At 55.9% G+C, this 69,783-nt stretch overlaps 2 protein-coding genes across 3 annotated transcripts in view; both read right to left on the reverse strand.

Moving 5' to 3' along the window:
* Nucleotides 1-7,929: 7,929 nt before the first annotated feature.
* Kif26a (kinesin family member 26A) lies at nt 7,930-44,023 on the reverse strand. The gene is made up of 16 exons (XM_057783067.1): nt 43,887-44,023; nt 43,326-43,568; nt 32,180-32,605; nt 26,191-26,381; nt 20,742-20,931; nt 16,674-16,886; nt 16,022-16,115; nt 15,438-15,700; nt 15,147-15,330; nt 14,861-15,023; nt 14,436-14,598; nt 10,992-13,899; nt 10,064-10,269; nt 9,923-9,943; nt 9,345-9,495; nt 7,930-9,147 (listed from the first exon to the last, which is right to left on the reverse strand). Exons 1-16 carry the CDS (start codon nt 43,926-43,928, stop codon nt 8,966-8,968), a joined length of 5,640 nt encoding a protein of 1,879 aa, XP_057639050.1. The 5' UTR covers nt 43,929-44,023; the 3' UTR covers nt 7,930-8,965.
* Nucleotides 44,024-62,185: 18,162 nt separating this feature from the next.
* Nucleotides 62,186-69,783, reverse strand: part of Aspg (asparaginase) — a 20,878-nt gene continuing 13,280 nt past the window's right edge. Inside the window, exons 7-15 of one of the 2 annotated variants that reach the window (XM_057782793.1) lie at nt 69,541-69,653; nt 68,587-68,769; nt 68,367-68,480; nt 67,701-67,823; nt 66,515-66,610; nt 66,109-66,272; nt 64,709-64,795; nt 63,131-63,230; nt 62,186-62,889 (exon numbers count right to left, since the gene is read on the reverse strand). In XM_057782793.1, the coding sequence (XP_057638776.1) occupies nt 62,806-62,889; nt 63,131-63,230; nt 64,709-64,795; nt 66,109-66,272; nt 66,515-66,610; nt 67,701-67,823; nt 68,367-68,480; nt 68,587-68,769; nt 69,541-69,653 (1,064 nt within the window). In that variant the 3' untranslated portion in view covers nt 62,186-62,805. The remainder of the gene's footprint in view (nt 62,890-63,130; nt 63,231-64,708; nt 64,796-66,108; nt 66,273-66,514; nt 66,611-67,700; nt 67,824-68,366; nt 68,481-68,586; nt 68,770-69,540; nt 69,654-69,783) is intronic. The other variant, XM_057782794.1, reaches the window with a different exon arrangement.

Here is a 69,783-nt window from a genome sequence, read left to right on the forward strand (position 1 = left end):
CCCCTGAGCATCTTTCTAGTTTTTACTAAGATCCCAAGACTGGCTAGTCCTGAATTCTTTTCTGTGTTAAAACCATAAGTCCACGTTTAACCTGAACTGAGGTCTCTAAAAGGAAACTCCTCGGGTTGACGAGGCTGACAGTGTGGAGCTGTGCCTCTGTCCCCTCACCATTGGCAGAAACATGTTCTCCCCACAGACCCAAGTAACCTGGAAGGAAAAACCCCTACATCCCTGGGGGAACCATAGACCCCGTCCATCTTCTTTGAAGCTGTGCGGGCAGTCGACAGCCAATAGGACTAAGATCTTCATTGAGCTTATGCAGAGGTCCATGAACCTGCCCACAAAGGCTCCTGTGACTGCAGGTATATTCTAGCTGGGACAGTCATTGGTGTGCTGCATCCAGTCAAGTGTGAGCCCCAGTGATGCTATGCCAGAACCCCCAAGAATGTGGAGACAGGTGCGCCACAAAGGCCAGCTTCCACACAAGGCCTGGCTGCAGTCTGCCTCTAGGGTCCTCACAGCATGTGGCCTCTTGTAGCTCACTGGGTCCAAAGCTGCTGTCTCACAGCCCACCCACCTTCACCTCCACCAGGCTCAGGTTCAGGAACCAAATCCCAGCCAGTTCCTTCCAGGAGGCCCTCAGTTCAGCCTTCATTACATTTGCAACCATTTCTGAGGAGACCAAATCCCTGAGAGGTGACCCACCTGAAACTCAAGCCATGGACCTTGTTCTGGGAAGAATGCGGAGGGAAGGAGGCAATGGGGGAAAACTCCCTGGGGAGCCATGTTCTCTGGACAGGGGAGTGGAGAGCAGAGGCCAGCTTAGGCCGGACGCAGGTATGCATGTCACAAGACCAATTGTTCCTAGGATAGCTACTCTATGTCCACGCTTTTATAGACAGACAAGGGGTGGGGGTTGGACTAGAGCATCAGTTCTCAACCTGTGGGTCATGACCCCCAAAGACCATCAGAAACCCAGATGTTTACATTACAACATTACAGTAGCAGAATTATAGTTATGAAGTATCAAAGAAAATAACTATATGGTTGGGGGTCACCACAACATGAGGATAGCAACATCAGGAAGATTGAGAACCGCATGCTAGAAGGGGAAGAAGCCTGGGCAGGAGGCAGAGCTGGTGCTGACTCACAAGGCTGACCTTCATGATACGCTGAATATCTCAGAGACACACAACAGACTCCCTGCAGGTCACTGCCAGTTCTGCCATCTCTCTGAGCCCCCAAGAAACCCAGGTTCCCTGCGTGGTCCTGGGACTCCGTCAAATCCCCCGACCCTGTTCAGCCCATCCCAGAGCCAGGCTTGAACAGACTAGACGGCTGTGAAAACTCCCTGAAGCCAAATTCCAGGCTCCCAGGAAGAGTGCAAAAGACCAGTATCTTCCTGCCTCAGGATTAGATGGAAGCCAGACCAGGACTGGTTCTGGGAGACACTGGGGTGAATGGTGGAGGGGACGGGCCAGGCAGTCAAGCTGTAGTTCATGCCAGCTCGTCACAGTTCTCAGCAGAGGCCCCTTCACCTCATAAAGATGTCCAGAGCCGGCACCAGCATAGTCAGGACCACAAATCAGTGAGGGCAGCAGCTGAGCGCCTCTGCCAGGCGGACCAGCTCTGAGACAGCCATGAGGCCGCAAGAAATACAGCTCGGCATCCTTGGTGGAGAGCAAAGGAGAGATTTATTCCACCCACGGAGCCGTGTGTGATGCCTAGGACAGCTCGGATGCAGCCTGGAACTGCTCCTCTTACAAGAAGGGAAATTAAGGCACCGGGTGGGGAGAGTTGCCAAAGACCCACAGACCAGTGGCTGTCCTTGGTCACACATCTAAAATCCTCAGAATTCCCTCTGGTCCCCACCAGCACAATGAATGGTCCCTGTGGGGGAATCCACGTCTCCGGGGCCTCGACAGCAGGCTCCCTCTGTGGACTAGGGCTTTTTTCTTTCTTCCACTAACCTGCCTCTTCTCCTTAGCTGTAAAACCAGGACCCTCAGTGGGCAGAGCTACTTTTCTAATTTGGAAGGCAGAAGCAAGTGGCAGCCTGGATGGGAAGTAGGGAGAGCCTGGCCACCTGCCCACCTCAGGTCTCCTGCCAGCCCAGTCTACAGGATGTTCTAGGAAATGGCTTGGCCAACACCCACCGATGACAGGTGGCATTAGCAAACCAGCCACTGGCAAGAGGCCCGGCTGCCCAGGGCAGCGCATCCAGTGTGAACTCACTCTCAAGGTGACAATGACGACAATGGGAAGGTGGCTATTGAGTGACTTCACCTGGAACCGCCCTGTGGGTTCTCAGAGGCGTCATTGCCTCTTTCTCTCAGCCTCAGGGACAGGCTGGGCTGTCCGGGCCACACTAGTAATTAAAGTGGCATCACCCTGCCCCAGAGGCCAGCAGTCACCTCCCACCCCGTCCCTCCTCCAACTCTGGGCCACTGAGTTCATTGTGAAGCCTAAGCCTGGTGCTGGGCTGCAGCCAAAAATGGTCCAATCGAGTCTTGAACAGTTCCTAGGACTCCTCAGTGCTCAAATATCCTAAGCTGGTCTGAAGCCTGGGGAGGAGTCCTGCCTTTTGCACATGGTTGCTACCCCTAGAAAGTCTCCTTTCCAAGGAGCCCAGACAGGGACAAGGAGGGCCTACATTCAATATCACCTATACCTGGGTCCTTGAGAACTTAGCTCCCTAAGGTCCTCATGTGCCCTCAGATCTGTCAATCCTGTGGGTTCAGGGCATGATAGGGGAGCCTGCTAAGGAAGCTGTGGGACAGCTGGAGCTGAGTGTCCACCCCCCAAATAAACATGTTGGAGTGGGGATGGCCAGCAAGGTCTCAGAGCCCAAGCAGCTGGGATGACCTCTGGGAGGTCAGCAGTGGCCCCAGTCTGGGACCAAGAAATAATACCGGCTGGTTGCAAGGGCTTTTGGCAACCCGGCTGGGTTTCAGTTACAGATTAGGAGGCTGGACAGAACCCACAGCAGAAAATGAGTAGCTGCAAGTCCAGACTGACGTCAACAAGGAGTTGACTAGAGGGGACACACCGTCACAGAATCCCAGACTATTCGTGTGAAGGCTCCATCCTCCCAGGGGGCAGAATTGCTTCCCTGCTGTTCCATCTGTGGTGGAGTTTTGGGCTGGAAGAAAGACACAGGAGGAAAATGAGGCATGACACAAGGGCCATGTCACCGTCACTCATAGCTCAACAGTTACAGCAAGCAGTATCATAATGGGAGACAGAATATTGGGGAAGCAACGTGGGGCATGGGGTGCTGTTTCACCCTCAGCATTGTGTTTAAGCATAAATTAATGTTAAATGTGGTTCTACCTAGCTGAGTGCAGAGGCATACAACTGGAAGTCCATGAGTTCAAAGCCAGCCTGAGTTTATCTTAAAAAGTAAATAAAATATGAAAATTAAAACTAAGATGTGGTGGTTTTTTATTATACCCACAATCCCAGTACTTAGGAGGTGGAGGCAGGAGAATCAGGGATTCAAAGACATTCTATGCTATATAGTGAATTCAAGGCTAGCCTGGGCTACTTGAGAATATGTGTTTTTTTTAAAAAATAATCAATAAAATAGGGGTTGGAAAGATGGCTGTGTGGTTGAAAACACTGGCTTCTCTTCCAGAGGCTCCAGAACTCTGTGTAACTCTATTCCTAGAGGAATCTGATGCCCTTTTCTAGTGGGCACTGCGAGCATGTGGTACAGAAATACATGCAGGCAAAACATTTAATTTAAAAATTTAAAACACAACAAAATAACTAAGTAAAAATTTAAAAAGACAATTCAGAAACAAATGCAATACAGTGAAGGGCTAAGTTGTGTTTCTAAGGCTGGGGATGGAATCTGGGCCTCACATACACTCAGAACCTCCACCAAACTCTCTGGGGCCCCTTTTTACTTTAATTTTATTCTATGTATGTGGGTATTTTTTCCTGGGTTTATGTTTGTGCATCTGTGTGGGCCTGGTGCTAGGCCTTAAGAGAGCATCGGATCCTCTGGAAGAGCAGTCAGGGCTTTTAACCTCTTAGTGAACTCTTTTTCCTTTGTAAATTTTGAGACAGGACCTTACTCTAGGCAGGATCTGAATGCCTGTCTCCCAGTAACTGGGATGGCAGTCCTGCACCTCACTCCATCTAAAGGGTATGGGGGGCACTTGAAAGGTAAGAAAGGCACCTGAAGCGGCTGCCCAGGGAAGAGCAATGCCCTGGAGAGAAGGGTCAAGGAGACCTGACCTCCCTACCCCTCCTGGAGTGTGACAACAGATGTCCCTAGCCCAGCTCCTGGACATGGCCTCCCTTGGACCCTGCAGAAGGGGTAGCCTTCTGCCCTACCCTATCTGAAGGACTACAGCCTTGGGCTGGGCCTCAGTGTCCCTCCTAACTTGAGAGTTTCTAGGGCCATCAATCTGGGGTTGTGAGTGAATCCCACCACTGGGTAGCTCTTGGCCCCCGACCAAGACCCCACTATACCTCATCCCACCTCCACCCTACAGGAAAGCCGGCCTCTTGGCAGCTCAGGGAATTCCTTCCCAGCCCCTCCTAGCCTCCAGGGCTTCCTGTGTGGAAACAGCCTGCCTTGTTAAACACAATATCAGGAGGGAGAGATCTCCGTTGTGAGCTTCCTGTTTGCTGGGAGCAGATCCCAGGGCCTGGTCCCAGTGCTCCTGGCCCAGGAGAGGAGCAGCCAAGCCAGGGAGGTGGGAAAAGTGGGACGGGGATTGGGGGGAAAGGGTGTCTTATCCCAGTTCAGGGTGGTACGGTTTCTTCTGGAAGGCCCTGTGGTTCCCCGGGACTATGAGGTAGACCACCTAAAGCTGGGGCCACTTCCAGAGTGCACTTTCGGAGCCTTGTGAACCCAAAGCAGCCAGGGCGAGCACGAGGGGAGATCCCAAAGGGGACTGGCAGCATGGACACACACACATGTAACTGGCGTTGGCAAAGGAAGGGAAACAGTGTCAAAGCCACTAGAGCACCTGGGAAACCCTGTCACCCGGGCAGGTTCAGCAACTGTCCCACAGGGCCTGGCCACAGGGCTTCACCATGTTTCCCAAGGACAAACAAGGAAAGGAAGGCCCCTGGCCATCAGACTGGTCCCTGCTTATGCTGACCTTTGAGACGGGTGTGAAAGGACCAGACACGCAGGGAGGGAAGATCTCTGTCAGCCAGGCTTGAGACCTCTGCCGCCACGATGTCTGTTACCAACACCTTCCACCCTCTTCCCTGAGGGCCACCAGTGTCATCAGATGACCCCGTGTCACCTTCCCTTGTCTAGTGCTGTGGGTCACTTCCGACCTCTGTGGTTTTGACCGAGGGAAGCTCACAGGTCTTTGAGAGCCAAGCATTCACTCTCTAAGATCCTTCAGCCCCAGAAAGTGCCATGAAGCCTACTCCACGCCTCTGACCTTACAGCAGGGTTCTGAATCTGGGGTAAATATCCCTCCTCCCTGCCCAGCTTAGTGCTTGGAGAAGGGGCCCTGCACACAAACATGGATGGTGACCTCTGGAGGCCGCAGGCCTGGCCCTGCTCAACTAACACCCACGGTTCCTCCCCAGGGCTGCAGCCATGCATCTTACCTACTGCATTGCTGCGGCTGCCTGCTTGTTTCGACAGTCTGTCTCTGGCCTCTTGTGAGTCCCCTACTGTGCCCTGGAAGCCCCTTGCCCCTCCTACCCATCGGGCCTTCTGTGCCAGGGTGGAGTGGTTAGGGCACGCCGAACAGGTTCCAACTTGTAGGCTGAGTCAGGCAAGCACCTTGCCTTGGGGAAGTGTGTGGCCAAGTGCCAGGTCAGCTTCTGAGCCTGTGAGTGCTGACACCTGAGTTGCCGCAGGCCTGTGCCCCCACAAGGCCCAGGCCCCAGCCCCTCGGGCTTCTGGTCCCTGCTGACTACTTTCCCTTAAGAGCTGGTCTGCATCGCAGCCCTATTCCAGGCTTCCACGGGCTGCGGCTCTCAGAAATGCTCCTTTCAGGGTCTCGATCCACCCTCCTCTGAGGAGAGGCAGGAATACGGCTTGAGAGGCCCCTTCCCCTTCGCCTGTTTCCTGTCCCTAAGGAGGACGCACACAGACCCATTACAGGAGGCATAGGGCAGACTGCCACGGGCTCAGCTTCCACTACAGAGCTGGTTTCTGGGCGACTGCTGTGTTCCCATCCATAAAATGGGCGTAGCGGGACTTGCACTGCTCCCCACGGGATTCCCAGCCCTTAATGACAGGGCTGAGGGCTTTGATGTCCCAGATGAAAGGCCATGCAAGGCTCCCAGACTAGCCTCAGGACAGTGAGTTCCTTATGCAGGAAAGCAAGTGCTGTATGCTCCTCAAGCCTGGACTGTGGGCAGTGGGCTGCAGCTAGGAGGCCATCGAGGAGCTTGGGAGTCAAGGCCGGGGACGCTTCCCTCTGTGGAGGAGGCTCTGGCCCACTCCTGTGACGGCAAGATGGAAGTGTAGCTGAGGGGTCCCGGCTGCTGCCCACCCTCACAGCCCAGATGACACAACCATGATGGGAGGCACGCCGCACCAGAGGCCTGTGGGAGGCCTTTCCCAGGATCTCTGTGGGTCCTGCCTGCATCCTATGTTGCCCTGCTCCAGCAGACAGCGCCTCTGTGCAGTGCACAGGAGCATCAGGCTGCAAGACATAAAGTGAGCTTCTTGCCTCTCTGGTGACATTTCCCACTACCCCCAAATTCAACATACCCTGTGCAACAGGACCCTCCAAATCCAGGGACAAATGCCTTGGATAATACAGACCTAGTTTAAAGCAGCATCCTCCCCAGAGTCTGGGCGCTGATGACCTCAGGACAGAAGAGACATGGTACTGGGGGAAGCAGAATACTGGCCTATAATCCCCAATCCCACACACCTGCTATCGCAGAGGAAGCAGGCAATCCTAGGGCCTGACCACGGTGGCCGCAGAGAACAGACTCTGTGTTAGAACAACTGTTAGGCATTCTGCAAACTGTTGAGTGCTGTCTGCCCTGAGCCAGCTCCTGCCCCAACCAGGGCTGTCTATAAGGAGACTCATTCCTTTGTTCATTCATTGACTTTCTTCAGCAAGCCCACCCCCCAGGGCTCAGTGGGGCCCAGCCCGTGACATGCAGAAGTGTGATGATGACTCAGACCCTACCCACCCAGGGGCCCCAGTGAGACCACACAAGGTGTGACTTGCCACCAAGGATGGGCCCTAGAAGCAGGGCCACCATGGAGAGGCCCCCTCAAACACTGCCAGAGGCCAGAGGGGGGCATGGAGGCTGCTGGGAGGGGCAGGAATAATGAAAAGCAGAGCTTCCGAGGGCTCGCAGGGTGGCGGGAGCCTGCAAGGGGACCTGGCACAGGGACAAACGAAAGGAGATGGCAAATTAATTCAGTAGGTGACAAAGAGTATGAGACCACAGAGGGTGCCCAGGCTAGGCCACCCTATCAGAGGAGGAGCTAGCCCTGCTGGGCAAGGGCTCCCATGTGCTCGGCCCCTGGAAGACAAGCCGGGAACAAAGGAAAGAAAGCAAACCCTTACGGGAGTTGTTCTGGCTTTGCAGGTTTGCTTCTCTCGTCTCTCCACATAAGCTACCCCTCTGAGGAGGAGCTGGCAGCCGCCACAAAAGGCTGTTTCCCTCCAGCCTTGCCCCCAAGACCACTTTCAGCTTCATCCTTAGGTCTTGGGGGTTAAAGAAGAAGTGTGGGTTTGAACACAGGCTGCAGCTAGCCACCTTTTAATTTCATGGCAGCTCACAGAGAAAGAGAGGGCAAAGAACAAGTCCCCCGGCACAGCTCCCTAAGATCCTCAGGGCCCATGGTTGCTCCCCTCTGCCCTGCAATCTTCTCAGCCACCTCACTGCAAAATGTGAGCCCACCAGGGGCACCCAGTGAACTCAGAGCCACGGGAACAATCAACACATCTTTTATTCACAAATAAAAACTGTCGCAAGATGTTATCTACACATTTGTACAAAGGTCTGGACGCCTATAAAACACAACGGTCAGAAAGCACGAACCTGCGTGCGGGCCACATCACAGGCTGGCAGGCTCATCTGCATTTGACAAAAATCGCCTCCTACAGACTTCCCCCAACACTGCCCTCAGTGTCCACCAGAAAAAGCCTGCCCCCACAGCTGCCAAGAGCCCCCGACCTAGGAATACCTGTAGAAAAACCATAAAAACTTAGATAATTTGTCTTCAAATTCCCACTGCAAATTCTGTTTTTAGGCAAAATGATACAAAAATATGAAGCTAACAGAACGTTTACAAAACCTCACACTCCGTCTTTGTTGGCGGTGGCTTGTTTCATTGTGTTTTGTTTTTGTTTTTGTTTTTTTTTTCTTGTGGTTTTGGTAAGAATTCCTGCCGTGGAAGAAAGCATTGTGTGCTCATGGCCCAGCCCCACTTGTGGCCTTTGGTGTCCTCAGAAGAGAATGAGGCCCCCCCGACGACAGGAGGGGACTCGAGGCTAGCTGAGACACCACTGCTACAGACTGGCGGAGGCCACTCGTGCGGGCTGTTGAGGGAAGGCTGCTGGAGAAGAAAATGAACCGATCCTAAAGGAGAGCTGGTCCGAACAGGACCGCCCTGCTACACAAAACTGCTTAGTGGTAAGGAAGGCAAAATCAGAAACAAACTGGCTTGAGCTTGGCCAGAGTGGCCGCAGCCACCCTGGCCGACGTCTGCTGGTGTATGGAGTCCTGTCTTGAGTCCGTAGCACCAAATTAGAAAAGAAAAGGCCTACTCAAGGTTAAAGGCACTTGCGTGGCTGTCTGGGTGACGACAGTCTCTCAATCCCCGTGCTCTCTCTGTCCACTGGCTGGCCCTTCCCTTCCCCCCTCTCTGTCTCCTCTCTGAGATCCCCCCATCCTGCACAGACCCTGTGTCTTCAACCCTCCAACCCCCTCCACATCCTCATTCCATCCCACATTCTCTGCTCACACACCCTGCCCTGCATGTCCCCGCCTGTGACCTGTGCTCAGCCTCAAACATCCACCTCTTGCGGCCCAGGGACAGCAGTGGTGGCAGCAACACCAATGTCAAAGCAGGTGACCATCATGACGTGGGCCTTGCACAGGTTAACGCACTGCTCCAGCGCAGCTGTGGCTTGCTCCAAGGCCACCAGATACTCAGCTGATTCCGGCTCCAGCTCTGGGTCCACCTCGACTGGAAAGAGACGAGACAGGGTCAGGGCGGAGGCCAGGACAACAGCCAAACTCCTCAAGTTCCCCAGGGAAAAGTGTCAGCTCAGTGGATTCTCCTACTAATGAGAGCAGAGAAGGGAGAGGCTAGGGGGTAGGGTCTGGGCTCCTGCACCTGCTGGGTACCCCACTGTTCAGCCACAGAGTGACTGGGGCACTCACACTGCTCCAGCCAGCGTCCAGGCTCCACCATCAGCCGGCCCTGGGTCTCGGCCAGCTCCTCACAGAGGTGGTCACGTTTGGCCTGTACTTCCTGCAGCCGCTGCTGCCTGCGCTCTGCAAGCCGCAGTTTGGAGCTGATGCACATTGGGCCCTGTTGGCGAGGGACAGGAAGAATGGGTTATACTAGATAGATAGATAGATAGATAGATAGATAGATAGATAGATAGATAGATAGATAGATAGATGGATGATAGATAGATAGAGATAGACAGAAATAAAAAATCTATATATACGTCTCTATATAGATATAGATGGCAGGGACTCTCTCCTTAAGGCTTCTTAGTACCCTGGCTTTAGCCATGGTCTCCCCTCCCACTTCAGGCCCTATATAAACACATGGCCAGGCCTCCAGGGTGAGGAGGACAGGATCTGCAAGGGTCTACAGTACCAGGACTTCCTAGACTGTGGGTCCAGCTCTTTGGAAACACAGCAGTGGCCTCGAGATCCCCTCCAGTGACCCACCCCTGGCAAAAGCACTAGGGACTACAAGCTCAGGAATAGTCCAGGCCGGTTCCTACCTTCTCCACATCCTGAGAGGGCTGTGGACAAAAAAGGAGATGTTAGGAGCTGCCTGGCCAAACCTCCAGAGGCCCAGAGAGCACACCTGCTGGCCCTCCCTGACAGCCCAGGGCGCCCAGCCTGACTGTAGCCTCCCTTACCCTGGCTTCGTCCTCCCTCGGAGGCAGACGGTGCCGCTGCAGGCGCTCCACATCATCTATCTCATACACCTTGATCTCGAAAGGCTCCTTCAGAGAGCCAGCCAGGGGTGGGGGCAGGTCCACCCACTGCCCCGGAAGGCTGGGTTTGCGGCCTAAGGCAGCAGCATCTGGTAGAGGGGCCGGGATCAGCCTCCGTCGCTGTAGACCTGAAACAGGGCCAGGAGCTATAAGCAGAGCCAGGGACACCCCAGGCTCTAGCCTCATCACCTGCACAACCACACCGACTGATCTCACAGCAGCAGCACTTGTGGCTCTAACTGAAACCTTCCCTGCCCTCGGGTCGACCAGGAAGGAGTCAGAACAGTGCTGGTCAGAGCTCCCGGGCAGCCGGGGAGAGCCTAGCCCAGAGCCTATTGCCCAGTTTAAACCGAACCCTTGTCTCACTACTCTGCCAAAGTTAAGAAGCAGTCTCGGGTGGAGTGGGGGTCAGGGAAGTAAACACACCAGGATGGTGTAAACTATGGGGTCATGCACTTCACATGCACCAAAGCCCCAGGAGTACTTAATAAGGCGCTGGTTGGTATCACCTGCACCCACAATCTGAAGATCTCTCTCAGTGTTGGGCTGAGTTTATACATTATGAGGTGTCATAGGGCCCCATGGCTTATAAACTACCAAGGACTATGCACACCTGGCATTCGTAAACTATCCCAGAGACCACACAGGGTGAAGTATCAGGGTGGAGAACCCAGGCCCACCGCCAAGAACCGAGAAGAGCACTCCAGGGAGCTGAAAGGAACTACAGGGCTGTAAAACCCCGCCTTTGGGGGAATTAGGGCCTACTAGAACCTGGGGTAGCCAACCGCACGTCAAGGATCTCTCAGGTCTACAAACTGTGCTGTACCCAGAGACAGTCACTGCTGCCCACCTGTGGCCCTCTTCTTTGGGGACTTGAGGCTGCGGGAGCGGGCACCCGGAGAGGCGGTTCCACTCTCACTCATAGAGTCAGGGGCTGAGGAGGCGCTGCCGGTGGCCTCGCTGTCGCGGATCATACTCTCATAGCCGCTGCTGCCCCCACTGTGGTAGAAGAGCGCCGTGCGGCCCATAGCAGGGGGGAGCTCCCCACTCAGCACACTGCTGTTGTCACTGCCGTGGCCACTGCTGTAGCGCTGGGGCCTCCTAGGTGCGGTCACCTTGCTGTAGGGGGAGGGCAGGGCGGGGCTCACGGGCTGCCGCTCCTCAGCCAGGTTCACGCCGCTGTCATTGCCGCTGTCTGAGTCGGTCGAGCCCCAGGAGAGGCCACCCCGACCGGGAGATCCGCTGGCTGCCAGCTCATGGACACGGCTATGGGCAGCCCGGAAGGCCTGTTTAGTGCCCATGATGGTGCCCCTACCGGCCTTGGTCCCAATACCAGGTGCAGCCCGTGGAGCCGTCCGGGGCCCTGGCACAGGGCCACTCGTCTTACCTGCCACAGGGGCCAGTGGCTTCACTGGAGCACCCAGTGCCCGAGATGTACTAGTCCCTAGATTACGACCCTTGGCCCCACCAGCCGGAGGCTTGGATGCCCCAACACCCTTAGCTGGGCTGCTCCTACAGGCAGGAGCTGGTCCAAGTGGGGGGCTGGCGGGTGGTACACCCAACCTGGGCACAGCCCTCGGTGGCCGTCCTGGGACTTCTCTGACCTTGCTGCCGCTATGAGTCAGGCCCTCGTACCGCTCCAAGGACATGTGGCCAGGGGGACGGTGTGCCACCTCCATCTTGCCAGCTCGGGCTTTCAGGCTGGATGTGGCCTTGGGAACAGAGTAATCAGACCGGCTGCTGGGCCTGGCCTCATCCTCCCCTCGGAAGGCAGAAGCAGCCCCTGCCCGGGTCAGCCCCAGGGCCTGGGTAGGGGTCAGGGCCGTGCTCTGTTCCAGGCTGGACTTGCGCACAGGTGGGGCTGGCGGACCTGCTCCACTAGGCCTTGGAAAGAAGGCCCCCTTGGGAGACACACTCTTCTTACTGCTGGAGTTGGTCTTCAGGCTTCCTGAGTGGACCACTGTCTCCACTGGAGAGTCCCCACAGGACGCAGCAGGTGTGGTCACTCCCAGCGTGGTGGCTCCTCTCCGCAGAGGTGGGATCCGAGCCACAGCTTCCGGCCTCCGGGACATTCTGGTTGTCACCTCACACCCGTCCACCACTCTCTGGGCACAAGCCAGCATTATCTGAGCCTCAGGCAGTCGAGGGGAGCCGGGGGTTGGGCTTGGGATGCTGCCTGTGGAAGCCATCTGATGTGTGTCACAGTCCTCTGCCCGGAGAAGCCAAGGGTCCTCAAACAGGCCTCCGGGGCTGTAGGGACCCCGGCTGGGGCGAACACGGTTGGTTGAGGTAGTCCTGGGTTTTCGGGGAAGACTGGAGTGGATGGTTTGGGTTGAGGCTGCCTCATGTGGAGACCCAGCCCGAGGCTCTTTGCTGGGTCGTGTCTGAGTTGTTGTGACTGCCTCCGCAGGGTGGGGACACCGGGCAGAGCCAGGATTGTCTGGTCTTCCATACTCTGAGGACCTCAACTTGCTGTCCTCTAGGGAGCCGCTTGGGGTAGGAAACTCTGGTGGACCAGGCCCTGCTGCAGAGTCAGGGCTGAAGGGAGGCTGTGGTGTGGAACCACGGCTTTCAGCCAAGCAGACACCAACATCGCTGAGCCAGGAGCCAATGGATGAGGCCGGACTGCCACCAGGCCATGCGGTTCCCTCTATGAGCTCCCCAGGGTCTCCTGGGCCCTCAGTAACCTGTGAGGTATAGGCATCAAACTCATCATTGATACTGCTGATGATGCTGACTGGCCTTGAGCCTGAGGCCAAGGCCTGCAGGGAACAGTCACTGCCCAAACTGGCCAGACTAGAAGGCCGTGTGGCCCCTGCAAGTCCCCCCAGAGGTAGCTCCTCTACCACTGTGAACACCAGCTCATCCTCGCCATTCAGCTCCACTGGCTGCTGCAGGGTAACTGTGGTGGTCAGCAAGCCCCGCTCCAGATGGCGTCCACGAGCAGATGGACCAGGATAAGGCGTGTCCGAGAGCAGTGGGGACAAGGCCATCTGCCCACTCATGCCCACGGGGGGTGTCCGCATCACACCGTCAGGGCCTTCTCCCCCAGGTTCCGTGGGGACGCCACGAGCTTCTGGTTGCCGAGGTGGTGGAGGAGCTGGACTGGGCAGTGGCCTCCTGCAGCCACCTCCTGCAGTCTTGTCTGAGGCAGGCGGCTCAGGCCGGGTACCATCTACTCTCTGATCACTCTGGGTACCAGTTTTAGAGGGCTCTGAGGTGCTCCGGTGAGTATCTTGCCCAGGGCTGTTTCGAGGGGAACTGGTGACCACAGAAGGGCCCACAGCCTTCCTGAGGGACGTGGCCTCTGGTAACGAGGGTTTCCTGCCTCCTCTGGTGGGGCTGGCTTGGGCTGCGTCGGAGCCACCCTGGAGACCAGGGAATCCCTCACTGCCATCTATGCACTCTAGACGCTCCTGCAGCTCCGCAAATGTACTGCAGCGGAAGTGGTCGGCATCCCGGGGTCCCTCGGAGGGCCTGCGGCGGCTCAGCGCTGGGATGATAGGCACAAAGTCAGGTGGGCCCTCATTGTCGGTGAGCTCACGGTCTGACAGCGCTGCCCCGCCAGGACCCACATAGATGACTGTGTCACAGGACTGCTCACTGCTGGATGAGTAGTCGGGGTCTCCAGATAGGCCAGGAGCCGAGCGGTCAGCGTCCAGGACCATGGTGCGTGGGTGGAAGGGTCGCAGGTGTGGGGGACGGCGGGCCCGGCCCTCTTCGCAGGAGCTCTCCCCTCCTGAGGAGCTGGATGCATACTGAGGGCAGAAGGACAGACCCTTGTGAGTGGACTCACCCTGTCTGCAAGCAGCCCTGGTCCCCATCTCATCTGTTTCTTGGACTCTGCCCTCTCAACGTAAGAGTGTGAACTCTGTGAGATGGTAGCAGCTGAGCAAGGAATTACACCACAGAGCACAGAATAGAAGGGGACCTTCTGGGGAGCTTTGAGAGTTGATCATGGACCATGTCACAGGGTGGAGAGGGAGCTCAGGCAGAAAAGGCCATGCTTCACCAAGTGCAGCATTCAGACCCAGGGCAGTAACCTCAGGACACCCAGCATTCCTGAGAAGTCTCCTGCTGGGATGGTGTTCATTTCCCCCTACAACATAAACCCTATTGTAAACAGTTCCATCCCTGCCCAGTGCGCCAGGAACTTGGGCCTGGGCTCTTCTCTGGAGGCATAAGAGACCCACCCACAGATGAACACATCTATTGCCTCCTCTCCCTGACGTCCAGAGGTGGGGGCTATGGAGGATGTGGGAGCCCTCAGGAAGGAGCAAGAGCCGGGGCTTACCTTGCCCTTCTTCCTGCGCAGGCGGTGGATGCGGGCGGCCAGCTGCACAGTGCTGAGGGTCTCTGCGTGGTGGGCTGGTGAGTCGGAGATGTGTGCTATCATAGTGGTCCGGCAGTTGGTAGTAGCCAGGGACTCCCGCAGCAGCATGGTGAGTCTGTGGTCCCTACAAGCCAAGGAGATGCTCAGAGGCTGGGGTGAGGGGCCATCTAGGTGGAAGGCCAGATGAGGTGTGGACCACTAGGCTGGGGGTAGGGGCTACGCCTGAAGCTCTCACCGTGCCCTTGAACCTATAACCTTGCACCTGTCCCTGCACCCAAAGCTCCAGGACACACTGCTGGCCCTGAACTGAGGCCCCCAGAAATACCAGACATCAAAATAGCCAGCTCCCCAGAGGTCACCCTGCTTGTGCCTGCTCCCATGCTCACCTGTAGGGCACATGCTTGGCCCCATTGACCAGGGCCAGGATGACACTGCCCAAAGCGGACAACGACAGACACAGGGGTCCTCCAGAAGCCTCCCCGCCTCTGCTGAGTGCTGCCTCACAGCTGCCCAGGTCGATGAGGTGCAGGCGGCTGCGACCTCCAGACACTGAAAACAGTACAAGCAGGTGCTGGGGTCTGGGCACCCACCCATGCAGGCAGAGATGCCCACAAGGTCCCCCTCAGTGGGCTGGCAACTGCCTGGAAGTGCCCCGTAACACCATGCACCTACTTCCTCCTTGGCCACACTTCTCCACACGATACTGGTACACATGCAGCGTGAAGAGCATGTGGGAGCTGCGCCGGGTATCCTCCCCGCAGCCGGCATGACTAGTGCTGCGGGCTGCCAAGGCTGCATCCAGGTAGAAGGCTGCTTTCTCTGCTGTGGGTGCCCGTAGTTCATTCTGGTTCTGAAGCTGTGAGAGAAAAGGTGGAAGACACATGTATTTAGTGGTTTGAGACCAAGCAAAGTGCTCCCTCTCCCTCCTCCATAGTTCCAGAAAGGCTGAAAGCACTGGCGTACCTGTGTCCCACACACAGGGTCTTCCCGCAGATACACGCCTGGAGACTGGGTGTCCTGAAGGCTACCAGAAGCCACCTCAGCAAGCAGATCCCGCAGACTCTGGTCATGGCCGCACACTTCCACAGCAGACACCCGGATGGAGAAGCGTGTGCCCATCCTTTCCTTGCGCTCATCAATGAGCCTGAAGAGCCAGGAGATAGCACAGGGCACGATGCCCAGGCTCTGGGGTGAGCTGTCCTTTCCAATCATGGTATATGACTTCCCTGGGAGACAGCAGCAAGTGAGAACCACCGCTAACTCTCCACAACCTGCCCTCAAGAACACTTTCAGGCTCAGAAACGTACCCAGGGTCCTAGCGCCACCCCAGATGGCCTTGATACCGCACCCAGCAACTCTGAGGCCTCTGCCTTCTGGCTCTGCCTGCCCCAGCTTTGCTGTGAGACCCCTCACACTCCCACATCTACATGGAGAACCTCAACCAGGGCCAGGCTCAGTGATGGCAGCAACGCGCCTGCTGGGGGGCGGGGGCGGGGGGATACGACAGCTAGAAGGCAGCATGGGTGCACAGGAGTGACAGCACTTACCAAGGCTCATGTGGCCGAAGGAAAATATGCAGCCATCAGCTCCACCAACCACAGACTGGAGCACGTCAGCCACGGTCCCTGAGCAGACCTCAGCCTGGGGAGGAACCCAGTGGGGATTAGTCAGGTTCCAGAGCCTAAGGGCCGTGGCCAGTGTCTTCTGCTACATCTGTAAACCTAAGGCCCATTAGTCCTGGTCACATGAAGGCAGACAGCCCCACAGGGCAGATGAACCAACAGACACAGGGCCAGGAACACAGGGCCCTCCCACACTCATATGGAAAGTACAGGACACATAAGTCAGCAGACAGGACACGTACAATACAGGTAGGATGTCCTAGCTAGGCACATGTGCCCAGACACCTGACCCAGCATTGAAAGTTGGAACCAGAAGGCAGTCATGGTCATTGCTCAGTGTTCCTGGTTTTCAGGGAAGGGCATAGCTCTCAAAGAGTTTCATAGGAGAAGGGGCCTAAAGAGCTCAGTGTTCCCCCAACACTTGGCCTGGAGAACCAGGCAGAGGCTGGGGAAATGCCCTGGGCTAGGACTGCTAGGGAGGCAGACCTGGCAGGCCCGATAGGCAGCAAAGCTCCCATTCTGCAGAGGAACAGATTTTATCCTATCACACGCGCCCAGGAGTAGCCCTCCACTGTACCTGCTCTGAGTCCTGGGGGAAGATGGCATCAAAAGCAAACATCTTGGGGACTGGTGCTGTGGGGGCGTGGCGGAGGCCTGCACAGCCTGGGGGCCCAGCGGCAGGGTCATAGAGCGTCACCTGCTTCTTCCGAGGGTCCACCTTCAGGTAGGATGTAGACTCGGCTGAGCGCTGGACTCCTTGCGCTGGCCAGATGCGCAGCATAACCTTTACCTGGGGGTTGGCAGAAGCAGGCAGCTGAGCTCCGCCCTCCCCCAGCTGGCTACTAATTACAGGGCAGGAGAGGCAGGCAAGAGTCAGGACAGCAGACCAGGTCTCAGCATGGGCGCCCACACCACAGGAATGCTGCCTGAGCAGATCCCATATGAGGTCAGCAGGGTAGAAAATGAAGCCCAGGGTGGGGTGGGGTTGGTAGGGTGCATAGCCGGTCTCAGCAAAGCGTGAGGCAAGGTGAGGCTGGGAAGGAGAGCGCAGTTAGCAGGGACAGGAATGTCTAGGCCCGCTAAGCAGTTCTTCCTCAGAGGGCCAAGACGCTCTGGGGGAAATCTCCAGGCTTGCTGCCGCTGCCCTGAAACAGCTCAGGAAGCCAGGCCTGAGAAGCTCGTGGAAGGGAGAAACCAGGATGGGCGAAACATGGAGGAAATTACATGGGACGAGAATCCAGTCTGAGAAGTAGGAATTCTGAAATCCTGCCTAACAAGCCCCAATCTGGGTAAACTGAGGCAGGGAGATGTGCGGGAGAGGAGAGAGCAAGGATGGACCTGTGCTCCTGGGGTTCTGCTATCGGCTAGTCAGCCTGGGCCATGGCAGAAACAGGATATTCCAGTGTGCCTAGTGACCATGCCAGCCAGGGTTCAGAGGGTCTGGAACAATGGACCCCAAGACCCTTCATAAAAACGAAATGGAAGATATGAGGATGCCAAAGGAAGCTGCGATGCAGCCCCCCAAAACCTGTGTGGAGAATGGATACTCCCACAGGCGCAGCAATGGAGAGGAGAGAGGGAGGTTGGGGCAGGTGGGAAGCAAGCAGGCACTATTTCCTCAAAAACCACCCTGAGTTAGGGCTCCCCTTGGCTGGAGGACACGCCCTTCCCTCTCCAATGAAATCTGTGGCTCCACATTGGTGTAAATCAAATTACCAGGGCCTCATTTCAGAACCAATATTTCTCAAGGCTTTAATCGTAAGTGACAGATACATAATGCTGCAAAATTGGTTTAGGGGGGCAGTCTACATGAGCCCCACAGGCTCACTCCCAGTGGACAAGGGGCACATTGATATGCAGAGCCTCCCGTGGAGTGGAGTGTCCCACCCTCTGGGGAGAGAGAGGAGCAGAGAAATACTGGCTATTGTACTACTGAGAACCTGGGCTCCATCAGGCAAGAATCGATTCTTTTATTCCCCGGTGACAGGAACAAAACGATTTCATTTCCAAACGCTGCTGCAATGCAGACGAAAATGTGCACTTCCAGGTAATTTTTGGCAATTTTTTTTCCAGTGTGAACTCCTCACCACTTCAGGAACCAAATGGGTTCTGGAGATATGAGAGAGTGCCTAGTGGGGAGGAGAGGCCTGGAGAAGCTACGATTTGGCTCTGATGTCTCCTGAGGCCTCTTGAGCAGATACTAATCCCGAGTCTCCAGGCAGGGAGGGGATTGAGCAGGGCACCTCGTCCAGCCTGCCCCCCACTGCCCCCCGTCCATTGTCTGCTGTAAAGAACCTGTCATTACCTCAGGGAAATGACAGGGTCTCTCAGGAGACAAGAGCATCCTCACCCCCCAAATGTGCAGATATCACAAAGCCGCTGGAGCTGGGGGGAGGGGAAGCGTATTTTACATAAAAGCAGAGCTTCCAGCTCCCCAGAGGTGGACCAATCCGAGGAGGGGGAGGGGCGCCGCTCAGCACCCAACACCAGAGAGATGTCTTTTTTAATACCACGGTATGATGAATTTTCTTAAGTAGCACATTAATGTCAGACACCGAATGTGATCTAACTTCTTTTCTGTGGCAATATTAAATGCCTTTCAGGAGCGACTTCTGATGATATGACATTAGTACTAATAACACCTGGAGCCGGGGAGGGGCACAGAGGTGCGGGGGACAGGGGCTGGTTAACAGGCTGGTGGCCAGGACATCTCTGGGGAAAGCCCTGAGTGGTCCAGGGTCAGCAGAGACCTGGCAGGCCCCCCAAATACAGTGACAGCAAAGAACAGCTGCCGTTCTGAGCTTTAATGTCCAGAACGGAGTTTGTACTCCTTATCCCATAGGGCCCCACGGCAGACACTGTCCCCACAGTAGGTGGACAGACAGGCAGTGAACAGGCTGGCCCTAGGCCCAGCCTTTCTTCTCCAGGTCTAGCCTAGCTCAGTACCTACACAGCCAGAACAGTGACGGCCTGGTCAGAGGGAAGCACCTGTCCGTCCTGGAGCTGTGGCAGGTAGAGGAGCCCGGTGCTCAAGTCAGTCAGGCCTGGGTCCAATCTCCCTCCCTTTTCCTCCCGATACCACCAGCTTCATCTACTAAATACTGCCAGTGTAAAAGGTGGGGGCAGTCAAGGACTGACACCCCTTCTCCCAAAAGAATAGGGCACAGAGCTGGTGTCACCTGTCTCTAAGAACTGTTACTGTCCTTAAAGAGGCAGGCTGCCTTTGCCCAGTTCGCAGTCCAACTGGAGCAGGACAACTGTATACACACAGACCTTCACAGAATGGTCCCATCAGGTCCCAGACAGTAAAGCTGTCCAACGAAACCCACCACTGCAAGGCAGTGGCCTGGAACCAGGAGCAGATCCCCACAGCTGGAAGTCGATCCAGATCTGAGAAATGTTCTGATCACAGCCCTGCCGGCCACACCGAATACGTCCGTGGCTCCCATGCCACATGCTGTCTGTACTCAACCCCAGGCTAATCTCTTTTCCATACTCCACCCCAACAGAGGCCACCTCCAGCAGACTGCCTTGAGGAAACCATGGGGTGTGTCTCCATCCCAGGGGAAGGGAGGAGCCAGGAGGCCTGGCTTCCAGCCACCAATTAGCATTCTGAGAGAAGGCAGAGGCAAGGAAAGGTGCCTGCAATGCTAAAAGGGTGCATGGTGAAGTCAGCTGGGCCTGAAGGAGCCCCAGACCCTCCCACTAGCTTGCAGCTGCCTGTCTGGGCAGCCCTGTCTAGAGAGCTCTTCCTTCCTCTGGCTCTGCCCCAGAAGGAGGCCTCCCTTCTGGAAGAAGACCGGCAAACATACAGCTTCCTCTCTGGTCCCTATTCAGGAGTCTACTCCCGCTAGCCAATGCTGACCACATGTGCAGGGCATGAGCTGGCAGGGCTGCTGTCAAGTCAAGGGATGGTTGCTGGGCATGTTCAAGAAGGGACCCCATAACTCTCAGGATGTGTGGTAGGCACATTACCCTTGGAGTGGCAGGGGCTCAGTGAAACATATGTGCTGGAGGGCAGGACCCCCTCCCCACAATAGTTGTAAGAGTCTGGCTCTCCACCCTAAGGGTAGAGGCTCCACTTCACCCAAGCATCTGCGCAGTCCTGCCACAGGGTACCCCACTGGGCCTGGGGTACAGGGACTTCTTCCTCAACAGGGTACCAATCATAGGAATCAAATCAGAACTCTTAGAAGAAGAACTGAAGTCAACCAGCTTATACCACACAGGGCTCTCACCCTCTCCACACCTGTTTCCCCAACTGAAGCCATCTGGCTGAGCTGCCTGGATACCCAGACTCAGAAAAGCTGAGGGGTCCCACCCCTTCCACCTCCAGGCAGCATTCGGGGGGACGAAGCAAGAATGAGGCTCTCCAGGTCAGCTCCCATCCTAGGCCCAGATGCCCACTACATGGCTATCCTGGAACACGTCCCTGGGACCTGAGGGACAAGCTCCTTCCTGTCATCTCCCACGCCAGCTCCACACTCCCTGTGCCCTTTGGGGCATTGCTTCCCAGGGCTCAGGCTCCCCCATCAGCTGTCCAAGTGTGGCACTGGAGAAGAGGGTGGGGCCCTCTATCTCCGACATCTTAATAGATAGCCCTGACCTCCCACACCCAGGCCACCCGACCTCAGGTAGGATCTACCTTTCCGAAGCTGCTGGGGTTTTCCTTGGCCTTGGAGGCAGCCCTGAGCAGACAGGGGGGCACTGGGGGAGGCCACAGCTGCAGCGTGCCACTGAAGTCCGTGGGGTAGGTAGACGTGCCACGAGTGGTGGGCGCGGGTGGTGGGTGATGCTTCTTGCGCTTGGAGGCCAGGCTGAGCTTCTGGGCAGCTCTGGGGAGAAGAGGCAGGGGCTCAGAGTGTCCAACAGTTACCCCGTCACTGAGTCCCTGTGTCTGTCTATACCAGGCCGCCCCACTCTCAGACTGCATCAGCCATACGAGTAAACGCTCTGAGAAAACAGCCAGAAATCCTTACGGCTGCAACACCTGAACTCCGTTTTTCTGAGTGGGGTCCCAGGCTGGGACCCCAGCAGGACAGGTGGCAGATGGCCCATGTCCACACAGAACTGCACTCTGCCCTGGGTGAGCCCTGATCTCCATTCCTAACCCTCTACCGCTTTCTTCAAGCTGACCGTATTCCAGGGATACATCCCAAAGGTCGGGTCTCTGTCCTGGGGTGGGTTTCCCTGCAGCCCCAGACCCTGGAACAGTTTCCCCCACTGCCCTCCAATACCTTCCCCTGCAAAGTCCTCTAGTCAAGTCTTGGGCTTCTACCATATCTGAGCTCATGAGAGCTACAGGGCCCTGCCCCACACCTCTGGTACAGGGACCCAAGCACATCACCACTGTAAATTCACACCATGGTGACCCTGGCAGAGTCATTCTCTCTGCCTGTCTCCATTTTCCAAAGGAGGAGACCCAGGTTGGGGCCAGGTGAAAGATTCATGGATGAGAAGTTATCCAACCAGGTCCATCCCTCCCCCACATCCCCAAATGCCCCGGCTCCTTCTCCCCATCCCTGTAGGCCTCCCAGGTCCATTCTGTCCTCCTCAGAAGGACCCAACATGCAAGAGTCCAGAGCCTGGGGCCCTCCTCAGCACCTCCCACCACACTGCTGGTGTGCTGGTAACTCTTCTCATCTTTAATAGGAGTTGTCTTTTAGGAGGCCCCAGGGACAGCTTCTTCCTAGTGCGGTGTCATCACAGAAAATAAAAGTAATCTACGACGCATGGCGGAGTCCTTAACAGAGCCGCAGCAGTAGCCCGTGCAGCAGCCAGGGCACAGTAGGGAGTGGAGGACTCCTGCCCGAGAAGGGTCCTGCACCCTGAGGTGCAAACTCGAACCTCACACAGTGCCTTAAGCATTTGCCTGGTACCTGCCCGAGCCTGTGTGTTTGCAAAGCTCAAATGAGCCTTGCAAGGAAGTGTTTGTCAGTTTCTCAGCACCTTCACAGAAGAAACACGCAGCCAGACGTGAGCAAGTGACGCCCACGCTGTCACCTACCAGACTGTGTACACTGAAAAATGAATGGCCAAGGCAAGAAGGACCCCTGAGCTACAACCCAAACTGTACTCCCACGTGGGTCAAAGAACATGGGCGGGACCTGGAAGGGCCACAGCAGACAGAGCCATAGTGTCCCGGCATCCCTCAGGGGCTTTCTCAGCCTCCCTCCACACTATCTGGGGCCTCCTGAGGAAAAGCCTCCTTCCTGCCTCAGAAAGCCCTGTTGTCCCCGGGTACAATCAAGGCAGGGCAGTCACAAGCCCCTTACCTGGTACTGCCCAGCGCTGGGAACTAATGGAAGAGCTATGCCATCCAGCTGGGCAGGCAGGACAAGCAGGCTTCCTAAAGTAGCTTTCTTGCCTGTAAGAGGGTGCAGAGAACACCTGTTCCTAGGATTTGGGGAGAAGACAGTACACGGGGGCTGCCAAGTATTCGGTCTCAAGGTGACCACAGTGTTCAGCAGATAGTAGAGACCAGGGCACACCTACTCTGAACCAGCTCTTCACAGCTGTGTCTGGCCCCTCCACAGGTCAGGCAGGGCAGAGGACATCTTTTAAAGATGCCTAAGGGGGAGGGGCACCCCCTCAAGGTGTGTGGAAGCCAGCAGAAGACCGAGACTGCTAGAGAAGGCCCAGGGTGGAGGACAGAAGGCTGGAGCAAGATGGAGGTGAAGAGGTCTGGCTTTGCCAGGTGGCACACTGGGACCATAGACAAGCCTGCCCTGGGTAGCGCTCTATGGAGCCAGAGGCCCCAGCACTGGCATCAGCCGATCCAGCTACCTCCTCTAGGAGGCCAGCACCCTGGTCTGACCTGACTTGCAGAGGGGTTGGGAGCCAGCAGCTGCTGGAGCAGGCCGAGCCTCCAGCATTCACTAAGCTTCTCTCTGACGAAGATGAGACAAATTCCCATAAAACTCCTAAGTCTGCAAGGCCTTGGCTTGCAGGGGCTTTAGTCCCAGAGGTCAGGCAGCCCCTGAGGACCCCAGTTTGGTTGAGCAGCAAGGAGGACACGGGAAACACGAGCCTCAGCAAGGCTAAGAAAAGATAGGGTGCCATACACTGGCCTATCAAGGCCACACTTGAGAAAGTGGCAGTTCTGGGGCACCAGGACACACAGTGAAGAGGGGGCTAGTCTGAGCAGTCTGCCCTCACTGGGAAAACTAAAAAAGGCAGGAGCTTCCAAACAGCCCTCTCACCCTCGGGGACACCACCTCCAGAAAGCCTGTCCTGACACCCCAAGGAAGACACCAGCCCCACAGAGCCACTCCTGATGTCTACAGGGACATCAGCCAGGCCAAGTCTGAGCTCACAGGAAGCCCGGTGTACACCCGAATGAGGGCACCAGTGACCCAGTCTGTGAATAGCAGTCTGAGCAGCAACCCCACATCCATCAACTCTCTGATTTCTGACTCGTGAGAGCAGAAATAAAAATAGTTTCCCCTTTTCATAAAGAAAATGTACCTCTTCCAAAGAGAAAGGAACTTCAGAGGCAGATGGACTTGACACTGAGCACCTGAAGGCAGACTGATCCCTTGGAGCGATCAGCATCTGCCAACGCAACGCTTCCCTTAAGCTGAGAGGCTGGTGGGTATGGCAAGGCCACACATCAAGGTTCCTTCACCACAGCAGACCTGCCATCTGCATGCCTGGCCTCATGGTAACCTAAATTCTCACTGTGGGCCCCTTGGTGGGGCTACACGACAGTTAAATGGACTTAAGACCTGACTGGAGGGAGCTGCCACTTACGGTTCCCCTGGGCCTGATGTGCCACTGTCGCCTGAGGGCCTTACAAGGGAGGCTGGAGCAAGCAACAGACTATGCTGTCAAATCCTTCCTCCTGGTAACCCAGCTTGAGGCCTCTACACCTCTGCCAGTTAGGCCCAAACAAATGTCAGAAAGACACTTGGGGCTCCACAGAGGCCAGGAAGCTCTTGAGTACCAGACAGAAATCCCTGCCCCACAACCAGCTGAAAGATGCCTGTCCCAGCAGAGGTTCCTGAGATACCTAGATTCTGGGTACCATCTTTACCAAGGGCAGAAGGATCAGGGCTAATGAGAGCATCACAGAGAGGGAAGGCTGCAGGATGCAGAGCAATTAGGATGCTCAGAACATGGGTGTCAAGGTCATGGCAGCCCCCACAGAATGTGGCCTCAAATTTATTAACCAGGGACATACATCCATTCAGGGCTTAAGCACCCAGGTCCAGCTGAGGGGAAGTCACTCTACCCGCCTAGGTTCTCTGGTCCCCATAGGACCAATGTACTTCACTGTAGACATGACTCACAGAGGTGACTGAATTAGGTTTGCGCTGGGCAGCCCAGACTCACCCAAGGACTATAAGATTTAAGAACCTAAACTGCTGAGCCCACCCACTGAGTGCACAGCAGAGATGCACCTGGCGGACTCCTCCTCAGGCCCTGAAGCCCCCCCACCCCTAGCCCTCGAGGGCAGCGCTCTGATCAGGCCTCCATCCAAGGACACCTTCAAAGATTCAAGACCTAGCTCCTCTCCCATCACACAAACCTCCCAAGGATGGGCAAAGGTCACGCTACCCATCCAGGTTCAGAGGATGAGGGTAGGAACAGCATCTACTCAAGATGAGCCAAGGGCTGTGGGGTGAGGCCAAAGTTCCACTGCCTCCTGGTGCACTCTGGCAAGCCCCTCCCCGACGTCACAAGTGCCTCCCCTTTGTCCACAATGCCAGGCAGTGCTTGCACAGTTTCAAAGCTCCCACCAGCAATCTCAGCCCTCCTGGGACACCTACCTTTAACCTGGCCCTCAACAGGTCAGGAAGCCACCGAGATTCTGGGTGACTTATAAACCAGAAGTAATGGAAGCCAGTACTGCTCCCCACCCCCGCCCCGCCTGGGAAAACCTGATACCAGCCCCCACCCAGGTCCACTTGCTTCTTTGTTTCTATGGAAACTTTCCAAGGTCAGGGTATTGCTCAGGGAAAGGAGCCTGTGCAGCCTGAGTTGAGACAAAAGGCAGCCAGCACCTGCTGCCTACTGCTGGGCAGGGTAGCCAATGAGTCCGTGGGAGAGGGCCACACACACCACACTCTGGATGTCAAGACCCTCCGCAGGCCCCGGGGGGCCTCAGAATCAGGGTGATGGCCACATAAACTCTTCTCAAGAAATCCGAGCCTTTCTAAACCTCCTAACAAGTACCATGCCAGGAGAGTCGCTGCCCCAAACGCCACCAAATCCTCAAGGCAAAGATCCTTGAAGTGAGAAGTAAGTAGGGTAAGGACAGACAGCTATCCGCCCCTTGTGCCCAGCCTCCCAGACACCATCCTGTCTGCTGCTGTTACATGGAGGCTGCCAAACAGGCTGAAAAGGACTCGTACATGTCCCCATCTGGAAGGTCCTAGCCAGGTTCTCTGCACCTAATTGGGGTGGCGACTGAGGCCACATCAGTCACAGGAGGTACCGCAGCACGGCACAACGGCCCTCATCAGCCAGCACCGTCAAGGCCCTAATAACATGCCCCGTCACGCCCCCCATCAGGCCCTGCAGTCCCCCAGGACCAGGGCTGATAAGACGCCCTCTGCACACTGCCCAGCATGATACAGACAAGCTTATCAGCGCCCGTGCGGGTTGTTAATGGGACAGTGACCCCCAGCTGGCTGCTATTACCTCTCATTATGGCGATTACATCCTGTAATCCCTGTTCCTCAGGCTACTGGATGAGAGGAGGACTCCAGCTCCGGTCTACAGAGCCAAAGGCTCTGCTTTGGGCCAGAGCCCAAGCTGGGGAGGGGGCCCTGTTCCCACCTCCCACGTTGAAGCACACCGTTCCCTTTGGTCAAACCGCCATGCTACCCCACATCCTCAAGCTAGGCATCCTGGAGGGAAGGAGTCAAGTCACAGCACTGTCAGTTCTATGCACCTGAGCTCTGAAAGGTCCCCGGGAGGCCAGCCAGGCCCTCAGCTGAGCTGTTCAGTATGATGGTTCTCACAGTCTCCCCTCTTTGACTGACTGAGCCACAGTTCTCCCAAGAATACGCCACAAGCCACCAAGGACCAAGAACTCAGGGCCTCCATTCCCCAACATGCTGCGGCTCGTGTGACCCCGGAGGACATACCTTATAAAGAAAGAGGCAGCAGCAGATGGGCCCGTGGAACCCCCTGCTGAGGGGCCTGGGGCTGGAGTAACCAAGGCTGAAGTGCATGCTGCCCCTCGGCCCCACGCCTTAGACATACCATCAGGGCCTGCTGCTGGGGGGCAGTCTCGGACTGTGTCGGCCACTGCAACAGCAGCCACAGCTGCCTCAGCCTGGAGGAAGGAGAAATCCATGTGAGGAACAAGCAGGTGACAGAGGGACATTGCCTCATCCCACCCGCACGCTTGCAAGATCCTGCCTGTGTGACTGGAAAAAATCACAGCCAGGAGCCTGGGACCCTGCAAGAGAGGCCTCGTCCCCAAAACAACTTACAGTGACCCATATCCCCAGCCCAGGGTACGTGACAGGTCTGTCTCAGCCACTGAGGAAAAGGCAGACCCCACCAGGGACAGGCGCTGTAGCCCTCATCAAGGCCTGCAATGACACAGAGGTCAGGTAGACAGACCTTTGCCCTACATCCCCAGGCCATCTGGGATCACCCAGAGGTACAATTATACAAGACACCACAATAAATATTTGGCATGAGCGCTAATTGCCCCCCATGTGATAACGTATGACATGCCACTGTCTGAAATACAACTCTGGCATTTCCAACTAATTAGCTAAAATAAATTCTAGAAAGGGAGAGGCCTCGTCATGGAGCATAGATGTAATTAAACGCTCCCAAGACAGCTTCCACGGGATGTTTACCTGTCCCTCGGGCTCTGGGGGTGGCGGCGACACAAGCCCTAGCCGAGAAGGACAGGCAGAGGGTCTCTTCCTGAAAACTCCAGGCCCCTCACCCTCCAGTATATCCTTCCCACTCAGCCTGAGAGGGGAGGTCAACATCCAAACAAAATGGCCTGTACCCCAGCTGGCAGATCCTGGGATCCCCAGGCTCAGAGGGCACAGGCCCGGTCCAGGGACCTTGGGCGGAACTCAGTATTCCTAAGGTCTCTCAAAGGATGCAGTCCCTGAGTCCAGTGTGGTAGCACTCTGACAGCACTAACATGGAGCAGCTACCCTCCTCACAGGAAAGGCCTCAGCTACTCAGCTCCCGAAGAACCCAGCTACTAACACCCTCACACCCCAAGAGAAGGAACAGACTCTTTCTCTCTGCCTGTAAAAGTCCAGAGCCCAGGCCAAGTCTTCAGCCAGCTCAAGCCCAATACCCTCTCAGTCCCCAGCAGTATCCACTACCCCTGCTAGAAGGAAAGGGCAGCCCTGGAATAGCTTACCAGACACTGCACGGGACACCTTATCAGTCACGTGACCATGGATGTAGAGGTACATAGGACTATATTCTAAACTTGCCTCAGAACCCAGCCTGGCCAGCCCCCTTCTCCAGGTCACGCCCGCACTTACTGTGTTTTACTACAAAGACTGAGTTGCTTAGCTGGGAGAGTGGCACAGGAAAGCATAAAAATGTTTAAGCTGCAAAGCTGAGAGCTGCGGTCTGAGCTCTTCGGAGCAGAGCTGGATTTGGCTGAGCATCTACTGGGCACAGCAGCCAGAGCCTGGGGCCAGGAACCCTTGGACAGGCTGGGGGAGGAGGGGTATCCAACCCGCGGACCCCCAGTACCTACAGTTCGCTCGGCACTCTGTGATGGCAGCGCTGGGGCCCACACCCCACACAGCCCTTCTACCCACTCCCATAAGCCCAGCCACCCTGGGGCATCTCCCAAGGCACCAGGGCCTTTGACCGGCTGACCCACCTGCACCGCTGGTCCTCCCCACACTGACCTGTCTCAGGAGTCCCGCACGTGACTTGGCTCCACCGTCCCACCAGCTGCCATGACTCGGCTCTGTCCATCGGGACGGCCACTGCCAATTCCTGCCAGAAGCAGAGCCCGGACATGCCAAAAGAAGCCGTCCCAAAGCAAGTGCAGAGCAGCAGTGGTGTGGGCAGGAGGAGGGGACCACAACAGGGAGAGGAGGTGGGCGGACGGCCAAACAGAAAGTGTGATGGAGGCACACAGCAGCAACGAAAGGAAAAGCGTGGAGAGAGGAGAGCATGAGGCCAGCACTGGCCAAGGGACAGCGAGCAGAGCCCTGACTCCACCTGTACCCACACAGAGGTGAGACACTGCAGAACCTACCTAAGTGGTCACCCAATGTCAGCTGACCTCTACAGAACACCGGGCTAGTTTAAGAAACACAGACTAACCCACAGCAGCAGCTCTCTGGGGCCGAAATCTGCACCTGCAAGGTTCTGGCCTGTGAAGGACAGTGCCCTCTAGGACCCCTTCCCCTCTCACAGGCGCTGAGGTACTGTGAGGGAACAGAGAAGCATACTGGAGGGGCAGGCTACACTCGAGGGAGTAGTGTCCCGCAGAGAATGTTAGATCTTAGTGGGACCTCTTTGCGGCTCCCTCCTCTGATCTCACCATCCAGAGCCTCACAGCCTGGCAACAAGGTGCAAAGTCCTACACTTTCAAGGCCCATTGTCCCTACCCCTGCCACAGAAGCAGCTTCACTGGGGCTTCACATGAAAGAGGAGGCCACCCTGCCAACCCCCACTACGTGGGCGGGTAAAATGAGGCCTACACAGGGTGTCGGTCACACTAGGAAGAGTCTGTGGAGGCTCAGGCCCAGCTGGGGCTCTTCGACCCTCCAACAGCCACCCCAGGTCTCTATGAATGGCAGGCAGCAGGCGCCCTGCACAGCTCGCAGTGGCAGGCAGCAGGCACCCCCAGAACGTTGCTATGCAACCACGCCGAGTGGGGAACCCTGGCTCCTTGAGGCCTCCCTCTGATGGCAACGGAACCCCCTCTATCTAACTATGGGATCAGGAGGTGAGTCCTACCCTGCAGCTTTTGCTTCAAGGGGACAACAGGTTTCTTGACCCCCACGAGGGCTTCTGATTGTGGGGCATGCCACAATGCTGGCACCGGAGAACCACACGCACTGGTGCCCCTCATCTGTTACAGAACTGATGTCTCCACCCAACAGTCTAGGGCGGTGGTTCTCAACCTTCCTAACACGGTGACCCTTCCAGTTCCTCATGTTGTGGTGACCCCCAACCATAAGATTATTTGAGTTGCTACTTCATAACTGTAATTTTGCTACTGTTTTGAATCGTGATGTAAATATCTGATATGTAGAATGGTCCTAGGAAACCCCTGTGAAACGGTCCTTAGACCCCAAAAGGGTCACGACCCATAGATTGAGAACCCCTGGCCTAGAAAGACTAGTAGGAATAGTCCCCCAGGAGCTGAAGAGCAATGGCTGGATGCTTCACAGGGAAATGGTCAGGAAAGGGACCCTCTTTGATCAAGGGTTAAGGGGAGCCAGGCTCACACAGGGCTCCCTGGTGGGAGGGGAGGTTTGAAGGACATCCTTCAGCCTATAAATGTCAGTGCCTCACTGTGTACTCCAGGCTCTGTCACCCATCCGTGGGGCAGGCTTATGTCACCTGAGGACAGCCTGTCATGGCTGCTCCAAACCCAAATGAGATGTGGCTATGACTTGGGTTAAAGCTGTGCAGGCCAATAGCTTCCGGCTGCACTGGAACTCGGGGCTGTGGGGGCAGCTGCATCACAGTAACACCCAAGTGGAGGGACCAGGGTAGCTCTCAGCCACAGCATCTAAAATGTTCTAGGCCTTGCCTGTGGTTTCAGGAGTCCATGAAGACACACACAGGTCATAACATCCCCTCTAAGGACCAACTGTCCAGCCAGAGCCAACCACTTTCCCCAGCCTCTACTGCTGACCTCAGCCAAGATGAAAGCGCCCATGGAACCCAGACCTGGCCCTCCACTCCTCAGCCCAGTATGACAGGGGCTAGGTTGCCTTTCCCACCGGTGGGAACCCTATCAGACCGCTGACGATCTGTAACAAATTCACAACACATCTTTCCAGACGTGTTTAATACCAGAGCGCCCAGGCGGTACTTGATCATCGGCGATTGATGCCCCGCTTCAGGGGACATTGCTTCATCTGCAGCCTAAAGTCCTATTTATGGTTCTAATAATCTCCCTATTGATTGCCGGGACTGTTCTCTAATTATAAATCCATTCCCACCTTCCCAAACACAATCAATGTGCACGTGAAATAGAGTGAGAGCCTTAAATGCCCACATTTTATGACAAGCAGGCCACAGTCAGGTTTACTTAACTAGAGGCCAATGACCCTCCCAGTCTCCTCTCCAGCCCTCAACACCACACCAAAGCATAAGGCAATGGCCAGCCAATCTGTGGGGCCACCCAAACCCCTTCCCACCAGGGTCTTAGGTCTGAGCATATCACCTGAGGTTTCCTTTGAGGTCCAGCTCAATACTACCTCCTCTAGGAATTAATTCATCTGAAGAGTCAGTAGCATCTGTACCCTACACCTGGGTTCTGTTCCCCATTCCTCAGGCAGCCCAGCTGTTGGGTCAAAGCCTCAGAAGACAGAGCAGCTGGCCTCCCTTCACTATTGTAAGATGGATAGACGGCCTCAAAAGATCAGCCCCTAAACAAACCCCAGGGACCAGCTCCAGCTTGAAGCAGAATTCTCAGCACACCAGAGGCAGGCGAATCTCTGTGAGTTCGAGGCCAGCCTGATCTAGAAGAGCTAGTTCCAGGAAAGGAACCAAAAACGTTACAGAGAGAAACCCTGTCTTGAAATTCCAAAAAAAAAAAAAAAAAAAAAAAAAAGAATTCTCAGCACACGCCACATCCAAGAACAAGTCTAGCCAACAAGTCCTACCTCAGCGATGCCTACACTCAAAAAACGGAGGAATCTTTCTTACATGGGAGCTTGTATAAACATTGCCCAGTGGCTCTGGGGTCCCTCTGCCCCTCAGCACCTCTATTTGAAATGCCACTGGACACACAGACCAAGGGTAAGAGCCTACCACCCCACACCAGAGACTTTGCAAACTTCCCAGGCCTGCACGGTTGGCTGTCGTTTGCCTGGAATGCATACCTGAAACTCTACCACAGAAGCACGACTCCTTGGAAACACCCATAGATTCTCTGCAATCAGGGCTCCAGGGAGCAACTGGGGGAGAAGGGGGCTTTTCCATGTAGCCATTTACACACGATCCACAACAGCCTGCCCCTGCCCCCTTCACCTCTCCTTCTCCTGCCTCTTCCCCAGAAGCTACCAGTACCTCATTCCTGGTAGAACTACTTCTACCTTCTCTCCCCAGAGGATCCCTCCCACTGTGGTCACCGGAGGGGGGGGGGGTGACGGGGACGGGGACGGGGGACTCAGACAAACAGTACAAAGTACACTGCCCTCCCTGGTAGGCACTGAGGGCCCTCAGACTAAGTCCTCAAGGGGCAGGTGACTGTGCCCTCAGTATGGTGCTGCCGGAGAAGGGTTAAGTTGAGCAGGGCTCATGTAGAGGGGCTGTGCCCTTGTGGTGCCCTCCCTCCCCAAAGCCCAGAGATAACCTCTTATAATCCCAAAATCTGAGCCCCATCTTCCAGCACCCAAGGGTACCTCAAGGCCACCGGCACCACTCTCTTGACTTCCACCCTTGGATTTCTTGAACCAGGTAGAAAGCTGGGGACATGGGATGTTGGGAACACTCTAGGAAAGACGATGAGAAGTACCTGTGCAGGCAATGCCCTAGACAACCAATCCTGGGCACGGTCTTCAGATCTGGATTAAGGGGAGGCTTGGAGGACATCCTTCAACTTATAAACATCAGTACCAGCAACTGTGGGCCTCACTGTGTACTCCAGGCTCTGTCATCCATCCATGGGGCACCCCATCTATGGCCCTGATCTATGGCCCTGAGGACAGCCTGCATGGCAGCTCCCCAAGCCCAGATGAGCAGATGAGGGCCATCCTGGGAGACCTTGGGTTCCTCCATCAGCCTACAGCATCACAGATGATCTGAGAAGCAAGCTAGCCAAAGGTATCCCCAAGTTTCCTGAGTTTGCACTGCCAACACCATGCTACACAGCACCCAGATGTGGTCAGGAGTCCAAAAGGAAGTCAGCTGGGATCCAGTAGCCCACATACCCAAAGCACTCACCAGGCAGGTCGGCGGCAAGAAGCTGTTGACCCTTGAGAGGCTCCACACACCCTCAAGGCACTGCTGGGCCTGGATGGTGACTGTGCTCAGTGCTCCACCAAGGCCTGCTGGCGCCACGGACACCTGGACGCTGGGGCCGGGTGGCCAAGCTGTTGCCTTCCTCCTGTCAGGTCCCACAGGGGGCTGCCTCCCTGTAAGGCCCACTGGTCCAGGTGGGTCCCTAGGGCTGGGAGCCACAAGGCCTCCTCGGGAAGCATCAGGGTCCTCGTGGCTGGCGGGGGTCTGTAACAGGCGCAGGGCTTCCCGAGTGAGCTGGTGGAGGTGCGTGGTGCATACGTCACAGCGGTTCTCAGTGTCAGGGCGGCATGCTGGCTGAACGCCAGACGCTGGGAGCTTGTCAAGAAGCAGGGTAGAGAGGCAAGGGTCCTGGGGACAGCAAGGAACAACAGTCAGCATCCAGGTACATAGGGAGTCCATCGCTCTAACTCATGTTGGAGCCAGTGCAACACCATCCGTAACATTATTACGGCCCAAACTATTTCATCTGCATGAGCCCAGCGGGAAGGTAATTGTCAGAGTTAATAGGAGGTTCCCTGTGCCCCCGACAGCCAGCCCACCGCCTCTCCATCATTAACCATGCTGGTTCACGACTAATAAGATGCGTTTGTAGCTCCCTGACAACCAGCTTGTGGGTAAAGGCACTGGTCCAAGGCCTGGCAGGAGACTAGCGAGAAGTAGATTCCAGGGTTCCCTTCCCAGGACTCTCTGGAGCAGGGGCTCAAACCCTATCCCTGTCTTTGCAGTCTCTAGCTGGCCTTGGGAGTACTTAGGAGCACAAGGAAGTATGGTACTACTGTGGATAGGTCACTCGGCAGTCTGCAGAGTGAGGGTGCTCATCCCTGCCCTGGTAGCTGGGGACAGCATCGTTCATTGTCCCGAGCTAGGGTTGCCCAGGAATCTCAAGCAGGCTGTAAGTCAGGAGGATAAGAACCCCAGCTAGAGGAGGCAATACCTCCCAGAAGAGACTTGCCACCCTCTGTGGGGGTGCTCCTCCCACAGAGAGACGGGGAGGACTGGTCTCAGAGTGACCTCACTAGAGGCGAAACACTGTCCTGAGCCAATTCCCTTGGTCTCCTGGGCCAGCCCCAAGCATCATAGCCCCTTCAACAAACATTAGCCTGCCTACAGGTATCACCATGATGAGAGCCTGGGATCATTTCTCCGCGGTCCACTCCATCAGCTCCAGCTTGGCCTCCTTCTGCCCACTTTCAGGCAGTTCCTTACACTAAATTGGCCACAATAGACCCCAGGCCCCCAAGGGTTTCCTTGCAAAACCTGACTCCAATACAGCTGTTACCACAGCCTCCTCAGATATACCCATTTCTCAGACGAGAGGGCTGAGGTCAGCCACTCCCCCAAAGTGTCTCATTTATCCCAGAAATGCATGTTCCTTGAGTGTGCCCGGGGCTGGTCACCTGTGCCCACAATGCCTAAGAGGTTCAAAGTGAGAAGCAGGGGGACTATCATGACTAAGATCTTTCTTCCTTGACCCCATTTCCACCCAGAGCCCACAGCAGATCAAAGAGTGACCCCTGCCAGGCCCAGCATCATGCCAGCTGCCTGACTTATGGGCGAGTCCATAAATTCTGGACGGTTTCCAGGCCCAGAAGTGCCTGGCAGACCAAGTCCCCATTAGCTGATGCCGCCCCCCACCCCCCAGATTTCACCAGGGAACCCTGCAGGGGCAAGAGAGACCTCCAGAGATGAACCGAGGGTGGGGGTAGGGGTGGGGTGATCCCAGCCAACGACCCAGCCCCAGGCCTAGGGTGGCCAGGCCTGTTTCCAGTCTGGCTCTCAAGCACTAATTTTCCACTCAGCAGGAGGCTGCAGAGGGAAGGAAGTGTGGCCTGTTGCAGCCATTAGCTCAGCTTGAAAGAGGCCGCCCAGCTCCAGCTTAGAATCCAGGCCCAGCTACCCTTTGTTCTGGGCCCTCTGAACAGGCCTGGAGGCCTCTGCCTGTCTGAGCCTCTGAAATGATCCCCTTTCCCCCCACAGCAGGCGACGAGAATGAAAGGTGAAGGACAGGACCGAGAGAAGAGGGTGCCCTATCCCCCAACACAGTTACACAGCGAGCAGGAGGGAAGTCTGGCTGTTCAGGGGCAGTCACTGGGGGTGACCAGAGATGGGCCATCCTGCTTAGGTCCCCATTGCTCAGTCATGCAGTCAGACCCAGGCATCTCGGACAAGGTACCTTGGTCCCAACAGTTGCCCTGCACCCCAGGCCTTGCTGCACAATTCCCTAGTGGGCCAGAACCTTTGGCCAAGACCCAGGAAGAGGACAAGCAGCCAAGTCAGCATTTTGGTCCCCTCACCATCCCAGCCCTTGGGGGAGAAACTGAGAGTTGGGCCCAGCTAAAAGCCAGGGCCACCTTTCCAGCCCTGATCCCACAAGAGAGTGGCAGACTGCTGGGGGACAAGCTGCTCGAACATGCTAACCTGCAGGGGTCGGTGGGAATCACAACACAGCACTGAGGTCCACGAAAAGCAGAACCACTGTGTCGTGCAGCTGGGTCATTCGGAACCACACAGCCCACTCCGGAGAGACCCAAGACCTCCTTGTTTTGGGGACTAGCTGGCAGACTAGAGGAGGCTGAGCCGAGACTGGCTTTCTATAGTACAGTCAGGACTCTGGAGAGGGGGCTCCCGCCCCACCCCACACAAGCCTGCTGTTCTCTGCAAGGCCCTCAGACCAGACAAAGGCCTTGCAGCAGGCCACCAGATTCCCCTGCCCTGCCCCCTCAGCAGCCACCAGCAAACCCTGCTGGCTTGAACTTCCTTTAGCTGTAAGAAGCTCAGCACAGAGGGTGAGCCCAGGAGGAAATGTCAGGACCCTCTCTGCCGTGGCCAGACTTCCTTTCCCACCCACCCGAGCAACGGGAGCTCAAGCCCCCAGGATCCCTGGGCCCAGGTTCAGGATTAAATTCAGAAGCCCGAGCCCCTGGTCCTGTTACCTCTGAAACACATTGCTTTCAGACAGACAGTAATTACTCCACTGCAAAATATTACTTTTAATTTCCGCTTTATAGGCTAATTAAACAGATATTTTACTTGTGTTTGGAAAGTATTTTTCTTAATTTGATTCAATTTAGCACTGTGCACAACCCACCCATCAAACGGCGGGTTTTAGGGCACCTCCCTGTTTTAAAAATGATGACTTTTCAGTTTTTATTTTGTTTCTAGGGTCTGTAAGTTGCCTTAAGTAATCCTTCCATTTTCTCCTGTGAGGATGGAAGGCGGTCCCCAGGCTTCTGGTCAAGCTCCACCCAGGTGTCAGGGAAAACAGACTGAATCTTCCCCAGCCACTGGGAGACTAGAGGACCCTGCTTCCAGTTCCTGCCACAGAAACAGGGACCTTAGCTCGCCATGTGAGACCATCCATCTCTACAAAGGGAATCCCAGCACCCATGGGAGGCCCATTGAGAAGCCAAATAGGCTTAGAGTCCCTTTATGCCTGACACCCTGGCTCTCCCCTCCCCGCACTGCACTGCCACACAAGTACATGGGAGGGAGCAGACATGAGGACCCCATGACTACAGTACCTGCTACCTCAACCTCCCTTCCTTCCCAAACAAAGCGTTCTGGGCTATGACCCTGTACAGCAACTGTTTCCGGAGATGACAACAGGTCCAGGAAGGGACTCCCAGTGGCTTGCTGTTGAGGACATTCCTGTGTCTCGTGCGGCCTGGCAGGGTGGTTCAGGGCTCAATTTTCCAGCCTGGAAACTGGCAGGCACACCCAGGCTGCCCTGGTCCCCCACCCTCCCAGGGACCTCACGAGAGGTCTGGCTGGGCTCTCCATCTTATCGACCTATAGCCCAGCCCACCCAGCACTGACCAGCACGCACCCATAGCCCCGTGCCAGGAACAGTCCAGCTGGGTGACTCAGGACAGACTCACTTATTGAGAGTCTCCCCCTCAATAGCTGCCCTGTTCTCCACGAAGAACCCCCACGGGATGCTAGAGATCTGGGGAGCACCAATCGCCTCAGCTGTGGGGACACAGCGGCTAATCAGGACCCCACCTGAAAGGGCCTAAAATATACGCTCTGACTCCACCAGGCAAAGCACAAAACCCCATGCCTCAGTTTCCCCACTGGACCATGAGGTTTACACTGCCAGGTTAGGGTATATCCCCTCCTGAAGCTGGGAGAGCTGGGCCTCTGCAGACAGGTGAGCAACAAAGAAGCCAAAACTCACCAGTAACCAGCTGGATGGACATGTGTGCAGAATCAGGCCCCTGCCTCTCTCCAGTCTGTGGGCAGACTAATGCAGAAGCCCACAGACGAGCCCCCATCCATTACCCTCCCTCCAACAGGGGCTGCTTCAGAGTCCTGGATTGGGTCACAGGCATATTTCTGTGGGCATATATCCAGCTCTCAGCAAAGAATTCTATGGACAACCCAAACCCCAGCCATGGCCCCAGGGCCTGAGCAGCTCTGTCTATGTCACCCTGAGGAATTGCCACCTTACGGTTCCCAGCCCTATCTGCCAGTGCTGGCAGTCTCTGCATGAGCCCGGGCAAACCCCTCCCACAGTCTGATGCCAGGTCTCTGGCTGCCCTTGTACCACCCTACAGGTCTGACTCTTTTCTGTATATGCTGCAGGCCTCGTGTGCCCGGAGCTGGCCTCCAGGCCCTCGGCACTTTGCTCAAGAACACAGCGGGGAGGAGAACGCAGGGGAGGAGCTCAACCAGCCTTGTGGCCTTTAGCAAGCTGTGTCCTGCTCCATCTCCTCCCTGACTACACAGGAAGAGTGACCTAGGTGCCTGCATGCTCAGAAGTCTTTAGCCTGCACGCTGGTCCTGGCCTCTAGTACCAGGAGACCGGCTGGGGTGCTCTGGCCTTCCCACCCACCCAGCTCTTCTCCCCAGCAGGTCTTAGGGTACCTATAGAAAAGGAGGGGTCCTGACCCCATAGGAGATGCCCTATCATAGCATCAAGCCCAGCCAACCCTCCTGCCAGACAGGCCCAGTGCCCTCTCTGCCCATCCAGCACTCTACAGAAGTGAAGATAGGCAGGCTAGGCACCTGGTATCATCCGGAACCCAACAGCCACCACCTGACAAAGCCCTTCCATCCACCTCTATCGGTACAGACATCCACCAGGAAAATGCCCTCCTTAGGAAACCAAAGAAACTGAGGCACTTACCTCAGGCCACACAGCCTGAAGCTCCAACCCTAGGGTCCCCACTCCCAGGCCTCACCCCTTCCCATCTCCGGGCTGGCCATCTTTTAAGGGACCCCCACCTCTGCCTCATGCCTATCAGATTTCTGGGTCTGGGATCAAAAAGCAAGAGCCAGACCTCTCTGTACGCTTCCTCCTGTGGAGGTAGGCGTGGGGACAAAGAGGAGAGGCAGACAAGAGAAAGACAGGCCTTAGGGTTACATTAAGAACAAAAACAGAGTTGGCTTCAGGACAGTCTCTGGGGTTCCAACAGGAAGGAATTCATGGCCTCCGGGAGGCAGAGCTGGGCCATGAGCTGGAGCAACAGGAGGGAGAGGAGCCTACCCAGCAGTCCAAGCCCCTGACATGAGATCTAGCGTGGCACGCTCCACCCGGGAAACAGGAAGCAGCTTGGGCTGACCCTGTGGCCGGAGTCAGAGGTCAAAGCAAGCATTCTGTAGAAGCATCCATCTAAATCCAGACCCAGTCAGCACCAGGCCTGGCCCTGGGCCACACACGACTACAAATTTGCTAACAGTGACCTGTGAAGCCCGCCCATGCCCTCTCCCAGCAGGATGCCACCACAGGGCAGGAACTAGACTAGGCTGGGGGCCTCTCACCAGGCACCAGATGCCTAACAACCAGCCTTCGGCCTCCTGACCACAGAGGTTCTCATCTAAGAGATGCTGTCCTGAAGGATAGGGTGCATTCATTTGCACTACAATGAGACCCTGCAAGGGTCCCAAACCACAAGGAACAATGGTGACTCTAATTTGGGCCTTGTAGGAACAGATGAAAAACTATGATGTCTGGTTCCTGCCGCAGGCTCCCCTTGCCCATTGCTTACTCCAGCAGGAAGGGAGAGACTAAACTCAGCAGCAGGGCAGAGAGACCTGACCACCCACCTGGCTGCCAGCAGGAGCCCACGGGGCCAGGCGAGTCATGCCCTCTTGCCCTGCACTGCTCAAGTTTCCCATTCCGTCAACCAATAAACAGTGAAGTTAGGCCAAGGCATGCTCGGCGTTGAGGTCCCACTTACTTACTCCAGGCCTTAGCACAAAGACCGTGTGGTAGCTTCCAGGAGTCACACAACGTAAACGAAAAACAAAACGAAGTGACTAGGAGAGAGTCCGAAGTGACTACACAGGAACGGTCACTCCCCTTAAGAGAACAGTCCCATGAGGTTGGTTGTCTGGAGTGGAACAGCTATCGTGAGCTTCCTGGCAGGCAAGTGAAGGAGAGCTAGGCCTTCACTGCTGTTTAAGACAGGAACCAGCTCCCCTGACATCCGCCAACAAGGTACTTCCAGGACACCAGAGGAAAGTTTTGGAAAACCCTACCTACTCCAAACCATTGTAAGCCCCTTCAGTTTGCCTGAGCCACCACTCAAAGAGCAGGGGAGTCTGACACAGACCCCCCTGACCCCACATTACTCAGCTCAGGAGAGGGGAGTGAGGACATGGATTACTCAGCTCTTGTTTGTTAGCTATGTATGAAAGACAGCCTTCCTGGTGCAAGACACACACACACACACACCTCTTTAGACATGAAGCTTCTACTGGACCCCAGACGTGCACAACAGCCATTACGATGCTGCCCCAACAGAAGTTCTGAGGACAAAGAATCCCACCCTTAAGCCTAAGTCCTTCCCCAAGTGCCACCTCCACTCCACGCATGGAACCACAGGCCAGCAAAACAGGTAGGATCCTGTAATAGACCTACGCATTGCCCCACACTGAATGAACGGACACACGAGGGAAGCCAATCCAGGGAACTGCAGAGGCTGGAGGGGAATGCTGGCGTTACCAGGATCCTCCTGGTCCCAGATGAACCCTAGAGCAGCCTGGATCTCTGAGCACCTCCAGTCAGGCCCTGGAGTAGACACCTCCCTGCTGAGTCACCTCATCCCCTGCCAGCCAGCCCCAGGGAGCACCAGCCCCTCTCACACCTCCCCTAGCAGACACCTGGGCTCAGCTGGGAACCAGTGCTGACGCCAGGGCCCCACCCTGAAAGGCCCCAGGCACCTACCTGGCCTGGCTCCAAACATCAAAGAAGGCAGCCCATAGGAGTGGGGGAAAACGCTAGCTATCCCAGGGAGCAGCTTCCGACTCAGGGCCACAAACTGTTGTGGGGGAGCATGCTCTTACCTCCCCCCAAGTTCCAATGCAATCAGAGCTAGGAGCTGTGCAGCCAAAGCACGCATGCCCCTGCAGACCCCCCTCCCCTCACCTCAAGTAGAAGGAGATACAGTGAGAAAGGGCCAAGGCACACCACGGTGTCATGATGAAATGAGCACATACCACGGCACTGAGGCCAAGCCACAGGGAGGGCAGGAAGGCTCCAGAGCCTGACCCTCAAGGGCGGGTTTCCATGGGTGTGGAGGCTCCAGAACCAAGACAATGCGATCTGGGCTGGATGGGAATGGGAGGAACAGGCACCAAGAGACCCAGCCTTTGGCAGCCTTGCTCACTGCTTCAGTCAAGCAGCCACAGGCCGCAGCAAAGGAACAAGGGCCTCAGGAGGCAACGGAATGGAACTCTGGCTGGATGAGCGGGAGCCTGCAAGACCTAAATGAGAGTCAATCATTTTCCCGTTGGGGAATCATTAATTCAGCTCCAGTATTGACAGTCTGAAAGAATGTCACTAGCCCAGGAAGCATCACCACCTCGGAACAACCTCTCTAAGCAACAGCAGGACATCCTTTGTGGGGGACAAGGACCATCCTCCTCTGGGGGCGTGGAGAGGCATCACCCAGGGACATACAGACAGAATGCAGCCCAGCAGCCCTCAGGGTGACCACCCATGAGGTATGAGAGGAAAAGTCTGGTCACTCAGTAGTTTAACAAGCATTCCCATGCGAATGAGACCTCTTCATAACACAGCGGAGGCACTGCGTGAGGGTGGCACCCCAGACTGGGGTAGAGATGAGGGGTGGCACCCCGGACTGGGGTAGAGATGAGGGTGGCACCCCGGACTGGAGTAGAGAGGAAGGTGGCACCCCGGACTGGGGTAGAGATGAGGGTGGCACCCCGGACTGGGGTAGAGATGAGGGTGGCACCCCGGACTGGGGTAGAGATGAGGGTGGCACCCCGGACTGGGGTAGAGATGAGGGTGGCACCCCGGACTGGGGTAGAGATGAGGGTGGCACCCCGGACTGGGGTAGAGATGAGGGTGGCACCCTGGACTGGGGTAGAGAGGAAGGAAAGGGATCATCTGCTGGAACTTTGTGGCCACTTCACTGCCACAGTAGACACAGAAAGATGGGCTGGGGGACCTGGGCTTTGGCTCTCAGGGGGAAGGCACTGTGCTCTGAGTCCCAAATGGGCCGTACAGGCGGGAGTACCTGAAAGGGATCACAGCAGCGTGATGGCAGGGCATCTGGGCTTCCAAGATCTGCGTTCCAAATGCAGCACCCAACGGCCATGATTACCCAAAGACCCACAGTGAAGATGACCGTCGAGCCCACCTCAGAGCCAGAACTCAACCCCGTACTGAGAGGTGGGCTGGAAGGTAACGGGGACAAGCCTTTCTTAATCACAGCATGGCTAGGGAGCAATGCTACCAGGCTGCCCCCACGGCCCCACAGTTCCCTTAATACTGAGAATAGACAGAGACCCAAGCCAAGGACTCTGAGGGTCCTTGGGCCCTCAACCTCCAACCAGCAGTAAGAGCCTAGCAGGCCTTCTGCCTGCTCTAAGAACCACAGAGATAGATGTGAGATTCTGGCAGCCTCCTCTATAAGCTGTAAAGTGCTGTCCTCATGGGAGAGCTCCTTTCCCTGTGGCCAAAATTAAGAAGTAGACCCCTCAGAGGATCCTAACTCTCCACCCTAAATTCTCAACATCATCTTGACCTTGGCGAATAGAGATACTACAGCTCACCCACGGGTGAAGATCAAAGGTTCCCCCATCCGCCCTTCAGTGGGCTAACTCCCACCTCAAAACAGACTGTGTGTGTGTGTGGGTGTATGGGTATGTGTGCACGTGTATGTGTGTATGTGGTCTGTGTATGTGGTGTGTGTGTGTGGTGTATATGTGTGTGCATGTCTGTGTGATGTATATGTGTGTGCAGTGTGTGTGTGTGTGTGGTGTATATGTGTGTGCATGTCTGTGTGTGGGGGGTGTGTGTATGTGTGGTGTATATGTGTGTGCATGTCTGTGTGTGGGGTGTGTGTGGTGTATATGTGTGTGCAGTGTGTGTGTGTGTGTGGTGTATGTGTGTGCAGTGTGTGTGTGGTCTGTGTATGTGATGTGTGTGTTTGTGTGTGGTGTACATGTGTGTGTATGTGTGTGCATGCCTGTGTGTGTGGTCTGTGTATGTGGTGTGTGTGTGTGGCGTATATGTGTGTGCATCTCTATGTGTGTGGTCTGTGTATGTGGTGTGTGTGTGTGTGTGTGCACACAGTGGTTAACAGAGAGCTATGGTTGCAGCTCCCTGCTGAGAAGGGCTCGCCACAAACTGGTAAGACAACAATGGCACCTATTGAAATACTGGGCCGCAGGTCCAACCTGTGCCCCAGGGTTTTCAATTATCTCTGGAGAGAAATGGATGGCAGAGCCTTCCTGTGCTGGGCACAGCACTCCACAGGTTAGATAGCATTCCAAGAATAGGTAGAGGGCCCCTGTGCGACAAGAGGAAACACACAGCCATAGATGAGCGGCTCAAAGCCACACAAAGCCCGGCCAGGGTCCTGGCCAGCCCACCAGGCCCAAGTCAGGACAAGTGAGCCTCAGCTGAGTGTGGAGCAACAGCCTGCATCAAAGGCCACACTTAGCTTGGAGAGGGACAGCGGGGTCTACAGGAAGAGCCCACAGCCCTCCATCGATGGCTCTCCACTCTACCAGTTCACTACCGTGGCTGCAGCCTTCTTTACTAGGCCCACCCACCAGTAAGCAGCCAGCCGGCCAGGGGCCTAGGCTGCTCACAGCCAAGGCTGCGAGCTGGAGCTAAGAACCAGGCTGTCTGGGTAGAGAGTATGGCAGAGGCTGGCCACCACTGACAAAAGCCACACAACACCCGTGGTCGTCACAGCCCATACAGGCTCACAGATCCAGCCCCCACCCTAGGATATGTTCTTGCTCTTTACTGATGCCAGGAGGGACGGGGGAGGTGCCCAGAACAGACACACCTGACGGCATCCACCATATCTGCCCTGGCCCAAAGGGCACTCTGGGTCTCACCCTAAGCACAGCACTGCTTGGAGGACGGTATTTTGACTGGATGGGGATTTCAGGCACTTCCCAGGGCCTCCTCCACCGAGGCTGAAGGTCAGGAGTGGCTTCCTGTGGAGACCCCCACACCCTTGCCTTGGACACTTCCAGGGACCATTGTTCCCTGGAACAATGCTCCTGCTCTTTACACGCCTGGCAAGAAGAGGGGCCAGGCCGGAAAGCCCAGTAGACTCCTCTCCCATCGAACAGCACTTGCCAGTCAGGCCGAAGCCTGGGAAACCCAGAGGCTCGGTAGTCACTACCCACATGAAAGGCCTAGGCCAAGAAGCAGATATCCAGGGCAGGACACAGGCCCACGACAGACCCTAGGCAACTGTGGGTGCCCCACAGTTGCAGAAAGAAGCCCACTCTCTCTCCTTTTGCCTTCTGTATACAGGCATGTCAATGCCCAGGTGCCCAAACTGCTACACCATGCCAAGCCCTGCTCTGAGTGAAGTCCGTCTCCCCCTTCTCTACTCCTCCCAAACAGTATGGCTCCAGATAGAGGACATCTGTAGCTAGGAAAGAAATCTACCCAACCCCCTCTGACATGCAGCAGGGTGGGTTACACCCTACATCAACTCTTGCAGACAGGGAAGCTGGGTAAGACAAGTGGGCTCATGTTGAACTCGCCACGCTCCAAGCTCCGGCCCCAAACTCTACCATATTCCAGCTCTACCTTGTCTGAGACATGGCCTGAAGGAGAGTCACTTACCCGAAGGGGAGTCCCGGGGCCACTGACCAACTTCCATGCCTGTCGTTTGAGCTCCACGAGCTTCGTGTGGCAGTGGCGGCACCAACCGCCTCCACCAGCCGAGTGGCCCTGCTCTGCGCTGGCCCCAGCGCCCTCCGGAGCAGGGCGGCTGCTGCATGGGTCTTGGTCGAGCCCGGCGGGCAACCTCTTGCGTGGTGATACCTCAAGCGGCTGGGGCTCACGAGCCGGGCCACACTCAGCTACCTGCGGGGAGTGCGGGAGAAGAAGGAACAGTAAACCCAAGCCTTCGGAAGGCGCTACTGCAGTACTCCACGCGGCCGACTCCAGACCTCTCACGACCCTAAAGCCACGCTCTCACAAAAAAGTAAGAGCCCTGAGTGCAACGCCAGAGGTTCCTGGCGAAGAAGCCCCAGCAAGACGCTCAGGGGTCCTCCGCGGCGCTTCGCTCCAGGCCCCACCCCTAGAGGGCGCCGCGCATCCCTCGAGCATCCTTGTTGTCCCGGGCTCTGAACCTGGTGCCCGTCGGGCCCTGCCGCCCGTTCCTTGCCCAGTCTTGCATACCGCGGGCTGCACCGCACACAAGGAAGCTCCGCGGCCGACCATGGCCCAGACGCAGGAAAGGATGCTTTGGTTCTCGGGGCGCCGTGGCTACGTAATCCGCCCCGGGGGCACCCCCATGGCCCGGCCTCCTGCTCTGAAGTTGGTTGAGCAAGCGACTGGTAAGAGCGCTGCGGCGGCGGCAGGCTTGCTCCGGGACAGGCTGGGCGGGGGCGGGGGCGGGCCAAGGCCCGTAGAGGGAGGGAAGGGGGCGGGACACCAGAGCACCGCCCCCACCCCGAGTAGAGCCAGGTGGGCGGGGGTCCTGCTCCTCCTTGCAGCCCCGCCCACTGCTAGGACCCCAACCTGTTTGGTGAGTATGGGGGGGACGGTGTGGGGGGAGGACGGTGGGGGCTGCCGAGACACTAGTTACGCGCACGCATGCGCTTCTGTCCCTCCTGAGCGACGGTAGGGTCTGCGCGCCTCCTGGGAAGCACCTAACCTTCTCATCACTTTGCGAGCGGGAAAACTGAAGCTTTTGCCCAGGGTCGCAGGGAAGGGGGGTGGGTTGGGGAGTAGTGGAAGGAGCGGGATCCCAGCTTCCCCAGCACACACAGTGTGGCTGGCTACCCTTTGGCTCCAACGTCTCAGTGGGTGAGGGTCTACGTTTCAAGAAGTGCAGTGTGCCGCTAGGAGCTGTCTAGAAGTATCTTGGCTGCCGCGTGTGCGCCTGAAAGTGGATTGCTCGCTGCGCCGCCTGGGAAGTGGGAGGAAGCGGTGCGGCTGGCCCTGAGGGTGTGCTGGACCTGTTGTTTGTAGGCCTGGCAGATGGGAAGTTAGCTCCGGAATTAATTGCCTGTTTGTCTCCGACCCGGAGGTCTCCCCCGCTTCCCCAGCGACCAGTTGCTCTCGCTCAATTCAGACCCCAAATGTCACCGCCATCTGAGGTCGCAGGGGGCTCAGTCCCCAGCTCCGGATCAGCCCGAAACCCCCAGATAGGAGCTAGATGAGAGTGCGGCGGGGCTCCCCATGACACAAGCGCCACCTGCTGGCCATCGCGCGCACAGGATTTGAAGGCGCAGAGACACAGGATGCCACGCGTTCTGAACGTAGAGCTTTTCGCTTTAGGCTGAGACCTAGGACAGCGTGCCAGGATGATTCAAGAGAAGAAAGACCTGGCCGGACACTCCCAGAGCAGTTAGACCCTCACACCGTATAGGGTCTTTCAAGTACCCTCCTTTCCGTTTAACTCCCCTTCCCCACCCACACCCACCCTGCTTACTTAGCCCTCCACTCCTACGCACTGTTGGCCAAGAGTGGGATGAATGATCCGGTTTTCCAGGTCATCTACGACTTAAAAGAGTCTATAAACACGACGGGGAGCCGTAAATAAACTGGGAACGGGCTCCCCACTTTGGGCAACCCCCAAGCCTCCAGGCCCTTTACTTCCTCTTCTCAGCTTTGCAAAGGCGTCCGCCCACCCTGGGTTCTGGGTAGCTTCAAGCATCACCCTCCCCAACCCGTCCTTGCAAACCCTGTAAACAGCGTCACCCCGCCCCTCTACGGCACTGAGACAAACAACCGCGACCCAGGAGGTTCGCACATCTATATCGACCCCCCTCTCCGCCCGCTTCCCCCCCCCCCACGTGCACACGCAGAAGCATCACCGAGAAACCGGGCCCTGCGCTCGTGATGGGCCACACCCGCAACTTCACTTCCCTGCACCGGCGCGGCTCTCCGGGAAGCATACTCTATCTACACCCGAGTTCCCAGGGGACACAAAACACAGCCCCGCAAGACTCTGGGGTGCACCAAGCAACTGAAATCATCACAGAAACTCAGATCACCTCCGCCCTAGCCTTTTCCTGCCCATCCTTGCAAGGTGAGAACCGGGATCTCTGCGCTAAGCTCTCCTCCCTGGGTGACCGCTGCTCAAGGCTTTGGTCCCAGCGCAGCCTGGACTAGAGAGGAAGATTCAAGCAGCACCAACCCATGAAAGTGCAGTCTCCATGCGACATGCCAGACTCCGCCCGGGACCTGCCGCGTTTTCTCCGTGCTGCGCAGCAAAGTCGCGGGACAGCGTCACCGCTGCTAGCCGGGCCCCACCAGTCCTCACCTTGCCTCGCCTCCGCAGGAGGTGACTGGTGAAACCCAGGATGATGTCCGAGTCCAGGCAGAGCGCCCCCATCTCCAGGAGGCTTGGAACCTTGCGGGGCGCGCCGCGGGGCGGCTCGGGGGACCCCGGCAGCGCCATGGAGGAGTGGACCGTAGGCAGCGGCCCCGCGCGTCTCCCGCTGCCGCCGCAGCCACCCCGCCCGCGCGCTCCTTGGCCGCGCGCCCGCCGTCACCGAGTCCCGCACGGCGCAGGCAGCCCACCAAGCCCCCAGTCCTCGGCGGCCCGCGCCCCCCAGCCCTGCGCTTGCTCCGTGCCGCGCGCTCGCGCGCTCCAGCCCCGCCCGCCCGCCCGCGCCGACAGCGCCCCCTCAGCCCGGGCGGCGAGCCGGACACGCGGACCGGTGTGGGGAGTGGTGTGTATCGGAGAACGGGTGACCAAGAGCCCGCCAGGTCCGCACCTAACCTGCCTTCCGTGCCCCAAGACTCCAGAACCTTATCAGGTGGGTCCTGGCCCCAGACAGGCCTACTGCCACCAAGTTGGGCTCTTGGAAACCTCTGAAGATAAGGGGCTTCTTTCCAGCTTCACTCTGTTCCGTCCTAGGCGTCTTGGGGTCCGAGCCTCAGAAAACATCCAGGCAGATGACCTTGTGCTCCCCACCCTGCCCATGTTCCAAGGCACCCATGCCTCGGACGGTGCTTAGGAACTCTATCTACCCCCTCCGAAGCCTTGGCCAGGGATTGGATCACGACGTCTGGGCAGGGAGTCAGTCATGGGGAGAGGAAGGGTTGCCTAAATAACATAGATCCCCGGGAACGATCTTTAGAGGTAGAGGGTATAAGAAACAAGAGGCGCAGGAACTTGAAACAGGACCTGGAAGGACACCAGGTACAGGAAGGAAATGTCTTCAGAGGCCCTGCTAAGCGGCTGAGGTCTCCTGCCCCCTCCACACTTCACTAGGGAGAACCTTGGAATCTCTCCATCCCCACTCCTCCAGGTGGAGACCTTCCGGCTCCGGGGTGCTTCGCTAGACTCCCCCCTGTGGCAGCCGGAGATCAATGTCTCAGCTTGACAAGCCAGGAACCCTGGGCTTCTTCCAACACACTAGTCTGAACATCTTGAGCAGGCCGGTAAAGACAGCCGCCTGGTGCCTTCTAAACAGGAAAGAAACAAGAGCTTTGGGCCTTTCTACCCCAACAACCACCTTTCAATAGTCACTCTTAGTCTGGAGCAGATATCAGGGCAAGCCGGAAAAAGAATGGAGGCCCTCTTGTCAGCTCCAATTTGGGGGCCCAAGCTCTAACAGGACACCAGGCTTCCTCCCCCTTCCAGGGGGTGGGGAGCAAGGGACGCAGCTTCCCCCAACTCCCCCACCCCATCCCCTCCAAGTCCCTGAACCATGGGGAGGAGGCCATCCACCATCTCTGTGGATTGATTAAAGTCATTGTAAGGATTTTTTAACATTTAATTTACCAGGTCGAGGCCTGGGCAGAGCTGTCCCCAGGGAAATCTAGGCCAAGGGAACTAAACAGAGAAAAAAAAAAAAAAAAAAAAGCTCCTGCAATTGAGTGAAGCCTCCACAGGATTAATTGGCGGAGCCCAGCTTCCAATCAGGCCACACACAAGATATTTCAGGAAGGCTGCATTGCAGGTCCGATTCCTGCAATGAGCATGTGGGGCTCTGGGCCCCCAACCTCCTCGTGGTGCCTCCTTTGCTGGAAGGCACTGACATAGCGCAGACCAGTACCTCCCCCACCACCCATGAGACCTTTAAGAGAAAAGGCACCTACTGGCATAGGTCAAGTTAGGCAGGTATCTAGACCAGCTCCCAGAATGGGTACTAGAAAATACAGTCCAGGCAGGACATGCAGCATGGCCAATCCAAGCAGCTCATCCCCAAGGGCAGCGGATGGACCTCGGGTGGGAACAGGTGGCTTTTGGTGTGATGGCTTAGGTGCTGTACAGGATGGCACAGCAATGACAGTGTGGCCTCAGCTCTACACCTAGGGCAGTCCGTGCTCATCAAGGCCCGAATCTTCAGCACAGAGACAGAAGAAATGGAGACATTGCTTCTTGGAGGCCATGGAAGGGCTTTTGCTTCATTTGATGCCATTGTGTGAGTGTTTGGGTTTTGTTTAGTTTGTTTTCAAGACAGGTTCACTGTGTAGCCCTGGTTGCTGTGAAGCTCACTATGTAAACCAGGCTGGCCTTGAACTCAGTAGAGATCTGCCTGTCTCTGCCTCCCAAGTGCTGAGGTTAAAAGCATGTGCCTCCATGCCCAGACAACTTTTATGGGTTGTTTTGATCTGGAAAAGATTGGGTGATCCAAACTGGTAGCAATTAAGGGGGCTGAGGTTCACGACCCTCAGCACCAACGGATTCTCAGCATGGGGAGACTCTTTCCCTGTTTCCGGGGTGCTTGATAGCCTCCCTCACTCTGCATGCTTTGTCTCCCTGCTTTCCCATCCTAAGACCAGAGAGAATTTGCTCTTCCTGGGCAGAGGAAGGGTCGGTACTTCAGGAGGGCAGCCAGTGAAGACAACCGTGTTCATAGGGATGTGACCTTAGCTCAGGGGTGGACCTCCTCAGCCCTAAGGCTACCACAACCACAGGGATAGTAGGGATCACCTTCAGGAGGTGCTCTGAAAGCTGGGAGAGTGAATTGGTTCGCTTTTTTCCTTTACTTTTTCCCCAAATTGGAATGCCAAAATGTTGTTCGATGTTTTTTTACTCTTTACTTTTTGGGCTTTTGGGGGCGGGAACTGCCACCCAGTTCCCAAATAAAACACATGGGGTCTTATTATTACTTATAAATGCCCAGCCTTAGCTTGACTTGTTGCCAACCAGTTTTTCTTAACTTATCCCATCTCCCTTTTACCTCTGGGCTTTTTCCTTTTCTTACTTCTGCATATCTTTCACTATTACTCTGTGACTGGCTGGGTGGCTGGCTGGCTGGGTGGCTGGCTGGCCCCCGACATCCTCCTCTCTTTGTTCTCTCATTCCCCCTTTTTCTTCCTATATTTCTCCTTCTGTTTATATCCTCTGCCTGCCAGCACTGCCTGCCTCACTATTGGTTACTCAGCTCTTTATTAGACCATCAGGTGTTTTAGACAGGCAAAGAATTACAGCTTCACAGAGTTAAACAAGTGTTCCAGAGCATAAACAAATGTAAAAGACCTTACAATAGCATTCTACAACAGGGGAGTGCCACCACATAGCCACCTTCACACCTTTATCCTAGATGCTAGAAAAGGTGCCTCTATGAGCCTATTTCACAAGGGAAGCTGAGACTAAGCCATGAAACCTTTTGCTGGATGGCCGGAGTCTGGACCCTCAGCAATGACTCTCGCTGTCTCATGACCCCCTTTGTCTCCATGGCCTGGTCTCAGGACAGCAGCAGCAGGGGCAAGAGCCAAACTCTAACCTGAGAGTGTTCTGCAAAGTGTACAGAAACAGAAGTAGAGGGTGGTCAGCTCTACGGTGGCCAGGGCCTTTGGGAGGACACTGGACTAAGGTCAGAGAGACCACAATAGTCAGACCACTGCTAAGGTATGCATTCCTCTGCTGGTCACTGGGCCAGTCCCTCCGTCCACACTCAAATATTCCACGCTTTCGCCAAGGGCTCAGACCCAGCCCATTGGGACTGAGGCAGACACACTGATTCAGCACCCTGGCCAGCGCCCATCTCTGAGGCTGGGGAAGGAAGGGGTGAAGGAAGCTTCCTCTGACTTTAGAATTTGCTCACCAGTAACTCAATCCCAACTCATCTTAACTCCCGGACATCCCATGTATATGTGGTCCCCTGTCTCTGGTGCCCCCTATTTCCTGAGGCTACACAACCACAGACTGGTGCTTCTCACTGCATGCCCTAGCTAGACATCAACCACTGCCTCCAGTACCCTCCTGGGGATCCTGCATCCATCGCACCCCTTCTGTCTGTATTAACACAGCTGGAGAGCATGGAGGAATCAGGCAGGTCACACACACCCTTCTCTGCTTTCCACGGTCCCCACCAAGGCCTGGAACTGCTGGGCCTTGCCACCTCTCTCTGACACTGACTCTAGCTCAGATCCAGCCCCATAGGCCTCCTCACTGCTCCCAGACAGGAGAGTCTCTGCTCTGCTGTTGCAACTGGGGAGTTGGGAGTTCTTCCCACAGACAGCACTGGGCTGTTTGTCTCCAGGTTCACCTTGGCAGTGAAACCTTCCTTGTCTAAAATTCCCGTCCATGACAGCTCCTCCCAGCCTCCCCTATGCTTTTGCTTTCCTCCTTATCATTTACCACAAATTAAAATTTTCTCTTTTTGAATGTCAGTCACCTATCATAAAGTCATCTGAAAATAGCAAGAAATCTTGTACTGTTTCCCAAGGCCTCGTGTAGAGAGGAAGCCCTTTCACTGCTGATGACATTAAGGGATATCTGGTGCCAACTTTGCACCAGTATACCCCAGGCATGTCTGCAGCACCACACCCAAGGAAGATATGGATGTGGTGCCAGTCCCCTGCACTGCTGTAAGAGAGAGCCTAGCCCCAGCCCCACCCCCAGCCATACCTGCTGGGACTGCTGACCCTGGTAAAGATTCTGAGATTTTTCCCTGGAGCCCCATCCAAAATTGCAACCCGCAGCCAGCCTGCAAGACCCTGCATCTCTCCTGCAGCCTAACTCCCCCTTCATCCCCTTCTTGAGGTGACAACTCTCCAGTCTCCCACACCCAAGCTCAGGCAGATGTTGAGCCTTCCCCCAGAGCTACACCCCTGTGTTTATGGCCAGTAGGCGGCGCCCCTTGGCCACAGTCCTTTATGTGAACCAACATTATCACTTGATCTATTTTCTCTCCTATGCAGACATGCACACACCTAAAAAGCCTGGGTGACCTCCGAGACTGACCTTCTCCCTTCCTCTCTCTGCTCCAAATCTGGACTCAGTGTTCATCCTTGAATGGGCAGTGGAAAGGGACATGTAGTGGCCAGGGCCCTCCGCTCTGCAAGCACTTTGACTGACAGTGCAATCTGGAGACCTTTAGGAAACCCCAGCACAGATGTGTCACCCAAACCCCACCACTGTGCCACCTGTTTCCAGAGCCCTCCTGGGTGCCACTCCCTCAGGAAGCTCTCTAAGGCTGGGAGTGAAGGCAGCCTTGTAACTGCAGCTGTGAGTCTGAGTGTGTGGTGGCATCAGCGTTCCAGAGAGCGACTGCAGCCTGAGCTGATGGCTGGATGGGTGAAGATGTGGTCCTGACAGGTCCAGACAGCACCATGGACCACAGCAAGGACAATTGTATCCCCTGGGAGTTGTGATTCCCTGCGGCTCTTCCAGATAGCCCTGGGTAAAGCCATGGAACTGAGTTCCATAAATTTCAGCGCAGATGTATTCACAGAGCAAGCAAAAAGCCTCTGGCCAATAAACATACAATAGCAGAAGTTGAGAGAGAGAGAGAGACTGAAAGACAAGATCAAGGATAGGGCTGGAGAGGTGGCTCAGTGGTTCAAAGCACTCAGTGGTTTTAGAGTTGCAGAGAACCTGGGTTGAATTCCTTCACCACATAATGGCTTACAACTGTCCTCTGACCTTTGTGGGTATGTATGTAGTACACATGCAGACATGCAGGCAAAACGTTCACACACAAAGTAAATAAATATTTAATTAAAATATATAGGAGACAAAAGAGATTTCCCAAAAAGTAAACAAAGAATAATTAGAAAAGAAGGGAGAGGAGCTGGAGAGATGGCTCAGTTGGTCAAGGGTACTGGCTGCTCTCCCAGAGGACCTGAGTTCACTGAACCTACAGTTCACCCATTGGTTAAACTGGCTAGCCAATGAGCTCCACGGATCTTCCTGTCTGTTTGCCAGCACTGGGATTATACACGCAAGTCATCACATCCGCATTTCTGCAGGTGCTGAGAACCTGAACTCAGGTGTTCATGCTTACACAGCAAGCACTTCTCCTTCTGAGCCACCTCCCCGGCCCCATCAATTTGATCAAAGAGGAAGTGTACTTCTGAGTCCCTTATAAAGACATCTCAGGGCTGGAGAGATGGCTCAGTGGTTAAGAGCATTGCCTGCTCTTCCAAAGGTCCTGAGTTCAATTCCCAGCAACCACATGGTGGCTCACAACCATCTGTAATGAGGTCTGGTGCCCTCTTCTAGCCTGCAGGCATACATGCAGACAGAATATTGTATACATAATAAGTAAATAAATAAATATTTTTTAAAAAGACATCTCAGTGGAACTACAAAGAAAATGAACACAAGACATCACCACATGGGATTTAAGACCCATTTAAGACATGGGTTCTCAGTGGGAAGTCCTTATGTGATTACATTGTAGAGGTAAAGAGAATAAAGACCAAATAAGCCAGACTTTGCCAACTACATTGCCAGTGTGACCTAGGCCTGGTGTATGTGTTGAGGCATCTGCCCAAGACACCAAGCATTCAGTGTGGGGTGTGTGTGTGTGAATATCTTCCAGAGCTACGGGAAGACTAGCAACAACAAGGGTGAAAGTTGTCTGGGAGCTTTCATAGGATGACACCAGCTCTGCCTGCACCAGCTCTGCCTGCACTGGCTTCTGCCTGCACCAGCTCTGCCTGCACCAGCTCTGCCTGCACTGGCTTCTGCCTGCACCAGCTCTGCCTGCACTGGCTCTGCCTGCACCAGCTCTGCCTGCATCAGCTCTGCCTGCACCAGCTCTGCCTGCATCGACTCTGCCTGCACTGGCTCTGGCTGCACCAGCTCTGCTTGCACTTCTGTCTCCACCACTTCTGCCTGCACCAGCTCAGCCTCTTGGGCATCACTGGGCAGCCACTGCTAGTGGCTGCTTTCTTGTATGCTAAACTTGTGCTGCCTTGAAGCAGAACACGTCAGATGAGGGGAAAGAAATCAAATAATCCCACACTAGTTCTGATATTAAAAGGGAAACTCACGGATCACAACGAGGAAATAGGAACGGAGTCCAACATCCAGGTGTGGCGTGGGAAGAGGAGGCCAAGCGGGCACTCTGTGGGCTTTTTGGTACCCAAAAGTCACGCCCAACTGGTCCAGTCTCTCAAAAGCCATTCGCTGAAGGAGGTTCCCCATCACTGCCCCAACATCTAAGGAAACTATGTTTGTGTTGAATGTACTTCTGAATCCAGGTTCCTAAGACTAGGGAGGAGTATGGCTTGCCTGCGAGCCAGCTGGCAAATCAGAGCCTCAGGAGAACCCAGCGTAGCAAAGGAGCCCATTAGGGGACAGCCTGCAGGAGAACAAAATATCTTTGGAGAGAACAGCCCAAAGATAGTAGGCATTCGTGTTCTTGAGATGCCAAAGAGGGCTTTCACTCTGGACAAAATAGAACAGCAGGAACTCGGTTTAGCCTCCCAAGAAAAACAACTTAAACACTGACAGAGTGTGTGGCATTGGCTCAGGAGCACACCAGGAGAGTGATGCTGAAGGATGAGGGCTAAGGAGGTAAGTCCAGCACCCACTCCAGCTTCTTGCCTGAAGAGAGCTTATAGGCCTCAGCTCCCAGAGGTTACATGGTGTCAGAGCACAGCACCAAAGTCTGGTTCCTGGCGACTGAACCAAGTCTGCCGCACGTACCTCTGAGTACAGGTCTGCAGAGCGCAGAGCCAGGGCTCAGTGCAGAGTCTCTTGAAAAGACTCCAGGAAAGCTGTCCGCATGGAGCATACTTATACCTACGTTCACATCAGTGTGCTTTGCAGGAGCCAAACTGTAGAGTGACCCAAATGCCACCACCAGGAAATGCAGACGCGGAGGATAGTACAGGTATGAGCAAGCCTTCTGTTCCACCCCCAGATCCAGAAAGAAGGGGGAGGGAGAGAAAAGAATAAAAGAATAGAAGCCCGGGCAGTGGTGGCGCACGCCTTTAATCCCAACACTCGGGAGGCAGAGGCAGGCGGATCTCTGTGAGTTCGAGGCCAGCCTGGTCTACAAGAGCTAGTTCCAGGACAGGAACCAAAAGCTACGGAGAAACCCTGTCTCGAAAATCCAAAAAAAAAAAAAAGAATAGAGTCACGTCCACACAGGGGGATATCAGTCTCCCTTACAAAGGAGCGTGATTAGCAAGGGGGATGTGGCGCTACACATCTGTGTTCCCAGCACTCAGGAGGCAGAGCCAGGCAGATCTCTGTGAGTTTGAGGCCAGCCTGGTCTATAGAGAAAGTTCCATGACAGTCAGAGTTACACAGAGAAACCCTATGTCAACAAACAAACAAACAAAGCAAAGCAAAAAATGGGGCTGGTGAGATGCCTCAGTGGGTAAAGGTGCTTGCTGCCAAGACTAACAGCGCGAGTTCAATACCCGGGAACTTCACGGAGGAGAGGAGACAACTCCCGCAGGCTGTGCCCTGACCTCCACAAACCCACTCCCACATATATGTGTGTATACATACATGTGCATATATACACACAAACATAGACAACCGAATACAAATGTAATAATCTTAAACATGAATCACAGTCAAGATCACAAGCAAATTCACCCCTTTTGTTCCCTCCAGTCCTCTCCAACTCTGCAATTTTTGGGGGGAAACTTTAAACAGCAAATCAGTCTGGAGAGATGGAGAGCATTGACTTCTCTAGAGGTCCTGGATTCAGTTCCCAGGACCCACATGGCCACTAACAACTGTCTGGAACTCAGGTTCCAAGGAGACCTCAGGGGACCAAGGGGCTCTGACCCCCTCTTCTGGCCCCTGTGGGCCCTGGCATGCAGGTGGTGCACAAACTGCACATGCAGGCAAAAGTCATTCACATAAAATCAATGAATTTCAAAAAACGTTTAGCTGAAATTTCTAAATTTTTATTAAATAGAGGACCTATCCGCGTTTCCCTTTTGTGTCTTGCTAGTGTGTATGGGTATTATACATCACATATATGTTTCTATACATACTGGCCTGGCCCTCCCTGACTGTACCCTCCAGGAGTAGAGCTATGCACACCATACCTGGCTCAATAGCTTATAAGATGATCACATCTGTGTTCTCTCTCTCTCTCTCTCTCTCTCTCTCTCTCTCTCTCTCTCACACACACACACACACACACACACACACACACACCTATATCAGTCTGGTTAGAGGCTATTTATCTTTATTACTCTTTGTTTATGTGATATTTATGTGTCTATATGGGTGAATGACTTCGGAGTGTCCTGAACAGGCAGGCGTTTACCCAGCCCAGGCTCCTCCAGGTCACCTGTTCAGGAAGCTCTGGCTTGGAGTGCTGAGGGCCCAACTGTCTCCTGAGCTCCCCTGGAGACAACAGGCTTGGGACATCTCCAAAGCCCTGCACTGGATTTCCCGGAGCTGGAGTTACAGACAGTTGCAAGCCACCATGTGGGTGCTGGGAGCTGGATCCAGATCCGCTGGAAGCACCAAGTGCTCTTATGCACTGAGCCTTCTCTCTAGTCCTGAGGGTTATTTATTATTTACTTATTTTGGATTTTTGAGATGGTCTCACTATAGCTCTGGCTGTCCTGGAAGACACCAGAATATCCTCAAACTCGATGAGATCTGCCTGCTTCAGCCTCCTGAGTGCTACTCTGCCCAGCTATATTTTACTTTGTGAAACATAGTCTATCACCCAGGACTAGGTACCAGTGGCTGGAGATAGCCCCCAACTTATAGTGGTCCAACCTAAGACTTTTGCAATGTTGTGGTGGATTAATTAGAGTATTAGATGCATTTTTCAACTTACAATATTTTTAGTTTGCAATGGGTTTACTGGGGCAGAGCCCAATCATACGTTGAACATCCGTATTTCAGTTGGGTGAGTTGGTGCATTTCCCGAGTCATTCTGGTGATTTCTAAATAGAGATGTGCTTTTCTGCCACCCCACTGAGCCTGTTTCCAAGAGTGCCTCCCACCTCGTTCTTGTCTCTGCCTATAGTTTGCAGAACCCCAATTCCACAGCCCAGAGCCTTCCCTCCTCAATGGACAGAACTGTTCCCAGCTTAGCCTTCCTTTTCTTTCTGTGACCTACAAATCAGACTTCCAAGGAGCCCTGTGCAGGCGCTCACCCAGCCCAGGCCTCCTTCAGGTTACCTGTTTAGGAAGCTCTGACTTGGATGCTAAGGGCAGCTGTGTCTGGGGACATCTCCAAAGCCCAACAGTGCAGGGGCCTGCCCCCTCTTGCAATCCTCTCTCCCTGCTGAGGCCTGTTGCTCGATACTAGTTCTCAGCCTGGGGCATTCCCTACAATCACCTGGGAACCAGCCATCCTGGTTCAGGAGCCTGGACCTCTGCTCTTCATTAGCCCTTCAGGTGAGTCAGTTCCCCAAGCCTGGGAACCCAGCTAGCAACCTGGCTTAGCAGCTTTAATGGAGACCAGAATAGTACCAACTTTATAAACAGAGGTGTGTGTCTCCCGTGGGAAAGCCAAGTGGTAGGGGAGGTGGTCTGAGGGGGCTAAGGTGGTATGTTCTATGAGCCAGTCCAGGGTAGAACCAACAATCTTCCCAGTGTGCTCAGGACAGAGAAAATTCCCATATCATGCGACCTTCGGTGCCAGGAGGTACCAGGCTAACCGTTAAGACTTAGCCACTCTGCAGGGGAGGCTGTGCTGGGTCCCAGGATGTAGCCCAGTGTTCTCCTAGTTCATTCAGGGGCAGAGAAGGCAGTAGGTAAGGGCAGTGCAGCCGCTTGTGTTCACACTTCTGTTCACAGTACAGGAAGGAGCCTGTGTTCACACCTCCAGCCACATCCACACGGGGGTGGGGGCGAGCCAACTTGTGAGGGGCCGGACTAGGAGCTCCATCACCAAAGGCAATGAATCCTGGGAACTCTTGGGAAGCTGAGTGTAAGGGACAGGAGAGCCAAAAATACACATATGAGCTCTGCAGAGTAGGAGCTACTTGCTCTCCTAGTAGCCCTGCAAAATACCACCTGGGGCCTTCTGGGGATCTTCCAAAGCCCTGGCTGCAAGGCACCTCTCCAGTGAGCCCACAGCTTGTCCACAAAGCTGTAGCTCCCCTGGAGTGTGTTCTCAGGGGAGGATGGGTTGCGCTGTCTTCTGTGATCCCTCCAGCCTTCTCACTCCTCTTTGTAAGAGGATGTGGGAATTCCAGGGCATGAACGCACTGCTTGTAGGAGGCAGAGCTGGGTGGACACACCCACACCCATAACCATCCCTACCCAATTCTGCATCTAGGGCAGGCTTGATGGGGGATGAGACGCCTTTCTTTCCAGCCCCTCAGCTCACCCTTCTCCAGACCCAGGTCTCCAAGATTAGCTTAAGGTCTCGAGCCTGGAATGGACAGAAGCCAACCGAGATCTCAGTAAAGGGGCAGGAAAAGCAGACTGCTATAGTCCTGGTCCCTGAAACCAATCCCACTCCCCACTAGGGCTCTGGGCAGTGCAGCTCCTGGGATCGTGTCTGGCCCAGTAACTTAGCTCATGACAGACAGAAGCAGCCATAGAGGTAGCCTGCCCCCCACCACCCACACCCAGCTGGCAGAAAGCAGAGTCAGGGCCTGGGGCAGGAGGGGTCCCTCCCCCACAAGTAGTCCCACTCTTTTTTCCTCTGGAGTTAGAAGGGAAGAGTGGTCAGGATGCCAGAAGAGACCTCAAAAACAGGCTTGGATGAAAAACCTCCGGACACAGGGATACTTTGATATATGTTTATTTTTTAAAACAACCAGCAATATACATATTTAAACCAAGTTAAATGATTCAGAACTACACACCAGGGACACTCAACATGTCAACCCCTGCCTGAGTGGCCAAGGGTGGTGCAGTTGCCACAGGGAGAACATGGCATAGAAAGAAACCCTCACAGAGCGGAGGCAGCAGAGTGCCAGGAGGCCCTCTGGTTCTTTTTTTTTTTTTTTTGGTTTTTCGAGACAGGGTTTCTCTGTGGCTTTGGAGCCTGTCCTGGAACTAGCTCTGTAGACCAGGCTGGTCTCGAACTCACAGAGATTCGCTTGCCTCTGCCTCCGGCCCTCTGGTTCTTAGAGGCACCCTGGGTCGCTCCATATACCAGCTCCATGTACCAAGGTGTTCACTTCCTGAGCAACAGACAAGATGCTGACCCAAGGTGATTGCTGGGGAGTGCGGGGGTGGCACGCGACACCACTCCTGCCCTCCCCCATCTGTCTCTTGTACAGCCCTCCAGGTACTTGCCTGGTGTGTGCCCACATTACCTGCAAGGAAAGGGTACCCCTCCAATGTGCAGTTGGGGCACAGGGACTCACCCAGCGAGAAGTGCTCTAACCAGCCTCAAATCCACCTTAGGCTGCCTGCTCCCTTATCACAGCTAGCGGTGCGGCCGGGACAAACAAATCCCCCTTCCCACTCCCTACAAGAGGGGGCCTTCCTTCATCCGGGTGCTGCTGCTCAGGGGTCTCCAGGCAGCCCGTTCCTTCCCACACAGGCCCATCTGACCACACAGGCCTGACCACCTGAGGTGAAAATATCAAGCACACTGCTCAAGGCCACTTAAGGTTTCACTCAGACCTCGCCTATGGGTTCACCCCCACCTAACAGAGGAGCCTGAGACCCCCAAAGGTCACTGGGCCCGACTCCACATCAGAGCCTATCTCCACCACTCTTCCAGTTTCCTCTCCAGCCCACGTCTGGCCCTGGAGGTCGTCCATTCTCCTGCCACGCTCACGGGATCTCTGCCCCACCCTGGAGAAGGCAAGGTTCCCGCAGTAGAATCGCAGCTCAACTACAAGCTTGCTGAGGGCTTGGCAGCCTTGGCCCAGTAGCCGCTCCTAGGAAGCCCTAGACCAAGGACTTCCCAAGACTCCCGCCGGTGAGTCTGCAGGGAAGGAAGGAGACGCCGGCGCCTCTCGATTCGGCACGTGTCAGCAGCGTGGGCGAAAGACCTGACTACCATGGGCGCGGGTCCGGGGTCGTCGCTCCGCACCCCAGCCAGCCCGCGAGACTGCACCGGTCTCAGCGGCCGGGTGCTACCTCCTCCTTCCCCCAAGCAGACCTTGGCCGTCGTGGGCCTCCCCGTCGCTGCCGTCGCCGCCGCCGTTGCGTGCCGGGTCTAGTGGTCCTAAACATTTCACAATTGCGCTACAGAACTGTTGAACTGTTAAGAACCACTGGACCCGGCGCGCGTGCAGAGAGAAGCTGCGCGTGGCCGCGAGCTCCGGGTCCACAGGTCTGCGCCCTCCCACGATCTGGCCCGCGTGGCCCGGCTGCACTCCGTGCGGCGGCGGCCGCCGTGGCTGCGCCTTTTATGCCGCACGGCCGCCCCGCTCGGCGCCGGAACGCGCCAGCCGCGCTGGCCAGACCGGTTTTTCCAGGCCCGCGGGTCGCACGGCGGGTCGGCCCGAGGCCCCAGGACCGGCTCCGCGTGCCCGCGCGGGGGTGGCCCTGACTCACCGGCCGCACCCGGCGCCCAGCTTGGCGCACCTGGCCGGGGTCGGTGCAAGGGCCGCACCCGTTGGAACTCCGAGCGCCGGGTTTGCAAAGCTCGTCAAGGGGCCAAGCCGGCAGGGCACGCACCGAACCCCGCGGGGGCGGGACCGGACACGCCCGCACCGCGGACTCGCTTCAAAGAGAACTCCGTGGGAGGGGAAGAAGGGAACAAAGAGAAAGTGAAACTGGGTGGGGGGGCTGCGGTGAGTTTCTGCTTCCCAGACCTGGGGCGGCGCGAGCCTAGTCTGCGTCCTTCCGCCAGCCAGCAGGGACCTTGTCCCCAGCCCAAAGGGCCCCGTGTGCTCCTCACCTGCAGGCGCCCTGCCGTCTTAGCCTCTGAGCCCACAAGGGTCCCATACCAGTGCAACGCGCTGTAAGGACAGTGTTATAGGTAATGGAGAGCGATTGGAGGTGATGGTCCGATTCCTTCTCTCAAAACTTAAGCCCCTGAGAACCAACAGGAGATTGTCATAATTTATTCAAGTCCAGCCCAGACAGCCCAGGGAATGCCAGTGTCCTCCGATCCGGATGCCACAGACTAGGCCCAGTCAGGAGGCAGCCGCTGGGCTGTGAGGGAGTCCCTAGACTTTTCAGTGATGCGGTGTAGGCTGAATAGTGAAGGGTTTTGTGCTTCATTTTGCAATTGGGTAAACAGCCTGAGAGAGGAGCAGTGGCATGGACTAAGGGGAATAACTAAGAGGCATACAAGAGTCCAACCTCACCAGGCACACAGACTGGAAGTCATCGCCTGTGCTCAGCGAGAAACTCTGGAACAGCAGGGCAGGAAAAACAAACAAAACCTTCACCAGCAACCTAGCCTGAGTGGGCTCCCTTCCCTCGGCAAAGGTGGGCACTGGGCCTCAGAGGTACTTTGTGGAGGCAGGTGACAACGACAGGCCCCTGTGGCTCTCTCGCGACTAGAAGGGGAACCTATGTGAGAGGGGTTGGGGTGCCCTGGAGGGCTCTCAACCGGGGAGACTGATTATAGAAGAGAAAACGCTGGGAAAAAGGAGAGGGTGTGATGAAAGGAAGATGCGCTGGAGAGATAACCCTGGCGCTGGAGGAGTCTCCCTAGAGGGAAATTACCAGTGTGAAAAACAGCAGCGGCGAGCCCTCCTCCCACTCGTGAGGAGGGCCATAGAGTTCCACACCTTATCCAATCAGGAGTCTGGTCTTAGGGCAGCCAGCGTCACCTCAGGTCTGCAGCTGCCAACAAGGGACCCCAGTGTTCCTCCTGTCCTTTACTTATCTGGAAGATGGAAGGGTGACCCAGTGTTCTTCTTGGGGTTGGAAGGAACATGTGAGGACCCCAAAGTGTAGGATCATGCTTGGATTGTGCCCTTTAAGCACCTTATCCGTGGCCCTCAGAAGATTGTAGTCATGGAATGCCTGCCTTCCTCCTATGGTTTCTGGACAGTCAGAGCCTGTGAAACCAGCCCAGGGTCTGTCTGATATGAGGTTGCATTTCTTCATCATTGAAAAGAGGTCCCTGAGAACCAGGTCTGGCTGTCAGGCCTAGGAGAAGTTTCTATTTCTGCCCAACTGCTGAAGCACCCTAACCCTTGTTGCCCCAGTTCTGCAGAACCTGTGTGACCAACAGGCTTCTCCAGGCTGGCAGCTCAACACCTACAGGAAGGCCCTGGGGATCCAGCAGGATGGGGGAAGGGAGGCCCCTGGGCTTGCACAATCTACTGAGTGTGGTGTACTCCAAGCAATGGCTCTGCCAGTCCCTCGGGAGAAGAGTGAGGGCCTGCTCGTGGACAGCAGGCTGAGCTCACCTTCCACATCTTCCTCAGGCATGTCTGACAGCCTCACCACCTTGCTCTGGACCCTGGAAGTCTCAGCCCACAGGTGATATCAGGACTTCTGACGCTCATGCCCTCTGGCCCCTCTCCACCCACTCAGCAGGGATTCACTGAGGTGTGGGGCAAAGGCTTCTGGGCCCTGCTGTGCTCAGCTCAGGTGGTGTTGCCAGGTTGTGCAAGGTCTGAGCACACCTGTCTGGGTGAGGAGCTGGGAGGCTGCCAGGGCAGTGTCTGCTGGGGCCTGGGAACCAGGCTGAAGAGCCTAAGGCGTGGGGAGGGGAGCCTCAGCCTGGCTCACCCAAATGCCAGGGGTCGGCTCTTGGGGTCTGCCCACCACCTGCAGGTTGTACATTCTCATGGGGGCCTGGGTTTTTCCTGTCTAGGGACCCAAAGGACAAATGCGCACCCTCACACAGGCACAAGGTAGAGGAGACCTGAGGCTCTCAGCAGCTCCTTGCTTCTGACAAGAAAGAGTGTGAGGACTGTATGTGGCAGAAGAGCTGGCTAAGGTCTCACACCTGAGGCATTAGCCTGGGGTGGCCGTCCTTGCTAGATGTTTAGAGTGTGTACTGAGGGCTGAGCAGGAACCCACTCCCTAAAGTATGTCCCATTGTGCCTTAGCCAACAAAGCCTGCAGCGCCTACCTGTGTCAGGATGCCCAGGACACAGAGAGTAACAAGATGGAAGCTGGAAATGCCCCATGCTTGAGGGTATCTGCCAGAATGCCAAGGTTTCCTGTCACTCCCCTTCAGCCCCTGGCTGCCTGGGAGAAGTAACTTAGTTCCAGATGAGAAGAATCAGGACGTTAAGATGGGGGAAAAAGCTGCCCGAGGGGATGGGAGTGGGGCAGGACTCACTCAGGCCCTCCCCATATCACCCTATCCTACCATGCTTGGCCAGCCTAAGGACGGTTGCTTAAGTGGATCACTGTCTGCTGAGGAGACAGCTCTCTGCCCCACAGCCTGGGGCCTCCTCTCCACATGCCCGCACAGTCACAGCTCACAGACCCATCCAGGCCACTCAGCAGCTGTCCCCACAACTTTATTGACACTCTGCTCAACAAAGACCTCCAGATTGTATCATGCCAACAGGCTGGGAAGCAGTTTAGCAGATGCAGCTGGTATGTGCCCAGGCCCCTTGGGCAGTAAGGAAGACCCCATGCTGCAGCAGGATGGCTGGTTGAGAACCAAGAAGGACTTCTAGAAAGCAAGGTCTGCTGAGGAGGTATAGAGGCCCAGGTGCAGAGGATATGTCTGGAGGCAGGGCTCCCCCTACTCCACCCCAGATGCTCTGTGTATGGAGTCCAGCCGTTCTCGGGAGATAGGGTTAGCCCAGCCAGTCTCAAAACTCCAGAGGCGCCAAATAATGCGATGGGAACGGATGTGAGCTGGGGGCCGAGGCCCTCCCAATCTCCCAGCCCAAGGCTGGATAGGGTGAAGGTCTGAGCTGAGCCTTGCCTGCATGAAGCCCCAGCGGCTTGTATCTCCATCAGACTGTGCTCCTCCCAGAGCCCACGAAAGACTCGGGACAAGTCTTTCCACTTGTGTGTCTGTCCACTCCTCAGGCTGTCTCAGAACAGGCTCTGGCATAGCAGGTGCCAGGATCCAGCTGCAGAGCAATGGGAGCTCACTGAGGGGACATCAGCCCAGTCCAGGACTTAGTGGGGCTGGGGCTGGGCACTGATCCTGTCTGCAAAGCTCTGTAGCAGGGCCACCACGTCTGCATTCCCAGCAGCTTCAGCCTGTAGGGGAGAGAGATCTGTGGGATGCCTGGACTGCAGCACCCAGAAGCCACAAAGCCCCGCCCACCAGGACTGATGCCCCACCCCCACCCTGGGGACTGACAGGACACACCCCATGGGTTGGGTTGATTCTGAGGAAGATATATCCCTAGAAGGGATAGGCAGCTCCTGATCCAGGATGTGGGACAGGAGCTGAGGACCTTTAGAACTCCAGCATAGTGTACAAGAGGGAGGTTCTCACTACTTGCAGGGCACAACGTCCATCATAGTCCAGCTGTCCTAGGTCAGCCCCTGCCTGCCACCATGCCCTTAGGCCTTCGCTGTCTGCCCTGAATGCCAGCCTGGGAGGGGGGGACAGGGAGGCAGAGAAAAGTTGTCAGAACTTGCTGGGTCCCTCAGCTGCCTACCTTCTTATGTGCCCCTCCCAGTGCCCTGGGTATTCTTACAAAGACTGCCCTAAACAGCTGATCCAGCAGCACCCAGCCCTGAGGCAGGAGTCCCAGCTGCAGGCGGCCTGGAGTCTGGTTTCACATATGGGGCGTGACTGTGACTCAGGTCAAGGGCACGAACACACACACACACACACACACACACACACACACACGTCCGTGAGCATGCACATACCCCCCCACCCCCGCGCCAGTTTCATATTTCACAACACAGCAGACCTGTGACGTGTCTGGCCTGTCTCAAGACAGAAGAAAATACCGACAGCCAGTAGCTATAGAAGGGAACCATGAGGTCTAAGGTCCAAGGTGGCCCTGGACCCCGGTAGGCTGCAGGAACGAGCATCCTGGCTGGGGAAAAGCTACAGAATGGCTTCCCCTATAGAGGAAGGCTGGGTGAATAGCCTTGTCCACGGACAGTGTCTTCACTCTCCCTAGCTCTGTCTTTCCACTCTAGAGGCAGGCCCCACCCAGGGTAAGCTGGGGGAAGAAGAGACCCAAGTGGCCCTATGACTCCTTCCTGTTTGGGAAGTCACAGCCCCCAGGTGGCACTGTATCACTTCTGGGGTGGATCATGCTGGAAGCACCTCCAGCCCTCCCCATTCACCTAGACTGGTTTCCCACACCTCAGCCCAGCCAGCTGCCAGCAGCTCAGGTTAGCCCAGCCAGCAGCTCAGGTTAGCCCAGCCAGAAGCTTAGGTTAGCCCCGCCCCAGTAAAGCAGAAGTCCTTCGGAATGGCTGGTTCCAGACCCAGCTGTCCACACACTGCCTTAGTTTCCCTATCTTTCACTGGAGCCAATAGGTCTACCTGGGTGCAGTCCTAAACCACCCTGTCCCAGGAGACCCTTCAAAGCCAACCAAGGCCAGTTTCCATCCTCTTGGGCCCTCATCCCCTCATCCCATTGCCTCTGTGAGCTACTTATTCCTTACTCCTCCATCTTTTGGGGAGTGGTTCAGTAAAAGTACTTTTCTCCTGGGATACTGCAGACCAGCGTAGGGACCTGAGATTGGGGCTAGGAGACTAAGATGTCCCAAAAAATCAGTCTGAAGTCTCACGACAATCACCCGTACCCTGGACAGGACGGGCACACCACTGATAGCACCCAATCCCAGCTGTCACCCATTGCACAGTCCAGACCCGCTCTTCTCTTTCCCTTATGCCAACCAAGCCCACAACACATGCACACCCTTGCTGATCGTTCTGGGTACTCCTGTAACTGGGTTTGAGGGGGGTACTTCTGTAAGCCAGGCCACCTGGGTGCAGGCTCTCCCCTCTTCAGTCCCACCTGGCTGATCTGACCCTCCCAGCAGCCCCACTGTCTTCCTGGACCCTGAGACCATCACCCATAAATAGAGATGCTCAGGCCATCACCTGCACAGCTCTGTCCCAATATCTTCCAGCTCCTGGGGAGATAGGCAAGCCCCAGCGGTCCGCAGCAGCCCAATGATGCCCTGATGCCTGCCATGAAAAAGTGCTGATTATCACTACAGCCTAGACCCTGCCAACCTCATTCAGCTCTGGTGGGGGGCAGGGGCAGGAAATTCCCACCCAGACACCCACAGCCTAGTTCCAGACAAGCACTGTCCCTTGGTTCTTTGCCCACAATAGGGTTCCATCTCAAGGTCCACGGCCTCCATTCATCCCAGGCTCCTTCACAGCATGTCTGGGTGCAGAGGCTGTCCCAAGTCACAAGGCGCTAGTCGGCTGGCTGAACAGGTGGTCTCCCTGTGCAGCTGGGAACAGCACCCCAGAAGACAATCTCCTACCCTCAGTCAGTCAGCCCCCACTGTGTTACACACCTGAAGTGACCTCTCCGATTAGGTCCAGGATAGGATCCGGGGAAACCAAGTCAGTTGTGCCCCAACTGCGCCCTTGGCGAATGAGTTATGGCAGACAGACATGAACAATGGGGTCTAGTTGGGCCTGAGCCATTTCCTGAGTTAATCAGGTTGAGTCAAACCTGGAGGGGGTGCTGCCTGCTGGGGCAGGGGATTCAGTAGGGCACAGACCTCCTCCCTGAGCATTCCAGGGTCTGCAGGCTGTGTGTTGCTGTGAGAACCCAGAAGCGGATCTGGTGGAGATGACTCTGACGGGCAGGTCCATCCCACTGCCACACCACATGACAAGCTATCTCCATGTGTACCCCGGGAGAGATCAGGGGAGGAAGCCCCCGACACTGCACACATGCCCTCCGCCCCCGATACTGCGAGTCACACAGTGTAGCTTAGCCTTCATGCATGAGACCGGAGAAACTGGCAGGCGTAAGGGCACCCACAGGGCCTATCCTTTCCCTCACAGGTTGTTGGGCAATGTGCAAACACCCACTCTCTTAGCATTTCCCTAGCAGGGCTTGTCCTACCTGAGACTATCAGGCAGAATTAACTGAAGAGGATGGGTGAGTTGGCAGAATTCCCAAACATGTAGGATCACCCTTCCACATGGGGTGAGGGCCAGTCGGGGACCCCCCCCCACAGAACATCTGTGCCTGGCATAGCCCTTCTGCTAGCTTTCTCTGCCAGATCTTGGTGCACATGGCCGAGTGTGGGTCACAGGAGCTCCTCATAAGTGTCAGTAATATTCTCCTTTCTGAGACGCGGCCAGCACCTTCTGAGGCCATTTCTTCCCTGAAGCCCTTCCCCATTGCCCCACAGAAGCAGGCCTCCCTCACTGGCCCTGCTCGTGTTCCATCTGATCTTTGCTCACTCCAAGCAAGTACCCTCTCCCCAACTGCCCGGCCCACATACCACCTGCAGCATCCAGGCCCTTAGTACCTGCCCCTCACGGCCAGCAGCAGTGGGCTATGGCCATCTTCATTGTGGGCATTCACATCCACACCCTTCTGCAGCAGCATGGTGACCACGGCAGCATGGCCCCTGCGTGCAGCCACATGCAGTGGGGTTTGACCACTAGAGTCCTTCAGGTTGAGGTCTCTGCCCTAGGGGGACACAAGGCACACAACCTCACAGAAGGGTCAGGCAAGGTCAGGTGGGCCACAGAGACTTGGAAAGGATAAAAGTGTGGTTTATAGCTCCACCCACTTCCAGGAACGCCCTCGGGTTAGTAAATAAGCCCACTGCCCGGTGTGGCTTCGGAGGGTTGGTGAGGCCCTGGGGAGAGTGTTCTACCCATGTGAACCATGTCCCACCTGTTACTGTTGTCCCTCAGCAGGAGACTCACCAGCTCCACCAAGGCCTGCAGAGTGTCTAGGTCACCAGCATGAGCTGCAGCCAGGGCCAGGCTGGACGTCAGGACATCCTGCACGGCATCAGCCTCCTAACGGGAAGGCAATGGCAAATGGAACACCGCAGTGCTTTGAGGCCCTGAGCATTTACAGGGTAACAACAGACAGCACCCACAGTTCCCTGACTATGTGGACTCCACTTCCCACACACTGGGACAGGTGGTCTCACTATGTGAGGAAAGTGCCAGCCGGAGGGTTCTGGCAGGAGCCTCATGCCCACCCACAAACCCACCTGTCCCCATGCCCTGGAAAAAAAAAGACCAGGTCACCGGGCTGTCTCAGAACTACCATTGACCCCCAAAACCTGTTTCATTTTCTGCCTCCGCTGCTGACAGGATGATAGTCAAGTCATCCTTAAGGGAGCATGGGAAATGGTGCAGCCCCGCCCCCGTAATCCACCAAAAGGGTCTGAGCACACAGGTATAATATTCTTGGAGCACCCAGTTGCCCAGAGGCTCTCCAAGGTCCCAGAAGGCCTTCAAAGTGCCACTTTGTCCAGCGTCCATGGCTGGCTTAATCATAGCCTTGTGATAGCTTCTGGCCAGCTGGGCCCTCTAGGGTTTAGGAACCTCACACAGCAACCCTAATGATAGGTCACCGCCCACAGCCAGCATGGAGCAATTAACCAGCTGGCTCATAAGGCTGCTTAGGAGGGGCCACCTCCTGGGCTCTTGGGTCTTCAGTTTCTCCACACCCTCCAGGGTCTCGACACTCAAGTACTGAGGGCAGAGGGAAGCTGGGAAATTAGACCGCATTCCAAGGTGCAGGTGTGGGACCTAGACCCCCAGCTCAAAGTCTTGAAGAGACCCCAATCAGCCCTGACTATTTAACACCCAGGACAGACAACACCCTCACCTTGCTTAGGCTCACCCCAGTCTGAGCTCCAAGCCAGGACTGACAGGCCCTGGCTACGGCGGCAGGCGCTCTCATCTCTCACCTCCACACGGCAGACAGGCCCCTTCCCCAGCTCTGCCCTATGATCCCTCCAAATCCTCACCATCCACCCTGCACCTCCTTCCTGATCCTCCTCCTGTGCCAGAAGGACAGTGGCAGTAGATGGTGGGTCCTGCCATCCCGTGAGGGTGTTCAGGCCCTGCCACTCCCCCACACTGCAGCCGGTACCTGGCTGCCATTCAGACTGAGAAGCCATGCTATCCGGCGGCCCAGCACGCCATCTTGCAGCAAGGACTGGCGCTCATCTGTCTCGGGCAGGGTCATCTCCCCACGAAGGTCCTTGACCAGCAGCTAGAACAGGACACAAGGCTGGTAGGCTGAGCCAGCACAGCTCCGGGAGTCCTGACCAGCTGAGAGGACCTGGATCCCCAGGCAGGGAGACGGGCCTGCCACAGGGCTGGCAGGCCACCTCAGCGCTCTACCCATACAAGGGCTTAGTGTTACCCCACCAACCCCCCCAAAGAAGGCTAACACTGCCCCTTTTCTATAAGCTCAGGGTTTTCTAAGGCCTAAACCAGGGTCTGGCAGCCTATGGGCCTGGAGCCCTGTGAGTCTGAGTCCACCTGGGATGGAGGAAGCAGGACAGGGTGTGAGGAGCAGTGGGGTAGTGGTGCTGAACTGGAACTCAGAACCCAAGGCTCCCCAGAGAAGGGTAAGGGTGTGGACTGGGTGACCTGGGTCAGCATTGACCCTATCATCCCACAGGGAATTCCCCTTCCACTTCCGAAACAGACACAAGTACTCGGTCCCACCCCAAGCGCCCTCAGGAGTCAGCAGGCACGCATGTGCACACAGAGGTGCTTTAGTCCCTGGAATAGTCCAAGGTGTACACACCTTCTTCCGGTCATCCAGGCTCAGCCCCGGCTGGCCTAGCACATAGGACAGTTTGGCCAGGGCAGCCTCTGACGTCATGTCGAAACCTGAAACAATGCCAGCTCCTGCCATGGCCTGTGAGAGGGCAGAGGGAGGTTGGGTCAGGGACCTCCCCTGGCTAAGGGGAGCAGAGTCACAAGCTGTCTCACTACCTTTCCCCATGCCCCTTGTCTCCCCCTACCATGCCAGACGCATAGTCCGAAGTCACAGCCCCCTGAAGGCAATGGGTACAGTTGACGATGATCAGGCCTTGTTCAGATGCCACCCGCAGCTCCTGCAGCAGGTCTGGCTTGGTGGGCCCATTCCCAGAGCCGAAGGTCTCCATGACCACCCCTTTCAGTGGGGGCTGCAGGAAGGTCCGCACCTGTGTAGGCAGGACACGGGTTGGGGGAGCTCTAGCCGGCAAGAAAAGCAAGCAGGGCTTGTCCTGGCTTCCCAACTGCCTGACTTCCCTCTCAGGGTAGCCTGGTTCTCTCTGACTGTGGGGAGAGCTGAGCCTTGATATTCCCCCTACCCATCTAGTGCTAGCCAGGAGGAGCTGGGCTCCTGACACTTGGAGGCCCTTAGACAGGGCCCTGCCCAGACTCCCCCACGCTGGACAATTCCATTCAAAGGACAGAGGACAGTTTTGTGTCCGCCCAGCATCCTGCATAACAGGTAAGGGAGGCGCCAGTCACCCAAGGAACAGCTGGTACCGAGAGGCTGATGACAGGAAGCAGGGGCGGGCCACAAACAAGACAAGAAGAGGCAGAGATCCAGCATGGCTGAGGCAGGAAGAGGACACACAGGCCAGCCTGGGCTACAGGCTAAAACCCCGTCTGAAAAGAAAACAGGAGCAGTAGAAAGTGGGGTTCTGCAGCCACTCCCGCATCAAGTGTCCACAGACATCAAGTGTCCACACAAAGAAGCCCACATTTGGCTTAAGTGCTCAGCCTTGCGCACAAGGAGGCTAGACATCAGCCCCGGAAGAGCTGAGCCCAGCTGAGAAAGAAAGGTGTGCAAATGGGCAGGCTGACAGGTTTTGTAGACCATGGCCTGAGAAAGGCCTGGGACAGAGGGAGGGAGCCTATAGCCCTGGGGGGGCCCTGGGAGGCATGGAGAGCACTATGGGCAGCAGGCCTTCAGGCTTCCCTACCAGTGAGGCAGGGATCCCAGGGTAAAGGCGCAGCAGGCCCACGTCACGCTCCATATTGCTGTGCACCACAAGACGGTCCTTCTGGCTGGCCTTCCGTACCAGCTCACGGTTGACTAAGGACAGAGAACAAGAGTCAAAGCTGCAGGTCACAGGCGGCTGCAGCCCAGCCTGCCTCCAGCCTTCCATGCCCACCCTCTCTGCCCATACTGGTCTCCCTCAGGCCGATGCCAGGCTCCACGGCAA

The sequence above is a fragment of the Chionomys nivalis genome, chromosome 10, assembly GCF_950005125.1.
Source record: "Chionomys nivalis chromosome 10, mChiNiv1.1, whole genome shotgun sequence".
NCBI classification, from domain to species: Eukaryota; Metazoa; Chordata; class Mammalia; order Rodentia; family Cricetidae; genus Chionomys; species Chionomys nivalis.

Coding starts and splice junctions, on each gene's coding strand:
- Kif26a (XM_057783067.1), bottom strand. CDS start 43,928: ATGGTCGGCCGCGGAGCTTCCTTGTGTGCGGTGCAGCCCGCG. Junction 43,569..43,886: donor TGTGTGCGGTGCAGCCCGCG/GTATGCAAGACT, acceptor CACTCCCCGCAG/GTAGCTGAGTGTGGCCCGGC. Junction 13,900..14,435: donor TGCGCAGGAAGAAGGGCAAG/GTAAGCCCCGGC, acceptor TTCTGCCCTCAG/TATGCATCCAGCTCCTCAGG.